Source organism: Chenopodium quinoa, unplaced genomic scaffold, assembly GCF_001683475.1.
Source record: "Chenopodium quinoa cultivar QQ74 unplaced genomic scaffold, ASM168347v1, whole genome shotgun sequence".
Taxonomy (NCBI): domain Eukaryota; kingdom Viridiplantae; phylum Streptophyta; class Magnoliopsida; order Caryophyllales; family Amaranthaceae; genus Chenopodium; species Chenopodium quinoa.
This window is the reverse complement of record NW_018743051.1, coordinates 776,002-826,786: the sequence shown is the minus strand read 5'-3', so window position 1 is coordinate 826,786 and position 50,785 is coordinate 776,002. Positions and strand designations below refer to the sequence as shown.

General features: G+C 34.5%; 4 protein-coding genes across 4 annotated transcripts; 1 reads left to right on the top strand and 3 right to left on the bottom strand.

Moving 5' to 3' along the window:
• Positions 1-6,867: 6,867 nt before the first annotated feature.
• On the bottom strand, positions 6,868-8,390 carry LOC110731052 (uncharacterized mitochondrial protein AtMg00810-like). The gene is made up of 3 exons (XM_021910904.1): positions 8,094-8,390; positions 7,894-7,992; positions 6,868-7,809 (listed from the first exon to the last, which is right to left on the bottom strand). The coding sequence occupies exons 1-3, from the start codon at positions 8,388-8,390 to the stop codon at positions 6,868-6,870; spliced, it is 1,338 nt and encodes a 445-aa protein (XP_021766596.1).
• A 1,028-nt stretch (positions 8,391-9,418) lies between these two features.
• Positions 9,419-10,965, bottom strand: LOC110730957. Its single transcript, XM_021910802.1, has 2 exons — positions 9,951-10,965; positions 9,419-9,714 (listed from the first exon to the last, which is right to left on the bottom strand). Exons 1-2 carry the CDS (start codon positions 10,624-10,626, stop codon positions 9,677-9,679), a joined length of 714 nt encoding a protein of 237 aa, XP_021766494.1. The 5' UTR covers positions 10,627-10,965; the 3' UTR covers positions 9,419-9,676.
• A 20,991-nt stretch (positions 10,966-31,956) lies between these two features.
• LOC110730993 (probable small nuclear ribonucleoprotein G) lies at positions 31,957-35,991 on the bottom strand. The gene is made up of 4 exons (XM_021910844.1): positions 35,828-35,991; positions 35,686-35,708; positions 32,419-32,540; positions 31,957-32,328 (listed from the first exon to the last, which is right to left on the bottom strand). Exons 1-4 carry the CDS (start codon positions 35,860-35,862, stop codon positions 32,263-32,265), a joined length of 246 nt encoding a protein of 81 aa, XP_021766536.1. The 5' UTR covers positions 35,863-35,991; the 3' UTR covers positions 31,957-32,262.
• A 9,915-nt stretch (positions 35,992-45,906) lies between these two features.
• Positions 45,907-46,848, top strand: LOC110730956 (auxin-responsive protein SAUR50-like). Its single transcript, XM_021910801.1, has one exon. It carries the CDS (start codon positions 46,192-46,194, stop codon positions 46,600-46,602), a length of 411 nt encoding a protein of 136 aa, XP_021766493.1. The 5' UTR covers positions 45,907-46,191; the 3' UTR covers positions 46,603-46,848.
• The last annotated feature ends 3,937 nt before the right edge of the window (positions 46,849-50,785 follow it).

Below are 50,785 nucleotides of genomic sequence, written 5' to 3'. Positions count from 1 at the left end.
TAGTTTGATCCTTTCAATTGCTATTGTTCTTGATCCTCGTTATAAGCTTGTTCGAGTGACGAAGATGTTAAAAGTGCTTTATGTTGATGAGGCATGTGTTGAAAAGGCAAAAGTGATTAAAGATGCTCTTTTGGAGTTGTATAACTTTTATTCTTCTATGTCTTTCGGTTTTACATCAAGTACAATTGCTCCACCCTCCATTTCAGCTGTTATCGATAATTCAAATAGTCACTTGGATGATGATATATTCAAGGTAATCAATTTCTGTTTATTATGGTTTACAAAATTAATAATTGTATGTTTTAATTTTATTATTTAATAAAAGCATTTTGTTTGAACTTTTCTAGTATGTTGATAATGATGATGATGATGAGGATGACTCATCAAATCGGCCATCGATGGAGATTGATTCTTATTTGTGTACTCCTCGGCAACCAATTTATGAAGGGCAGAAGTACGATGTTCTTAAGTATTGGGAATCTCAAATTACTGTGTACCCCATATTAGCTGTTATGGCTAGGGATGTTTTGGCCATTCCTATTACATCGGTAGCCTCAGAGTCTTCTTTTAGCATGGGTGGTCGTATTTTAAACAAGTATAGGAGTGCGCTTTTGCCTAAGAATGTCGAGGCGTTGGTGACCACACAAAACTGGTTACGTGGTTATGATTGTGATATTGAAGAAGACGTCCTTGAAATTGGTAAACAAGTGATAGATGAAAGTGTTGCATCTAATTAAGAAGACGTGATGTTGTATTGTAGTGAACTAGTGATATTTAATATATATTGTGTTGCTTCATTGTTAAAATGTTTTAATTTCATAGAACAAGTATTAATAGTTTTAGTCACATTACATATTGATATGTTGTTCCTTATTTGTCTCGAATTATTGGTTATTATTTTTGTCCCGCTAAATATTCATCTTGACCTGCAACCGACTCGCCCCTTAAATGATTTGCATCGACCCACACTGACACGCCCAATAACCACTCTTAGTAGTAAGTAGTTTGTAAAGGGTTCGATTTATAAGAATTCGGTTCATAAACAGTTCGGTTTATAAGCGGTTCGGTTTATAAACGGTTTGGTTTGTAAACGGTTCGGTTTGTAAACGGTTCAGTTTGTAAACGATTCGGTTTATAACGGTTCGGTTTATAACGGTTTTTATGACGGTTTAAACGGTTTCGGTTTGTAAACGGTTCGGTTTATTTTCGGTTCGGTTTCCTTTCCGGTTCGGTTTAGATTTGGTTCGGTTCTAAAACGGTTTAACGCTATTCGGATCGGTTCGGTTTCGGGTTTACCAAAATGCGGTTCGGGTCGGTTTTCGGTTTCAAAAAATCGGTTTTTAATCGGTTCGGTTCTCATTCGGATCGGTTTGAATCGGTTCGGTTTCACCGGTTCGGTTCGGTTTTTGACAGTGCTAGTTATGAGTAATTAATATAGTGGGGGTTTTCTTTAATTTGACTACAAGTTCCTTAATCCTTAAATGCATAATTAGCATTATCTGATTATATTAAAAATTAAAAAATAATAATAATAAAGTCATTTCGGTTAATTTCTTAAATTTTATGTTATGAGTTGTGAACGGCTCGAAACAGAATTGTGTTTATGACTGACCTAAAAAAAACCAGGAAAAAAGAATTTAAAAAATACTCGTATTATGTCAGCAGGCTTCATTTGGCAATTGGCACCGTTTGAACAAAAGATTGCTACTAATGAGGACATTTTAGACACGAGATAACATTAATTTGGGTACAAGTGTATACCATTGTTTAAATTGGGGGTAATTAGATAATTTGACTCGGATTATGTAATTAAAAAAATGTATGTGAGATGGTATTGATTACATATTCTTCGCTTTATCAGGATGATTTATTAGGGTAGATTATCATTATTATATGATTAAACCTGGGCACCGTGCCGGGCCGGGCCGCCGCGGGCCGTGCCTGGCGGGCCACGGGCTGGTTCGTGCCGTGCCCAGGATTTCGTGCCGTGTCGTGCCGGCCATTTTCACAGGCCAGCCCACGGCACGGCACGGCCCTCGTGCCTGGCGGGCTCGTGCCGGCCTGCGGGCTGGCCTGCGGGCTGGTGCAGTTTTCAAATAATTTTTTTTTTTTTTTTTTATATGACAACATTATAAATTAATAAGTTTATAATGTATATAAGTTATAAAATATAATTATAAGTTTTATAAGGTTATAACTTATAAGTTATTAAGTTATGAATTTTATAATTATAAGTTGAATATTTATGTTTTATAATTTGTATATTCAATATTTATATTTATATATTTACTTTATACTATTACTTTAAAATTTAATGTTTATGGTTTATTAGTAATTGGTATAATTTTATTTTTTTTTAATATGAATTTACAAATTGTAACAAAACGGGGAAAAAAGGCAAATTGGACTTTGGATGTGAATAATGCGTACTTTATATTATTATTACTTGAGTTGAGAAAATTGTACAATGATAACAATGATAAAAATCATACAATGATGGTATTAAACAAAAATTGGAAAATGATAAAATTGATATTTTTAAAATCGTACAATATACAATAATTGTCTATTCTTCTTCTCCTTCTTCTTGCTCGTCTTCGTCTTCGCCTTCGCCTTCAAGGTCATCGGCTAGTTGCATAGATTGGGAACTAGCCGAACCCGAACCGGAAGCGGAGGTTCCTTCTTCGTTGTCGTTGTGGTCGTAAGAACGGTCTTGTGAGCGATTTTCCGCATCCAACCAATCTTTGAAACACACGCACATTTCTAGTGTTTCGGGTTTTAGACTTGTTCTTCTATCGTCTAAAACCCTTCCGGATGCGCTGAAAGCTCGTTCGGAGGCGACGGAGGAAACTTGGATAGCAAGAATGTCTCGTGCCATTGCCGCCAAAGTTGGATGCTTCGAGCTTTGTTGTTTCCACCATGCAAGGAGGTCGAGGCTGTTTATCTCATCGTCGTCCATGCCTTTGGTGAAGTCGTAACTCAGGTACATCTTCAACTCCAAGACGTCGCTTTGCGTTCTCCTGATTGATGAATCACCTGAAAACCTTGAAATCAAGTTAGTAGCTTGTGAAAATAAATGTTTGGCCTTCTTACTTACGTTTTTGGATGGTTGGGAAGGCCCTGAGCGAGGAACGGTGCCATATTTGGCTTCATAGACTCTATATAAAGCAAAAAACTGATCCTTCACATTAGTCTTATAGTTTTCTACATCATCGTCAAGAAACATGCATTGAAAGTAAATGTCAACTAACATAAATGTGTTTTCATACTTTTGCCTAGGATCTAATATGGAAGCAAAAATATAAATCAAAGGAATCTCACTATAATATTTACGCCACTTTTTTTCCATTGCTGGAAGATACTGATCATAATCACTTTGATCGCGATGATCAGCGAAAAGTTGGGCGAGTAAGCATGCATTAGAAAGAAAGTTTTGAGCACAAGGATTGTAAACAGTAGAAAAACAATACGTCATGTTATATAATAACTGTAAAAATTATATATATCTTTCACAGTTATTCCAATCATCATCATACAAAGCATTTTGTGGAAATTTTTGGTTGTAAAATAATGTTAACGGGCCCTTGTACTCAATTGCCTTTGTTAACATGTCATAGGTGGAATTCCACCTAGTTGGGCAATCGGTTCTAATTTTTATTACCCTTATCTTTTGTTGTTTTAGAAAACTCTTCCATTCTTGGTATCTCATGTTAGAGCTATTAATAGACATAATAGCATCTCTGATTTTGCTGTAGTATGGGCCAATTGCCCGAACTCCATCCTGTACACATAAGTTAAGTACATGGCAAACACATCTAGTATGAAGAGCTTCACCGTCTAATAGTACATCGGTTAAGTTTTGTTTGATAAGATTAGCTGTGTATGTCATAGAGGTTGCATTATCAAAAGTCATAGACATCATTTTATCTCGAAGGTTGTATTCGTCTATTGCTTGCATTAAATGGTGAGCAATGTTAATGCCGGTGTGTGGGTATTCCAGCATTTTGAAATGTATTATTCTTTTTTGTAACATCCATTGATCATCTACCCAATGGCAAGTCACACATAAATAGTGATATTTATAACCACTATCCCAAGAATCGGCTGTTAAAGATACTCTACAGTTAAGGTTACTCAATTCGGCTTGTAACCGGACTTTGTACTCTAGGAAATTTTTCATTGCGGCGGAACGAACGGTTTTCCTAGAGATTCTTTTATGTTGGGGTTGTAGTGCTTTGTTAATGTAGGTGTTGAATGCGTCACTTTCCGAGAAAAGAAAAGGTTGTTCGGCGTGTACTATCATTTTTCCTAGTTCATCCCTATCCCTCTCATAGTTGTATGTAAAGCCGTATGGATGGAATTGGGATATTTTGGGCTGGGTTGGATCACTAGCTGGTTTTGCACAAGCTTTCATGTGTCTAGATAAGTGTCCCGTCCCGTTTTTGGTAACTGCCGTGAATACACTATTACATGTTTTACATTTTGCCCATTGTTCACCATCTTTACTTAGGACAAAATAACGCCATACCTCACTCCTTCGGTTATTCAAAAGTAGCATCTCAGTTTCGGTTAACCATTCATGATGTGTGTGATGGTTAGTAGTGGGACTAGTGGGAGTGGCAGTAGAAGGGGTAGAACCGGAGGGAATTCGGGTACTTTCTTGGCTACCTTGGCTAGAACAATAGTTTTGTTGATCACCGATATAATTAGGTGGAAATTGGTATGGTGGTAGTGGAAATTGGTTTAGTGGTGGTGCTGGAAATCCCGACGTATTATATGACTCATAGCCCGGGGGGAAGTAAATGGGGTCATTGGTTTGACTCGTAATTTGGGGGCTCGTTGTATTTGGTGGTTCCCTAGAACTACTACTACGGATAAGTCGGCCTTTCCCCCTAGACCTAGATGATGGGTTGTTCGATGCCATAATTAACAATTAATTTTTTAATAAAAAGTGGTTAACTATAATAATAATAATTAATAACAACAATTTTAACAATAAAAATATCAATAATATTAATTAATAACAACAACTATAACAATAACAATAACAACAAAAATAAATAATAACAACAATTGTAACAATAATAATAATTAATAACAACAATTATAACAACAACAATAACAATTAACAACAATAATAATAATTAAACAAGATTATTCTAATAATAACAATAAAACAATAATAAATTTAAGATTAGTTTAGATCTTACAACCGTGCTTCAACGCTCCACTAATTACGATTACGAACTTTTTAATTTTTTCCGATATTAGAAAAATAATTAGAGAATTTAAGAGAATAGTTAGAGAATTTAAGAAAATAAGGATTATTAGAGATTTAGAGAATATAAGAGATAAGAAGAAGAGATTGTGATTTTGTGATTTGGGAATGAAATGGAGGTGAGTATTTATAGAATTTTTAGGGAGCAAATTGGCAAAAAACTAGCCGTTTTTTAGCCGTTTTTTTTGGCTTATTAAGGAGCTAGAATAAAAGGTAACATTACCGTTGGCCCGCGGGCCGTGCCTACGGGCCGGCACGACGGGCCATGCCCGTGCTCGTGCCGGGCCGTGCCTGGGAATTCTCAACCCTGTCCGTGGCACGGGAGTTGAACTTCGTGCCGTGTCGTGCTTGAATTCGGGCCGTGCCGGGCGGCACGCGGGCCAACCCGGCCCGTGCCCAGGTTTATGTATGATCTTCTATGATTTCTATTAATCTGAAAAGATATGAATATTAGGAGGAGGATATTGTGAGAATCGAAAAAACTAATTGATTGCAATTTAGCTTTTTTCACATTCATATCTTTGTTGAAAAATGTAAGTTTAATCTCTCAGTTTTTTTCTTATCAACATTTTACTTTTTATGGTCAAATTTATCCTGTTCAATAATCATTTATATGTTATTAATTTACAAAAAAAAAATACAATGATAATTCATATGTCAATAAATATTACGGATTATTATTCACCTAAATTGTACATACGTCTTCAATAGTATTTAAAATAAATAAATTAAAAATAATATCATAATTACAACGCCGTAAGAAATTAAAAAATAATCATTCATAGTATTAATTAGGGGTTAATGGAATAGTAATCCTCATTTTGTTTACTTATATTCTTACTTCCCATACAATAATTTATACTCATACATGCATGTTTCCACAATTCCACACACAATATAATTAAACAATTTAATCAAAATTGTTTATGGGAATGAAGTCTTCATCAAGAATTAGGTAAACTCCACCATATTATGACCATTTTCCTCGTGAAAATTATCATCATTTGGTCACATAAAGACCACTATAACTTTTCATATATCACAATCTCTTAAATAGGTTAAATGTTATAGTCAATCACCTTGACAATCCCGAACATCCCTCAATTTTACTGGTTTTTGGAGATAGTTTTATTTACTATTACTAGTGCATGTATTTTACATACATCACATCATTAAATTTGACCCAAAGTTTTCATATATATATATATTTTTTTAACTTCATAGTAATCTTTTCATGACTTCCCATATAAGAAAATAATAGTTCGTCACTTAATATTGTCACACGAGTAGTAGTGGACGAGAATTGATTGAACACGTACATACACTATTATTGTAATTGTAATAGTCAAACTATGGAATTGTGTAAATCTTCTTGAGGAGAGTATTCTCATTAAGTCATATATATAGGTAATTACAAGACCTAATACAAGGGGAATACTCCTTTACATCAATACACAAAATATCTACCGAGAATGCATAAGGTCATTCTCTAACACACCCTCGCAGTCGAAGCGGGAAGAGGTTGGACGCTAAGACTGGACCTATAGGAAGAGCTGCCGAGGTAAGCCCTTGGTGAAAATATCCGCGTACTAATACGAATAGGGAACATGAAGAACCCGAATATGCCTAATAGCAACCTTTTCTCGAACAAAGTGGATATCTATCTCTATATGCTTAGTTCGCTGATGTTGGACGGGGTTGCTTGACAAATATACCGTGGAAATGTTGTCATAGTAGACAAGAGAAGCACGACGGAGGGGGCAATGGAGCTCTAAAAGCAAGTTGCGGAGCCAGCATGTTTCGGCAACAACATTTGCCACGGCCCGGTACTCGGCCTCGTCACTAGACTTAGATAGTATGGCCTGTCGCTTTGTCGACCAAGACACAAGATTGTCGCCCAAAAATACGCAGTAGCCGGAAGTAGAGCGACGGGTGTCGGGACACCCACCCCAGTCGACATTCGTGTAAGACACCAAACGAGTGGGCGGCAATCGGTAAAGATAAAAACCATGATCGGCAGTGCCTTTGAGGTAGCGAATGATGCGTTTTAAAGCATTGAAGTGTGGCTCACGGGGCGCATGCATAAATAAGCATATTTGTTGGACAGCATATGCGATATCGGGACGAGTGAAGGTGAGGTATTGAAGGGCACCCGCAAGGCTGCGGTAAAGAGAGGGATCAACAACCGGATCCCCATCAAAGGCACTGAGCTTCGACTTGCAGTCAACGGGTGTCGAAACCGGCTTGCAATTAGACATCTTAGCCCTGTTAATAATTTCTTCGGCATATTTCCGCTGACAAAGGAACATACGGCCACGCGTCCGGGTCACAGAAATGCCAAGGAAATAACTCAGTTTCCCTAAATCAGTCATGTCAAACTCGGTCTTGAGAAAAGAGATTATATCAGAAGTGAGGGTCGCAGAAGAGGTCGTTGACACAATGTCATCGACATATAGCAGAAGATAAGAAGTGGTCGAACCCTGACGGAAGATGAATAAAGAGTTATCACTCTGGCTACACACGAAGCCAATCTACAATAGAAAATTAGAAAACCACTGATACCAAGCCCGAGGTGCTTGTTTAAGACCGTAGAGAGACTTTCGAAGGCGACAAACATGAGTTGGAGAAGATCGGTTAACGAACCCTGGAAGTTGGTGCATGTAAACAGTCTCTTTAATAAGATCACCATGAAGAAAAGAATTCTTCACATCAAGCTGATAAATAGGCCCGTCATACCCCCAAAGCAATGCCCAACAGTACGAATAGTAGTCGGTTTCACCACCGGGCTAAATGTCTCATCACAATCCACGCCCACCTGTTGTGACTTGCCATTAACAACAAGAAGAGCCTTGTATCGCTCAAGATCACCATGTTCCTTGAATTTATGTTTAAAGAGCCACATACAACGAATAACATTTACCCCATCTGGTTTGGGAACAAGATCCCAAGTGTGTTGTTTAGTAAGAGCAAGAAATTCCTCATTCATAGCGGCATTCCAATTCAGGTCAAGCAAGGCAAGTTTCAGGCTACGTGGTATGGGTGATATATGTTGGGCCGAAAGGTTAAAAGGAACCTTGGGCTTGAAAATACCATGTTGGGCCCGGGTTTCCATTGGATGAGTTGGAATAGGGGCAGGCCGAGTGGAATTTGTGGTAGGGGTGGTGTAACCGGGTTGGAGTGGACCGTGTTTGGGCTTGGGCTGAACTAGTGGGTAGTCCACGGTCCAGATGTGGCTGGTTGAGCAGGCCCACACCCGTCTCGTGGGCTATTATGCCCACTGTCACGCGAGAGAGAGAGAGGCAGGGTTGGTTGGGGGATTGGGGAAGTAGGAGGATTGGGCTCGGTTGGAGTGGGCTGCACATGAAACCCATGTTGAAGGAGAAGTGGATTAAAGAGAGGAGAAGTGAATGAGTCCATGAACTCATATTCAGAATTTCTGAATTTTTGTATATCCGAGAATGGGAAAATTTGTTCCTCAAAAATCACATGATGAGACACTATGATTTTATTAGTAGAAAGATTGTAGCAAAGATAGTCCCTATGAGAGGTAGGATATCCCAGAAAAATACATGGAGTGGACTTTGGTGCTAGCTTATGTGGAGCCGTGGCAGAGAGATTACAATAGCATAAACACCTGAAGATCCTAAGGTGATCATAGGTCGGTGTGCGACGGTAGAGGACCTTAGTTGGAGTTTTGTTTTGCAAAGTGCTAGTGGGAAGGATATTGAAAAGATAGGCAACCACATGAATGGCATAGACCCAAAAGGAAGGAGGGAGAGAGGCGTGAAATAACATGGTGTGTGCCATGTTATTAATGGTTCTAATGGAACGTTCGGCCTTCCCATTTTGGGGGGGAGTGTGGGGGGCATGAAAGCCGAAACACAATGCCATTGGTAGCACACATTTGTTTGAAAGGAGAGTTATCGAATTCACGACCATTGTCACTTTGAAATGTTTTTACTTCTCTCAAATTGTGTGTGAACATATGACCGAAATTAATTGAGGGTAGAGAACACTTGAGATTTTAATTTTAGGGGAAATAACCACAAAAGGTGAGAATAATCATCGAGAAGTAACAAGTAGTACTTGTGACCCAATTTGTTAGTAATGGGAGAAGTCCATAAGTCCATGTGAATCAAGTCAAAAGGAGACAAAGTAATACTATAAGAAGTCTTAAAAGGGAGTCTAACATGTTTCCCCAAAGGACAAGAGTAGCAAAATTGGGTATTGACCCCTTTATTACATTTAATCAAATTGGCATTTTTAAGAAAATTAAAAACTAGAGCTTTTGGATGTCCCAAACGGTTATGCCAAATTGAAGGAGAGATAGCAGCGAAGGAGATTGGATGATGAGAGCCTGAAGCGGAAGTTGGAGAAAAAGGATAGAGATCCCCCACACTATTGCATCTCGCTAGAGTTTTCTCCGTACATAGATCCTTCACAGAAAAACCAAAAGGATCAAACTCAACAAAAACAGAATTATCAGAGGTAAACTTTCTAACAGAGATCAAATTTTTGATGACGTTAGGGGCATAGAACACATTATTGAGTTTAAAGGGAGGGTGTATGGGTGGTGTGGTGGATGAGCCATAACCTCCAATTGGAATGCGATTGCCGTCACCAACTAAAATAAATTGAGGATTGCTCATATTAAACAGTTTAGAGAGATTACCCGAGTTACGAGTGAGGTGGGAGGATGCGCCTGTGTCCATATAACAACCACTATCCGGGGGTTGGATGCTCATGGTGCTATATGCTTGACCGAGATCAGTGGGCGACATAAGAGGGCCATAAGAATGTTGTTGTTGCTTCATAGGAGCAAAGAAGGCTTGCTGAGATGGTCTGGAGCCCAAAATACCTTGCTGAGGACGTGGGCTTGAGGTGTTGGGTGGCCCGGTAGGATATGGGCAGGGAGGGAAGCCCATTGCTGATGTTGTTAGTAATATGGTTGTTGCCAATATTGTGGGTCGGCCCATTGAGGAGCTTGTTGGCATTGGGCATTTTTTTTGCTGATTATTGTACCCTTGGGAGTTGGAGCGACCACCACGACCTCGACCCTTTCCCCCTTTCCAATTGTTGCGGCCTTTGCCACGACCATCACGACCCTCACTGCGGGATTGGGAATCCGGTTGCTGCTGTGGCGACAAGTGGTGTAATGAGGTGGCCGGAGGTTGTTGGGCAACCAAAGCTTGCGGGTTGGACTCCTCTTGTTTTGCCCGCCTTGTTTCCTCAAGAAAAAATTGTGATCGGACTTTGTTGAAGCTCGGGAGAGGGTCCGACTGTTGAGTCATGGTGGCTAAGGTGTCATATTCGCCCTTGGGTAAACCCTTGATCAATTGGAGAACCATCTTTTTGTCCGAGACGGGATTGTCGACATTTCCTAGTTAATCGCCAAGCATTTTTAACTCGACCCAAGAGGAATATTGGGCTTCCTCGTTATCAAGAACAAGGGGGATAACGTTCTTGATATTGTTGACAGCCATGGTAGGATGAAAGTGAGAGGAGAGAGGAGGTGGAGGTGGTGGGACGTCATCATCACCGGCCATGGTAGCAGCTAGGGAAGAAGAAAAGGGCAGGACCCTTGGATTTCCAGGAAAGAAAAGAGAATAGGAAGAGAAAGAGACTCTATGGCTGTGATACCATGTAGAATTGTGTAAATCTCCTTGAGGAGAGTATTCTCATTAAGTCATATATATAGGTAATTAAAAGACCTAATACAAGGAGAATATTCCCTTACATCAATACACAAAATATCTACCGAGAATGCATAAGGTCATTCTCTAACACAAACTTCCAAAAATTTTAAAAGGAAATAACTCATAAACAATTTTGCTTACAAGGTACGTTGCATAAGTATAATTAATGACTAATTTTCCAAAACAAAAATATATGCATGTAATATGTATATATTTTGACCGACGCATCCACTTATAGTCATATACTCATATTATAGCGTAACTAGCTCGTTGTTTGGGTCGCTCGTCTCCCTCTGTGGTATAGGTTACTGTGCTAACAGGCTAAGTAAAAAATTAGTCGAAACAGCTGATTACCTAGCCTTGACTTGTTCTCTTCAACTTATTTCAAATACTTATTACTTATTCTTTAATAAGTTCATATCAGATCAGACCATATCAAAACATTTGATTATCATTTACTTATCGTTAATTTTTGTATTAAAAAAATTTCAAAAAATTACATATTTAAAAACTTCATGGTGAGACCGTGAGACGAATCTAACAAGATCCATTTTGATGATATTTTTCTTTATAGATTAGTATTAAAATGCGGTTAAAGTTTAATCAAAATGTTAAATCAGATCAAATTAGACACAATCATAAAAAATCAAATCAGATTATTGATGGGCGTGAGAACGGTCGCACATTCCACACTCAATCAAATAAATTTATAAATCCTAAAACTAACCCCTAAACAAGTCTAGTGGTAAGTTCGGAGTCGAACCACAAGGAACGGTAATGCTAGATTGTTCTTAATCTAATGCTTAAGCTATGCCGAAGTCGATTTACGGATAAAGGACACTACAACTACACTAAAATACATATAAAGAACAAGGTATGATAAAGTCTACTAGGGGAAAAGATCCACTTTGAACAATTAACAAGTTAATGGGAATCGATTTGATAATCAATCATGCAAAGAAAGAATTAAAATGGGAATTAATTACCATCAAGAGCAATCTCTCAAATTCCTAGCCTAGATCCCTCATTGACTAGGTGCATAGAAGAAATTTACCCAAAATGCAATCAAATATATCAATTCTAATTCACAATCCCTTGTCAAACTAAAACCAATATGCAATTAAGTGTGCTATCATGGGAGATCAATCCAATCTAAAACAAACAACATGCCAACATCAATTCAATCAATTTAATCACACAATTATCATCAAATTTATCTCAAATAACTCAATTAACCATAACAAAGCTTCACTCAACACCTAGTAGAAGGAAATCTACTCAAACATGATTAACAAAGCAATTAATAAAGCATAAAGAGAGAAGAGAGTAAGAAATGCTCATTGATATAAAATGGAGATCTTCAAATCATCAAATTCCTCCTTTGATTATCCAAAATCCATGAAAACCATTGTGCTCCTCACTTTCTCTCTCCAAAATTTGAGAGTTTCTCTCTCTAAAAACCTAAAACTAACCTAAAAACTATTCTAAACTGAAAAAATCTCCCCCTTTTCTTTAATGAGTAAAAAATCTATTTATACCCTTTACAAAATTGCTTAGGAAGCTCCGCAAAAAGTCAGCTGAAACGGGAAAAGGTCCGACCGAACTCTGTGTAGGTTCGGTCGGACTCAGGGTAGGTTCGGCCGAACTCAGGGTAGGTTCGGTCGAACCTCCCTGATCCTTGTTTGGTCGAACTTTCCTGGTTCGACCCCTCCTGTAAACATGCTGAAAACTTGGTTGAAACTGCCTTGGAGGTTCGGTCGAACTTTTCAAAAGTTTGACCACACCTAGGTTCGACCGAACCTCTTAGAGGTGTGGTCACACCTCCTCTTGAACTTCCTCTTCTTGCTTCCTCTTCTTCCCTTTTGCTCCTCTTGTCTTTGTCCATGCCTCCATACTTGGCCAAGGGGCCTCCTACCGTGCTTAGGACCGTCATGGAACCTGCAAAAGATAGCAAAGATCACGAGAGCATGGGGATGATAAAATTATGCATAAAGATTATCAAAACAAGCGCAAATAAGCATACTTTTCATCCATAAAAGAAAAGGAAGCCATAAGAGGAGAAAAGAGGTAGAAAACCTAAGAAAAACAGGAGAAAAGAGACCAATACACTACCCCTAAGGGTAACATAAATGTCACTCATCAAACACCCCCAAGCTTAACTTTTGCTCATCCTCGAGCAAAACAAAACAAACACAACGGAAAACGATGTATATTTTTTTTTTAAAACTAGAAGAGAAAGAATATACACTAACTCACTTTCGTAGGAATCACGAATGCATTTAGCGCATGCATCAAGCACTTTAAACCCCATAGATCGCTCTAGAGGACGAGTAAGCTCTCGTAAGGGTGTCCTAAGAGTTTAACCCATAACTCTTGACAAAAATCAAGGCAAGGCAATAAATAAATAAAATAAAATAAATCGAAGTAAGAGAAAAGTTACAAGCGTTCTAGAGTGGACTTTTATGATGGAACAAACACTAATGAATGTCAATCTTTCTAAAATAATAAAGGTATGCACGTTCTAAGATGTCCAAGGTTGATTGAAACATAACATATGCTAAGCATAGAGAACTAAAGGAAACACATTCCACCTTTTGTTTCAACCAATCAAACCACGTTCTCTCTACTAGTTTCAAATCCACTTTCAAGTTAGCTTCTCATGATTCCACGAAGAAACCGGAAAATAAATAAGAAATTAAAAACATTGAGAAGGTTACCCGACATCTTGGCTATGCAAACTTGCTCTATAGGCTTGATTCCTATTTCCCGCCATCATTGAATGACTTAACCCTCTAGGATCAAAAGGACTTTCAAGGTATTAACATATAAGCTAGGAGAGTAAAGGTGTGGAGAACTCTTGAAATTGGTGGTAAACCTATGTGAAGCACGGGTGGAACTTCTTCCACAAGATCCAAACGATTCCAAAACAAAAGTGCCAAGTATGCTTATTAAATAACTTTCCCCCAAGCTTATTTAACACAAAATAACAAAAACAGGGAGAACAACAATAACAAAACCCCTTTTTTTGTGCTTTACATTCTTCTTTACTTTTTTTTTTCAATAATTCCTTTTTCCAAGCTTTTTCTTTTCTTCTTTTTTTTTTTAAATGTCCTTGCCTCTTTTAACTTTGGACGGCTTTTTCTCAAAATGTATTTGGTTTTATGCAAAAAATTATATACAACGCATACTTGCTTTGCAAATGAACTTATAATTCTAAACTTGCACCATAAACAATAAAACAAGCTCCAAAACAAAATTGCTTCACAAACTAAAGGTAGGATTTAAAGTGAAACTAAGGCTGGAAGGCTTGTATTAAGGTTAGAGAAAAGAATGTATATGGCTCAAATGGGCTAGTAGTAGGGGCAATTGCAAACCAAATCCAAAATTGAAAATTAATCCTATAAAAAGAGAAATGTCTTTGTCATCCCCTAAAGTGGCACGGTCGCGATCTTGGGAGCTAAAAATCAAGTTCTAGATATGAGAATGCAATAGCCAAGGATCCAAATATGCCGCTCAACAAAGTATGATGAAGGCTAGAACAATTATACATCACTAGGGATAGCAATAACTAACTCTTGATTTCATATCCACTATAGAGAGCAACTCCATCTTACCACAAGCAAGTGAACTAGAGCTTCATGGTCCCAAAGTTCTTAGCCAACTACCTTAGCATACCATATCCTAGAGTCAACCTAACACATTCTCAAACCCTGCACACCTCTAAAATTTAAGAAGAAAGACATTCAAGAATACAAGTCCAAAAATATTATGTCCAAAGCAAGAACAAAAGAAAACACATTGCAAATTTGCCTTGATAGAAACAAAATCTTTTTGGAATTTTCAAAATAAAGAAAATGGAAATGCATATACAAATGTGCATGGCATATATGAATCAAAATTCTACCAAACATGATAGAATACCCTCCCCCAAGCTTGAATGAGGCAACATGCTCAAACTTTAAACCAAAGAATCCATGGGAGGAGAAAAGAAAGAAAGTCATCCAACCAACCAACATATGTCCAACAAGTCACAAATCATTAGAGGAAGAGCAAGGAAGGATATTACCGGATTTTAGGTGGGTGTATATACCCGCAAATGACCCAATTAAAATTTTCAAAGCCACTCTTCTCAAGAATTGAATCTTGTTTTCCATATGATAGCAATTGTGGTGCCAAACTTCCTTGATTCTTGATCCAAATCAATGCACCAAAGTATATCAAGTTATGTACCTAGAAAAAGGCACACAAACATTTCCATGAGAGAAAATCTATTCTAAAAAGAAAAGAAAATGAAAGCAATAAAACACGGGTTACTTCCCGAGAAAGGCTTGCTTAAGGTCCAAGCTTGACCGCTCTAGTAAATAATATTGCAACGATCGCAAGAGCTTGTCAAATGCACTACTACACATCTCATAAGATAACAAGTAAGCAAATGATATAAGAAGGGCATGCACCAAGATTAGTGCACGCAAAAGAAGGTGAAGAGGGAGTTTCCAAGAAGAAGAAGAATCAAAAGAAAATTCAAGAAAATAAGAAGAAGAATAGAAAGGCAAACTCTCTTCACAAAAATCTTTTTGGGTGGCAAAATCACCTTTTTCCTCAATTGAAGACGAATGAGGGACACAAAAATCTTCATAGGCAAGGGGGTCCCCAATAGGCTCATTAACAAAGAAAGGAAGGGATATAGGAGTGTAGGGGATATGGTTGAAATTCCTTGAAAAAGGGACATGAGAGAAAGGGATAGGAGCAATGGTCTTACAAATGGTCTCTTCTTCACCACCATTCCTCAAATCACCAATTTGAGCATGAAAATCAATCATAGAATCCTCAAAAGAAGAACACTCATGATCATGATCTCCCTCAAACATCCAACTTCCAAGAGGAACTACATAATCCCCTTCACTACAATCATGAACAACAACTCCCTCAACTTCCTTAAAGCCTAAAATCTCAAAGCCATGCATGAATGGATGCAAATTCATTTCAAAATGGTCTCTCTCCCATGAAGCATTCTTAATGAACTCACTCAAAAGGCTATGGGTTTTCATTTGACACTCAATAAAAACATTAGACATAACCTTAAATGAATCCAAATACTCATGGATAAAAGGATCACAATCATGCACTTGAGACTCATCAAGATGGGAAAAAGGGTTAGGATTTTCAAAATCAACACTCTCTTCATTCTCAACTCCTTCACCATCACTCATATGCTCACCAATGGGATCCTCACTCTCTCTTGGTTGCTCAAAATCATCATCATCATCCTCAACACACACATTAAATTGGGATTTTTCACAAACAAGCATCAAGGGTGACAATTGGCTTTCTAACTCTTCTTTTCTTCTCCTTCCCTCCTCAAGACGCTCCTCATTCTTTTTCATTATCTCTAATTGACCTCTCATAGAATTAAGAATCATTTCCTTACTAGGCCCAAGCTCATTATCAAGCTCAATGCACCTAATTTGAGATTCAAAAGTAGCAATAAGGGATTCAAAAGGTGTTGAAGGTTGAGGCTCAACAAGAGAAGAAGAAGTACAACCAAGATTGGAAAAATCAACATTAAGATCATGAGCATATACATCACATTGGGGAGTGGGGGCACAATCAAACACATGAGATTCATCATTAAGGGAACGAAGCACATCACAAGAAGGCATGGTAAATAATGAAGAATATTGAAACACACCATTAGCATCAACTTGAGCATGCACCTCATCATCATGAACAAAAGAGGAAATAGAGTTGAAATCATGTGTTTTAGGCTCACTTAAGGGATCATGTAACAAATCATGGGAATTCATGCTAATATTAGAAGTATCAACACATTGCATATCAATAATAGAATCATGATTACCCTTATTATAGACATCCCAAGCAAACCAAACATAAAAATCCCAAGCATCATCAATTGATAATGCTCTAAATTCACCATTATGCATGCATTCAACTTCATCCCTAGTTTGCTCATTCAAACCAAAATAACAAATCTCACAAGCCTCCCAAAGACTACAACAATAAAAATCCAAATATCCCTCAAGTCTATTGAAATATTCACAAAAAGGCTCATTGTCATATTGAGGAAACGAGTTACTTGCCATTTTCTTTACAAAAACAAGCAAAAATTAAAAAAAATAAAATAAAAAGAAAAGTATACACAAAGACCTAGACTCAAGCAATCAAAAACAATCAAGCATTGACACCGTTCCCCGGCAACGGCGCCATTTTGATGGGCGTGAGAACGGTCGCACATTCCACACTCAATCAAATAAATTTATAAATCCTAAAACTAACCCCTAAACAAGTCTAGTGGTAAGTTCGGAGTCGAACCACAAGGAACGGTAATGCTAGATTGTTCTTAATCTAATGCTTAAGCTATGCCGAAGTCGATTTACGGATAAAGGACACTACAACTACACTAAAATACATATAAAGAACAAGGTATGATAAAGTCTACTAGGGGAAAAGATCCACTTTGAACAATTAACAAGTTAATGGGAATCGATTTGATAATCAATCATGCAAAGAAAGAATTAAAATGGGAATTAATTACCATCAAGAGCAATCTCTCAAATTCCTAGCCTAGATCCCTCATTGACTAGGTGCATAGAAGAAATTTACCCAAAATGCAATCAAATATATCAATTCTAATTCACAATCCCTTGTCAAACTAAAACCAATATGCAATTAAGTGTGCTATCATGGGAGATCAATCCAATCTAAAACAAACAACATGCCAACATCAATTCAATCAATTTAATCACACAATTATCATCAAATTTATCTCAAATAACTCAATTAACCATAACAAAGCTTCACTCAACACCTAGTAGAAGGAAATCTACTCAAACATGATTAACAAAGCAATTAATAAAGCATAAAGAGAGAAGAGAGTAAGAAATGCTCATTGATATAAAATGGAGATCTTCAAATCATCAAATTCCTCCTTTGATTATCCAAAATCCATGAAAACCATTGTGCTCCTCACTTTCTCTCTCCAAAATTTGAGAGTTTCTCTCTCTAAAAACCTAAAACTAACCTAAAAACTATTCTAAACTGAAAAAATCTCCCCCTTTTCTTTAATGAGTAAAAAATCTATTTATACCCTTTACAAAATTGCTTAGGAAGCTCCGCAAAAAGTCAGCTGAAACGGGAAAAGGTCCGACCGAACTCTGTGTAGGTTCGGTCGGACTCAGGGTAGGTTCGGCCGAACTCAGGGTAGGTTCGGTCGAACCTCCCTGATCCTTGTTTGGTCGAACTTTCCTGGTTCGACCCCTCCTGTAAACATGCTGAAAACTTGGTTGAAACTGCCTTGGAGGTTCGGTCGAACTTTTCAAAAGTTTGACCACACCTAGGTTCGACCGAACCTCTTAGAGGTGTGGTCACACCTCCTCTTGAACTTCCTCTTCTTGCTTCCTCTTCTTCCCTTTTGCTCCTCTTGTCTTTGTCCATGCCTCCATACTTGGCCAAGGGGCCTCCTACCGTGCTTAGGACCGTCATGGAACCTGCAAAAGATAGCAAAGATCACGAGAGCATGGGGATGATAAAATTATGCATAAAGGTTATCAAAACAAGCGCAAATAAGCATACTTTTCATCCATAAAAGAAAAGGAAGCCATAAGAGGAGAAAAGAGGTAGAAAACCTAAGAAAAACAGGAGAAAAGAGACCAATACACTACCCCTAAGGGTAACATAAATGTCACTCATCAATTATATTAAACCTTAAAAAATTAGCCAGATCTACTTATTTCAGGTGAAGAGAACAAGTACTTAGTCTCCACCAAACTTCTACACAAATCAGTAATGGTACACCAGTCCTTCACAATAAAATTGTTCAAGTTGATACTTCATTTGGGTGTTCATTCTAGATAGTTAGTGTAGAACATTCTAGGTTAGAAATATCTAGAATTCGGAGACTTAGGGGCAATGAGATGTATAAATAGGCACTCTCATTCATTTGTACAAAATAGCCTATACATTGTAGTTTTTCTTACTTCCATCAAATAGCATATTCATTCAAATTAAACACTCTCATATGCATATTCTCTTAGTTATTTTTGTATCATGGAACCTGTTATGAATTTTTTTGCTCCAATATTTATGGTTTAGGCATTTGGAAGTGATGAGAAAAGGTTAAAATTATACCAAGGACCTCAACCAACTAAATTAAGCTACTTGGTGACTTTTAAAAAAAAATGGTCCAAAAATATTATACTAGATTTAGTCATAGGATGAGATTTATGATTGTGTTAATTAACATATGAACGTTTTTATTTGTTAATTTTAGCGAACTCATTTCTATATGCAATGGTTTTTAATAAATATAACTTTATTTAGCTAATATATAATCTCAATAAATTTATTAGTCAAATATATAAAATGGCATCAACATCATTAAGATTGAGATATCTCTTCATTCGAAACTCTCATGTCAAACGAGCTAGCCTATGAGTTACCCCATTACTCGTCTTTCAACCAGCATGAGACATATCAAAATATATTCAAGTATTAACTAAATGAACAATATTGTTAATATGGTAGCAGCCCAAACTTGAATTCTCACTATTCTATCTTGCTTACCATATTCTCACACATATTAATCCAGTTTCTTACAAGCAAAACATTTTTAATTTGTGCGATCTTTAATAAATCATTTGTATATCATATATATATTTACATCAAAATTAGAAAATTATAATTTAAATATCTCTAATTTTTCATATTTAATATTTATCGTCATGTACTTTTTATTTTATCAATACATGTATTTACAATTAATAAAATTGTTAGCTAAGACATATGTATTATATTGAGTTAAGGTTAAATACGTACAGTCCCTAAACTAACGTATTTGTATTATTTTAGTTCCTCAACTATTGGATGAGGCAAATTGGTCCCTCGGCCACCAACGAGTACTATTTCCAGACAAATAGTTTAGGGACCTTGTTTTGTCATCAATAGTTTAGGAAGTGGAAAACTAAACGTCTACCTCGATTATCTAACTAATGCCCGCAAATTAAACTTAAATTTTTTACCCTTATCTTACCAAAAAAAAAAAAAAAAAAATTACCCACTCAATGAGAATTTACCCCCCTTCCTCCAAACCCTCACTCCTTTTTCACTCTAACATAATTCTCTCTCTAAACAACAACAACCACCACCACCACTTCCTCAGTCGAAATAGAAGTTTAAATTTTTTTTCGTACCACCACCACAATAATGCCGAGGAAGGACAAAGGGAAGTTGGTCGTCGGCGGAGAAAAAGTTAGTGTTTTTTATTTATTTTCTGAAATCACCTCAAACACGATTAATCACAAGCCTCTTCAGATGTAGCATTAATCACAAGCCTTCACCTCCCATTTTTGAACTTGGCACCAATCTCCCTTTTTTCAAACATGGAAGTAACCTTCGCCTCAACATCTTTGTTAATATGCCACACACACAACATGTGTCTTGTCTTTGGAAACACGCTCTTCAACGCTGCACAAAGGCCAAGCTCCCTATCTCTCAGTAGTACCGATGGCTCTCTATGATATATGACCGATCAACAACCTCAAGCACTGAAGCACCCACCAATAACTTTCTTGGGACTCTGACCTCATGAATGCGTATGCAACAAGAAAGTTCTGATTAGTCGGTGTAACCCCAGCAATCTCAAAGAATGGCATGCCGTATCGGTTCGTCTTGTAAGTGGAATCCATACCTATCACATACGGGTATGTGCGTAGCAAATTTGTCATGATCGGGTGTGCCATGAAATCATGTTGCAACACATTGTTGGAATCAGAGTAAAAACCCAAGTGAGGTATTTGCTCTGTCTGGCCAAATGAAGCACCTGGTGAACTACTTTTTTTCCCTCAAATTGCTCCATTCCTATTTTACTTCTACAGTTGTAGGCATGCCTGATGTTTGGACGGTCTTCGAGAAACTTTTCTACAAGAGTTCTCATGATATGTCGAGGTGGCACCTGTGCCTGAGTCATGCCACGTACTTAGGGATGGAAACGGGTCGGACTCGGAGCGGATTATGCTAAATCCGACTTCGACCCGACAGGAAGTCAGAGGTTAAATTCGACATTCGACTCCGACTCCGACATCCGACTCTGACTCCGACTTCAATATCCGACCTCCGACCCCGACTCCGATCCGACCCGATTCCAAGTTTTTTGTTTCATTATTCAATATACTTTGAGATGTTGGGTTATTTGCGCCTTTACAACCCACACCCAATGCCACTATGACCCACACAAAAATCCACTATCTATTGGAGTCGGAGTCGGATAATCCCTTAAAGTTGGACATTTGTCGGAGTCGGATTTTTTCTCGGATTTTTTGTAGGATCCGAATCCGACCCTCCTCCGACTCGGAGTCGGATTATTTTAATGGAGTCGAACTCGGATTACTTTTTTCTCGGACTCAGAGAGGATATATTACCTCGGATCGGGGTAAAGTAGGGTCGAATCCGGACTAGATTGCCATCCCTACACGTATTATCTGCTTAGCAACAATACCAAGACCACTAATTTGTCGATGTCCCTTGGGATAAACAACCAAAGAATGATTGTGAGTGTCGTTCAAGCAACTAAGCTTCCAACCATTTACTACGTACTCTGACATACTCAACCTTGAGTTTTCAAGCAACTAAGCTTCCAACCATTTACTACTCTGACATACTCAACCTTGAGTTTGAAGGGACAATTGTTTGCCTTGCTTTTGGTGTCTTTGCGTATCGCGTTCATCATGTCTCTTATCATGCCATTTTTTCCACGCACGATCATAACTCACATATCGATACAGTCAACCACGTCGATCGATCTTGTAAGAAGCCTTCACTAACATAAATCCGAGCGGTCGACAAACATTTTGTTCCATAGAACAACATCCTCAAAACTCGTAAACACTTCGTTAGTCAAAAAATGTCCGCTATAGTCCACACCATCACCATCCTCGGACTCGGAATCCTATATAAATATTAATAAAAGTTACGAACCAACAAACACGACTAATAATAATAACAATTTTAACAAAACAACTAATTATAAAAAAACTTAATATATTCAATGATATAAATAATAATTTAAACCCTATAATCATTCTAATACAATATTATATTTTTATAATATAATTTTAATAAAAATAATAATTTCAAAAGTGTAAAATCCAATAACAATCAACCTATACGTGAAATAAAACACAAACAAAAAAGAAAAAAAAATCGAAACCCAGGAAACACCTATGATTTTCGAATGACCTAGGCTGAAACGCCTAGTTTTTTCGAATATCCTAGGAAGTTTTGAAAAAACTAGGTGTTTCCGCCTAGGGAATTTGAAAATCCTAGGCGTTTCCTGGGTTTCGAATTTTTTAAAAAAAATTAACGCAACGTACCGATTCTGTACGGTTCGACGAGCCTTCGGCGAACGTCAAAGGTTGTGTTTCTGGTATTTCGTCGTTGTCCATAAGATCTAACGAATTTGATTTAAAAAATTTAAAAAATTTGTTTGATTTCATGGTGGTTGGGGTGGTTGTCCGATGAACGTCGGTGGCCGTTGACCACTAGAGAGAACGGTAAAAAGTTTTGTGTACAGTAAACGTGTGAAATTGAGGTAAAATTAATTATTTTTATAACCGTTATTATAAGGTTAAATACGTAATTTTATTTTATTTTGTGGGCGTTAGTTAGATAATCGAGGGCGATATTTAACAACCCCCTTTAGGAATTGAACCATTTAAAATTATATGGAAAATTTTAACCATTATTTTATTACAATAGTTTAGGGACTTATCAAACTAATTGATTAAAGAGAATCGTTTAGGGACTACAAGGCTGCCTTGGTAAAAACAGTCATAACAAAAATAGTTTAGGGCCTTTTAATTTACTCGTACTTTTACAAGACTTTGAAAAAGTGGGTTTGTTAAAAAAAATAATAATAAATAAAAGACTATTAAAGGTGACTTTTATTTTCAAACTCAAAAAATAAAAATATATAAGCTCTATTATTATGTTTGGGGTGCCAAGGTGGTAATTCGAAAATTAATCTGATTTTATTTATTTATTTATTTTTTAGTTTATGCCCTTTTTATTGGGAAATTGTTCCGTGTACCCCTGAAGTTTTGAAAAATGCATCGTCTACCCTTAAAAACTTTCAAATGCACCATGTACCCTTAAGGTTTGTAAAAAAATGCACCACATACCCTAATCGTCTTACAAATGCATATATCATTGACTTATCAAACTAAAATTATACCCACACACTGACTCATTTTTAGTACTTTATATTTATGAAGTAAAACCGCCTAAAAGCATAAATTACATCAAAATTTGAACTCCATCAATCATTCTAAATCCTAAACTTTAAGGTGTTAGAATTTAATTTATCAATTAAGTTTGCTTGATAATTAAATGCTTTTGTATTATACTAGCATTACACTGTAACAATTTAATAGAATTTGATGCTTATAGCCTATACGGGGTCTCAATTTAACAAAATTATCTTTGTTATATGAGTCTAGGGGTATATGGTGCAAATTCTTACAACCCTCAGGGCTACCCAGTGCATTTGAAAGTTTCCAAGGGTATACGGTGCATTTTTTAAAACCTTAAGGGTATACGGAACAATTTTCCTTTTTTATTTACGGAAATTAAGTTAGGGTTTTAATTTTTTAGAGTTTTGATGTGAAATTTTCTGTTGTTGATGTACTTAATTTTTGCTTATCTATGATGTTTTTGACAATCGTATGTATGAACTTTTGTGATGAGGTATTGTTTGAATTTAATTTTTTTTAGAGTTTTAATTTGATGTATTTTTTTTTAATTGTTGATTAATTAGTTGACACTATAGCTATCAATTGTAAATACAAATATAATTACATTTTTTTTAATAACATACAGAACAAATGAAATTGCCACAACTGCAAAAATAATCCATTCATATTACTACAGTTCCTAATTGAGATAATTATATGTGTAGATACTTGGTATTTTAGTTCCTAATGCAACTGCTACTAGGGGTGATCACCACCTCACCGGTCCAGACCAAGACCGGACCTAGACCGGTTATGCGAACCGGTATTGGATCTGAATCTGTCGTTCCGATTCCAGTCCAAACCATTACGGTTTTCGGTTCGAGGTTTTATTTTTATACGCACCCGGGGTGAACAACAATCCTGACCAGTTTACACGGACCGGTAATGGACTTCAATCTCCTGGTCCGATTTTCAATCCTGGGTATTTTATGTATACCCCTGACCGTAACAAATAAATGTTTTTAACATATGAAATTTTTGGATGATAAAAAACAATATGAAGAACATATAACAATATATAGCCAAATTTCAATTGTAACAACTTTTTTTTTTTTACAAAACGATTTTTTGGATAATTTGTTATACAAATATGTTGATACATTAAATGCAAAGTTCATAAAGTATTAATTGATTTACTTTGTCTTCATTTTTTTCATGTACAAATATGTTGATATATTAAATACAAATATTTAGGGAAGTCCCTAAACTGTGATGGCTAAGCAAACAAAGTCCCTAAACTATTGCTAAATATGCGTTGCAGGTCCATAAATTATTAATGACTAGGTAAGATCCCTAAACTATTTGGCTGAAAATAGTTCTCCTTGGAGGCTAAGGGGTCAAATTATCTCACTGATCAATAGTTGGGGGACTAAAATGCTACATATACATTAGTTTAGGGACCGTATTTGACCTTAACTCGTATCGTATTGTATCAATCGGTTTAATAAACGTAATATCGGCGAGCCAATAAAATTATTATTGCGTCCATTTCGGGTTATTTGTCAATGTCGGCAAGCTACTCTAATTAGGATTCATTTTTGGATTTTAAAGAGTTTTCTAGGAGTTTTACTTTCAATCTTTAACCGTTTGCTTAAAAAAGTTTTTCTTGTTTTAAGCACTTTAGGATTTATTTATCATATTATTAGTTATTTAAGAATCTATTAATTAGTTAGGCTAGTATGTTTTAATTTAACTAATAAATCAAATTAAGGTTTAGTTTCCTAAATTTAGTCGGTTCCATAATCACATTTTTTTTAGTAAAATCACATAAGTAGGTTTCGTTTTACTATTTTAGTTCTTCTATCCTATTAGAAATAGCCTTAAATGTTTCTTAGGTCTGTATAATTACCTTGTGTTTCGTGGCTTAGAGCAACTCCAATGGTTGTATATAGAGACTTGCTTGCAATTTCAATAATTTTCTAGTTACTAGCTTGACCATTAGAGCTAGAAAAACTCAATTAGCTTGGCTAAGCAACTTAGCTTGACCAAGCTAATTTGCTTGAAATAAAATTAATGATATGTCCATTTTATATAATGCTTTACCCCCATCCCTTGATCATAATTAATAGCGACTATGAGCATTAGAGGGCACGAGCGCTTGCATTGGACACCGAGTATTCAAGACCCGTAGTGGAGATTCGAATTGGGCCAAGAATGAAGCCCAATCCAAGTCCAGCCTATATTCGGGCCCGATCGGGCAATCATTAGCTCGATCGGGCCACTACCAGAACGTGAGGGCGAAGAAAAAGGCGGGCCCGATCGGGCGGCCCTTCGCCCGATTGGGCGCGCGATTCTGAGGAGAGTTTCTCGACGATTTACTTAGTTTTAATTAGGAGTAATTACGAGTTTTTGTATAAATATGTTTTAGAGTGATTTGTTTAGCTCCTCTTCTCTTAGACTTTCTCTCTCTACTTATCTTTATTTTCTCTCTCTATAACTTCATACTTTGTTCTTGATTCAACTCCTTGTTTACGATAATTTCGATAACAATTTCTTCTTTATTAATTTCAGTAATTTTATTTCTTTCGTTCATCATGTCTTCTTTAATTACTTTGATTAGTTTAGATTCAATTATGTGTGAGTAGTTCTCTTTCTAGGGTTTGAGGGGATCCGTAAATAATATGAAGGGGTAATTTATTATTGTTGATTGTCAATGATTGATTAATTTCCTATTGATTGATTAAATGCTATGCAATTAGATTAGGCCTGGTTTAATTGTATGAGTTTAGAAATATTGATTCGAGATTCGAGAAATGAGAATTGATGTTTAGGCTCAGTTTCAATAGGCGGACTAATTTATAAATGGTTAAGTCGAGATTCGAGAGATGAGATTTAATGCCGGTAAATTAACTCTGTGATTATAATACGTCGCGAAAGCCCTTTATGATCTGATTAATTAATGCATTGATGATTGATTGTTATGTTTTACCCTGAAATATTGTTTATTGGTGAACCTATGCCCAAGGCTTTTTATTCATTGATTTTCCTACTACTTTTATTCCTTCCCACTTTTTCTTTTAGTAATTTAGTTCCCTTTTATAATAATACTTTGGTTACTTGATAATTTAGATTATATTGATTATTAATTAGGAATAAATTGACTTGTTTCCATGTGGTTCGACCCTTCTTCCCTATCTGCATAGTTAGAGGACTTAGGAATTATTTTTGATTAGGTGATTACGACTTTAGCCTGTCAATTAAACTTGCCAAAATAAAATTCTCATTGCACTAATTAAGCTATTTCTATGTATTTTCTATCCAACAAATACTACTAAACTAATATCTAACCATTGGAGCAAAAAGTAACTAAAATGATTATTAGCTTAAAAGGTTATGTGGCATGGTAAGCTAATTGTCAAATTAGCTTGCCATTGGAGTTGCTCTTTATGAACACAATCAGATTAATACAAAGTTGATAAACAAGCTTGGGTCATACCCACCACGAGTGTCCAGGCCACTTTTATACGATGAAGGAGGTTCCACCTCAAAACCATATGGCAGAACTTTATCTTTTCTTCAATGTGGGATACACATCCCAATATTTCTCTTCACTTTTATACTCTTTTAATGTGGACAACACTTTCACTCACAAGTGGGTTTTCTCATTAGTCATTACTCAACACTCCCGTTTATTGTTTTAGCTTTAGTACTTGACTTAGACCCTGTTCTTTTGAGCTTCTGGGCAGGGCAGAGCAGAGTAGAGCATAGCATATTAAATTTCAGCAGAACAGAGTAGAGCAGATTTCAGGATAGCAGAGTAGAGCCGAGCCTAGCAGACCAGAGCATATTTCAACATTATTATTAATGTGTGAGTGAAAACATAAATATATGTGTACCATATTTAACATATGTTAATAGTAGAAAGATAAAAGACAACGGTTTACTTATATTTATTTCACAAAAAATTTAAAATAAAATGATTTAATGAGTAATAATGATTTTACTTATAAATTTATCTTAATCATATATTTTTTACCCTAAAAATAATAATAATAATAATAATATACAAAGTATTACTTGAAAACAACCTTTTTTAAAAAAAAAAAAATCTTTAAATGTGTGGAAAGATTTGAAAAATAATTCAATTCAATGTACTAACAATCAATACCCACATAAAATGTGTTCTACACATTGTGATTCTAATATCAATTGTTTATAAAAGAAATTGTTATTATTATTATTATTATTATTTATTTATTTATTTTTTTGAAAGAATTTTTATAATTATTAGAAATTATTAATTAATAATATTATTAAATATTAATTCTTAATAATTTGAATTATTAAATATTATTATTGATAATTATTATGATTAATAAATGTTAATTATTATTAATATTAATAATTATTAAAATTATTTTTAATATTAATAATTATTATAATTAATAATAACAACAATTATAATTAATATTCAATAATAATAATAAATATTGTATTGATGATGTGAAAAATAATTATTCAGATAATAAATTATCATCATCAATACAATATTTATTATTATTATTGAATATTAATTAATATTGTTGTTATTTAATTATTATTTGAAAATAGAGCAGAGAAGAGCAGAATAGATTTATTTTGAGCAGGGCAGATCAAAGCAGATTTGATTTGAGCAGAGCAGAGCAGCTCTAAAGAACGGAGTCTTACTTACTTAATAATCAATTCAAGATCAGAGTTGGGTTGAGAGTTAAGTTCATCAATACTTAGTTCTAGGAGATAATCTAGGTTATTAATTATCAAAGAACTTAGCTCTAGAAGGTGGTCGAGGTGATTTGATTAGGCACGTTCCAAAGGTGGTCGAATTTGTTGTCATATCCGGCTCTCTAAGCTTAATTGTTCAAAACTATTTGTGTTAAACTTTTAATTAATAAAGAAAAAATCACCTTTAATAATGCTCTTAAACTCGAATCATCAACAATCATTAACACGAACCTGACCCGTTGTGCATTATTTATATATTATCCAAAAATACAGAGCCGACAAGTAAATCGGAGCACCTTTTATATGATTAACAACAGACAATTTTATAGGAAAGAGTTTGAAGAAGATGCAATGCTAAAGACTAACAAAGCTAAGAAAGATGCAAAAAAGAAAGATAGTGAGACACAAAGCTAACGGACAAACAGTAAACAGTTGAGGTTAGTTAACCAAAATAATACTAAGTACAGTTGTAAAATTAGAATTCAATTAACTTCCAACAATTTTTAGCCTTAATTATCATAAATCATAAAAGTAACGTAGAGACATGCATGCTCTTACAACGTTTTCATCGACCACCCCATGTGGAAGAGTTGTGCATAACTTATACTATTCATATTTTCATCAATTTCATTCTCCTGTTTTTCTGTAAAATTATGTTTTTTTTTTCCTATGTTAGTCCACCAAATCTCATGACTTAACATCTTCATAAATTATAATTATTGATAATATGAAGTATTGCATATGTTATGCATCCTTTAATTAGTAGTTACTATATTCCAAAAAAAAAAATATTAGTAGTTACTATGTTTGTGCCCTACTTGCTCTTTATGGACATTGGACTGATTATTCTTAATCTTTATGTTAATAATCGGAGTATTATTGCCTTGACAGATACATGTCTATTACCTAACACTTAATAAAAAAAAATCAAAAGACAAACACTGAGTTTCTTCATTTCTATCTTTGTAGTCACTTAATTAATCAAATTTAATTTTATTACGATGTACTTAGTTTGAAGAAATTATTATGATTCAATTAAGCCTTGTTCATTAGAACTTTTTTATAATCTTCAGAATTTCATTTTAACTCTATTTAATTCATTTCAACTTATTAAGTTTACTTTATTTCGCCTCAATTCGGTCCAAGAGAATAAGGATTTTTAGACTTTAGATATCAAACAATATGATGCAAGTATTGTTATTATTTTTTTTTTCCTTCTTGTTTTTTAATGATAACAAATTCACATTTCTAGTTTAAGTGTAGTTTAATGAAATATTGGCATCCATAAATCCATAATTCAATGTACGGTCAACATTGGACATTTGGACAGCAAAACCCAAATTTAAGATTGGGAATGTGAGTATGTGACACTTTCTCAACCTAAACGGCTAAACATATCAAGTTGTGGGTTGGATAACCGTTACACTTTAGATGGAAGCAATATATATACGCCCTGTGTCATCAAGAATGTCTTTAGGAAACATTTTAAGCAACAAAATGAAAACTGATTTTGCCCTCATTTAATACTGAAAGAATGTGCTTTAAATATGATCATCTTCTTTATCTTCTAAAACAACACAAATAAAAAAATGAAGGAAATATTTAAATACTTATTAGTATAAAGGTCATTATAATAGACATACACAATAATCGATACTCACAATGAAATGAGGGATAATTAATTATGTACCTTGAATCCTTGATTAAAAATCTCATCACTAAACACAATAATCATCCATCTTTACACATAGTAGTTTATACGCCACAATTCACTTAGTATTATTGTATCAGAGTAGTTCAAAATAAATTACGATACATTATATGTCATCTAAATACATTATATTATTCCATATATCGTAGTATATTGTATATTTGTATTTCATCTAAATAAATTATGGTACAAGTTTCCTGAATCTATGAAGACATATTCTCTATCAAATGATTTAGCTAATTTGCATGGACTTCTTTCTTAATCCTTGCAAACTTTGTACGTAGTATATAATTATATTTTGCTTATAGTCAACAAGCTCACCTTAAACAAGTGATATTCTATGAAAAATGTACATTTTGACAAGTATAAGATTTTCTGACAAATATTTCATCTAAAAGTGTAGTAGATTGATCTAGTTGTGAATCCTAGCTAGTTGCCAATCATTAATTAAAGCAATTAAGGAAGACTATTCTTAGCTTAATTAATACCCTTTCCACATGTAAACAAAATTAGGGATTATCTCAAGTGTATGGCCCACCTCCAAACTAAAGACTTCCAAAAAGAAAAGAAAAAAGTCAAAAACAAAAACACAAAATATAAAAATATTTAGAACACCTTATTTTAGGACAAAGAAGCAAACATGCGATAATATAGGCTTTAAAAAAAATAAATAAATAAATTAACAACTTTATTTTATGATTTGTCCGTTTTAAGACACTGAAAAATGGGAAAGTGAATTAGAGAGAGCATAGTGTTTGATGTTTGGGGCATAAAAAGATGGATAAATGGGCTTTTTTAGACGACAATCTAAAATGGGGCTTTTTTTTTTCTTTCAAATTCAATCTCAGCTAGAGCGGCAAAACAATAGTTTACGTTGAATAACCTTTTTCACAACGGGCAAACAAATGGTGAAATCGTTAAATCAATTACTTTATTGATCAAATTCATGTCCTTTTGCCTTATGTAAACTGTAAAGGTTTATGTATTAATTCTCCTGTTTTAAAAATTGTCTCATTAAGATTAGCACTGGAATTTTGATTGACAATTTTTTTAATTATCATTAATTTGTATGAATTATGATAAGTTGTATTCAAAAATTATACATTGAGTCGCATATCTATAGACTATCTTCAATTTATGTAAAGTATCAACATTAGTTGAAACAGTTTATGGTGTAAAAGTCAAACTTAAACACTTGTTCTAAAACGAATGGAGCATTCACTTTTCCATTGTTCACTAAACATGAAAAAAGTGGCTTGATCCAAAGTTATTCAACCAAGATTCAAGTTACAGAACATATGCACATTAGACGACTCTAATAGTCTAATTACAGAGTAGTATTGATATGACCCAAGTATGTATATGAAGTGTTATAAGATGGAGGAGGACTCTAAGATAGAAGGACCGTTTGACTTACTGTAAACAATTGATAACGTTTCAATATGAATAACTCTATGACCCTCCAATTTACAAGAATCAGATAAGATTTCAGTAAGAAAAATAGATATCTTAGCCCCTCCCTGTTTTACCAGATTCAGTAAAAAAAATGTCAATATCAAAACTCACAACTTCACAAGATGTACCTAATTTGGCTTTTGGCTTTTCATAGCAGTGGTGAAAAAAATAGTAGTGGAGGCAATCAGGCAAACAATTGATAAATTTCTATTGTAACCTTTCTGTTGCTACTGCCCCTGGCCTCAGTGAGGCAATAGACATTAGGATCATGTCCAGCCAACGTTTCTACAGGGAATACAGCCGGTGTACGTATATTATACTAGCAGGGTGAATGGGTTATACAGCCAATGTACTACACATTATATATACTACGTATATTTTTTTTTTTCCCGATAGGCTGATAGGGCACAAATCAATATTTTCCTTACTATAAGTAGATACTATGATGATATGGTTCTGCTTCTACCTCTATGATAAGCATTTGATTCTCGTTCTTTGCAAAAAGGATAACCAATTTTCCCCTATTAGGCGATACCAACTCTTGCTGATTATTTTTTAGCTTTGTCAGCTATATAAATGAATACTGATCGTTGTGATATTTGATAAAATTTCAATATAACCAGAGAAACTATACACAACTTTCAAATTAATGTCTGATTGCAGAGAACTTAACCCAACAATGTTATCCAAAATAATTTATGAGATGATCTGAGACGGGAGATTGAGCTCAGACAGGCAAAAGAATACAAGCAGGATCTTGTTGATCACATTTGAAAATTTGTACACACTACACAGCAGAAAGGCCTGCAAAAATTGAAAAACTAGGGGAGCTTTTGGCTAAAAATTCATACAGGACCTTCAATGATACGAGGCAAATCACAATTAGCAAGTAATAAATACTAGTGTTATGTCAAACATTTCACTAATCATCAGTGTTTTAGTGTTTCCAAGGATAATATAACTTCAGCAACCTACTGTTTACACCAAAGGAACAGCTGATATCCAAAACACAAATTTGCTCTGAATTTTTACGAAAATTTCAACTCAGAAAGTTCAGGATGAGTATGATTAAAATACAAGTTCTAATTACTTTTGATTCCGCTCATAAAATCTACGTCACTACTGCATCATTTTACTCACAGGTTCAAGAGCCTCGACAGTGACCACACTATTGCCTCGGATAACCTAGTAGAACAGAGAATGAACCAGTCAATCAGCATCTAAAATCAAAATACATCATCAAAAAATTAGAAATTAGGGAAAATCTTAACTCACCACCATGCCTATTTCATTTTTCTCGTTGCCGTTAACTTCCACAGTGTTGTCAACCACAAGATTCATAAACTGATCAAATCCACGAAGTGTGCCCACCACCATCCTGTTTGCATTCAGCTTGACTGCACAAGAGCCAGTTTGTGTTATATAATTTCTTTCATAGGTTCCAGCCACTTGAAAATATATAATACAGAGAGTTAAGTAACAATTGTTAATAGTATGAACATGAATACCATTAGCAAACATAACATCAGATATAAATAAAAAAAATCAGTCCTTGGAGAATATATAAATACAGAGAACAGTAACTATTGACAATAGTTATTCTCCATTAGAGCAGGATTTTTTTTTTTTTTTTTTTTTTTTGGGAAAGACATTAGAGCCAGGAATCATCAGCAAACTCAATACCAAAATAACCTTATAATCCATTTGCACACCTAACAATAGCAAACTGAGCAATTACATTAGCAATTTTTTTTTTTTAAAAAAAAGGGCTTAAATACATAAGTGATGTCCTGACCATAGAACAATCCTGAAAACTCTTATTATCATGTTGAAGTGTGCTCTATGAATGATCTACACCAATAGTATAACTTATATCCACCTACCTTTCATCATTGAAAACACAATTGCCTCAACAGAATAGCTCAATTTCAGGAAAGGTTACCAAAAAGTACCTCCGCCCAACACAAATCAAACGATTATAGGTCTTTAAAACCATGAATGGTGATGAAGAGGCACTTTCATCGGTCTTTGAACCCATATTGGCAAGGAGATTAAAAGGGAAGCATGAAGATACTGATGACGAATTTACAGAAGAGCTCCGATTCAGTATATTGGATGATGTAGTTGATGAAGAAGTTCAGATTTCGAGGATGGTCATAAAGCAGATTATGATATTCCTAACTTGTACAACGCCAAGGATATAATTGTCAAAAGGATGGAGGAGGATGAATATTTAACATAGATGGCAAAAAATGGAATGCCATCATCTAACAAGCAACAGAAAAAGGATATGCTAGGAATATGAGGGAGTGTGAGGAGATTTTGGAGGATATGCGTGATTGGGATAAGCTCCTCCCAGGTATATGTTTCAGTTCTTGCAAGTTTATTTTCAGTGTTCTCTCGAGATTTCTTAATCTAGTTATTTGTTTCCTTAGCACCAATTATTAAGTCCTATTTCCTTGTTAATAGTTGAACTTAAGTGATATAATATGATATATTTTCAAAGATCAATGTCCATTTAACAACGAACATGAACAGACCATTTCAGATGACAAAAAGCAGAAGGTTAAAGCAAAGGTTGAAGAATTGGGAGATAAGTGTGAAAGATATGAGCTTGAGCTTGAGCTGGAGGAAACATAACAGCATTTCAAGGAGTTTGGAGATCAGATTGTAGCAGAGTATATGTAGAAGGTGGAGGCAGAGGAACCTCCAAAGTCTGATCAGGTGACTTGGCTAATTGAGAAAAAGAGGTCTGATAATCCACCAGGTGTGGGTCCAGTCCTCGGATGGCACACACGGGTGGTATTTTCCCTGGGAGGTGGGAAAGGTGAAATTATCAGTTACACTCAAGGAGCTAGGACTTATAAAATATCAGTTCCGTCGTTTGAGGGAAACAGTAGGAAAATGATATCATCCTGGAAAAACGAGCTAACAATCATAAGTGAGAGGTAATCTTAAGATAAATCTCTGTAGTTTTTATAATTCTATTCCTCTGCAATTATAATTGCCAACTATATTCCTACAACACCTCAGCTTGCTTTATTTACATTTTGTGTGTATTGATTAGTTTCTAATCTGGCTTGTAGCTCTTTATCTCTAAATGATATTAGTTGGGCAGAAATGTGTGGAGTGAAAGAATAAGTGGACAACATTGATGCTAACAACTACTGGGTATCCCTCCTCGCCAATATGGCTTCAAAGACCAATGAAAGCACCTCTCAATAATTACCTTACAGCCTCAGAAAAATACACCACTAGCCACTAATTATTAGTGAATCAATGAACTCGTCCATTAGCATGTCATGGTTGATTTTGTGAGGTGGCAATTCAAAACTGGAAAAGCCAGCAGCTTAACTCTAGTTTCAACATAAGTATTAATGTTCTACAGTAATTTATATATGAATTAAGAAAGAAACAAACAGGTAGCACTTTTTCAAACAAACTACTTGAGCAACAGTAACATGCAGACATTGCAGTTTGCACTATATTGAAGGCAGCGTATATCTACAAGTATTACTAATAACTTCTCCCTTTTTTGTAAATTCCATCTCCCCAACACACACGCACACACAAACACAAACACATGCACGCACACACACCGGCGGTGTGTTGCTAAACTTCTCCCTTTAATGTAAGTTCCATCAACACCCCCCCCCCGGTTTGGAAAGCCACCTGTTAATCAACAGGAGTTTGGCACAACTTAGAAACTAAATTTATATGGTAGATCATGCAAGTTTCTTGGTTTAGAAAATAACACAATTAAGAGACATTAGAGGGGAAGCATTGACAATTAAGCAGGGAAAAAACTCATTTCTTCATCTGCCATGCATTAAGCTGTGATAGTATTAAAGATCGTAGTCGCAACTCACAGCCTTTTGTAATTAGGAAGAACTATAACAGAATTTTAAATACTAGAGTCAACTATTCCATGTAATAATTAGTCATCTTACTTAGACGATCACAAAATTATCCTTTCGCACACCACTTTTCACACCTACAAAGTATCTAACAAGGTAAAATTCATCCAACCTCAGTTCCACGAAATGTAAGACTTTGATCAATCTACTGGCACTACTTACTATAGCAACTAATTTGGGGGGTAATTCGCTAATAATTTTCTTCCCTTAACCCATCAAATCTCCCAAAAATTCTTATTCGCTCCTTAAAAATTCAACAACCAATTCATATTCTAAATCCCCAAATATTACTAAAACACAAATTTTCCACTTGTTCAAGTATATAATCTGGCATCAATTTTCAAGTTATCACCACATTTAACTTAATCATAATTCATCCAACTCTAAAAAACTAAAGTTTGCGCAAATAATTTGATTTTCCAAAGCCATCAACTCTTCTAAAACCCTAACACACTCGTCCTAAATCGATTTACTATTGCGCTACAATCAAATCATAACTAAAAATCAATACAAAAACTACTGGAAATACCCACAAATTATTTACACAATTAAAACAAAAGAAAAAAATAGGAAAAAAAATCAAATTAAATTAAATTGAATCAGTATAATCATGGCGAAAACTTACTTTGGAGCTTCTTGTCCATGTACCTATAAAACACCCAAAAAAACAGAGAAAAATAAAATTAGCGACAAATTTGTAGAAAAATCAAAAGTAAACTGATTATCAAGGAGAAATTGAAAAAGAAAAAAAAGGGGAAAATACTGACTTCTTGAGATCTGGAGGCTGGCCTGATCTGCTCATACTTGAAGCCTAGACAGATTTACGAAAGAGAGCAGCTGAAATTGAGTACGAAAAAGATGAACTGGGAAAATGTGAGTGATTATAAACCCTAAAAAAAAAAAAGAGGGGTTTTCTGTATTTGATTTTGATTGATGATTTGGGCTGGCTTTGATAACTTCTAAAGGCCAACACTCAGTATATAGGCCTCAGAGTTGTGACGGTCCATATATATGAATGTAGATGGGTTGCGCTTTTTGGTTTTGATTAAGGCTCCGTTTGTTTTAGGGACTTGTTATTCATCGCCCGCAAATCTCTACATAAAGCCCACATTTTATAATTTTTTGACAAATTTGCCCTTTTTATAATTTTAACCGAAGATAAATTTTTCGCACTAAAAAAATGTGGAGCAGCACCGGATCGCCGAGGATCACCGGAGAATCGCCGTCGTCATCGGAAAACGAGGTTCGTAACGCATCGTAAGGACGAAATGGTGGCTGGCGCCTAGCCAAAAGGCCATGCCGTGGTTGTGGCGCCTAGCAAGGACGCCGCCACCGTGGTAACGGCGCCTGGTGGAGAAGCCTCGACCATGGTAGTGGCGCGTGGCCAGGACGCCGGAGCCACGACCAGGGCGCCTGGCCAGGACGCCGCCACCATGGCAGCGGCGTCCTGACCAGGCGCCCCGGCCGTGGCTCCGGCGTCCTGACCAGGCGCCCAGGCCGTGGCTCCGGCGTCCTGGCCAGGCGCCACTAGGGGAATATATATATATTTTTTTTTTTTTTTAATTTAATCCCCCTTTTTTTTTTTGTTTTTTTTGTTTTGTTTTTGTTTTTTTTTTATTTGTGTGTTTGTTTTTATTTTTGTTTGTTTTTCTTTTTTTTTTTTTTTAATTTAATCCCCTTTTTTTTTTTTTTTGGTTTTTTTGTTTTGTTTTTGATTTTTTTTTATTTGTTTGTTTGTTTTTATTTTTGTTTGTTTGTTTTGTTTTTCTTTTTTTTTTATTTGTTTGTTTGTTTTTTTTTTTGTTTGTTTGTTTTGTTTTTGTTTTTTTTTTGATTTGTTTGTTTGTTTTTTTTTGTTTGGTTTTGTTTTGTTTTTGTTTTTTTGTTTGATTTGTTTTGTTTTTTTTGTTTATTTGTTTTGATTTGTTTTTGATTTTTTTTTGCTTGTGGTGTTTTATTTTGTTTTGTTTTTTTTTTTTTGGAATTTTTTTGTTTTTGTTTGCTTGTGTTGTTTTATTTTCTTTTAATTTTTTTTGGAGGGAATTAAATTTTTTTTTAATTAAGTTTTTTTAATGCATCTTTTATTTTGTGTTTGTTTTTGTTTTATTTTGTTTTATTTTGTTTTGTATTTGTTTATTTTTTTTTATTATGGTTTTTTTTGTTTGTTTATTTATGTTTGATAAATTTGAAATGAAATGTGTGTTATTATTTTGTTTTTTAAATGTATTATGCGTTAAATATAAAAATGATATTTAGAAATTTAAAATTTAGAAATTGCGTTTGTGATAATTTTGTGTTAAGTGTATTAATTTAATCTTAATGTAATTATATTTATACGTTATATGTTATTGTTACAGGATTATGGTGGAGACGGAAATGATTACAGTGGGATTTTTGTACATGATGGCCTGTTCGAAGATGCTCAACAAGCGATTGATTGGGCAAAACAGGTTGCAATTAGATCAGGCTTTTGTTTAGTAGTAGCAACTCATAAATCTCAACGGGATGGTAGAATGGATCGCATTTTGAGATGCGACCGTTATCGCAAAAGAGAAGAACGAGATTTCAGTAAAGCGATTCGGTTTGACTCAAAGCGGAAAGGTTGTGGGTGTCAGTTCCGAGTTAAGGTTCGACAACATCAAAGGCGTGACGGTTGGGAAGTGAAGGGTTACGGCAAATGGGGATATCACAACCATGAGCTGATAGCATACAAAGTGGGGCATCGGCAGTTAAGCGGCCTAAGTCCAGCTGCGAAACTAGTTGTAAAAGAAATGAGTGATGCTCAAGTGAAGCCCGCTAAAATATTAGCGTCTGTGTTAGAGAAATTCCCCGAAGACCAGCCAAACCGAAGACACATCTACAACGTCAGACAGAAATTGAGGTTTGAACGGTCAGAGGGAAGGAACAGTGGAACAATTTAATTGCCATGTAGTTTTTGTTGATGTACACCTACCTTTTACTATGAGGCCTTGTATTGTCAATACTATGTCATTTCTATGTGTTCATTTTTAAAAGATAATGTTTCATTTTAAAAACTAACAACAATAATTTCACAATATTACAAACTAAAAAGATAATATTGAATTTTAAAAACTAAGAACAATAATTTCAAATATTACAAACTAAAAAGATAATGTCTAATTTCAAATATCAGTAATCCCTCTGTGACGCCCACTGCCACTGCTCAAGGGTCCGTTCCAGATCGTCAATAACAGCTCTGCCTGATGCACTCGTCATGCAGTCCCTTTCCTCAAAAAGTCGGTGTCCCAACTGCATAATCTTGCCCATCCACTACACAAAACAAAAAACATGAAACGACGTATTATACATATATATATTAAAATAAGAGAACAACAAATAAAAGATGAGACGTACCGCATAAGAGGCAGTGGCAGGTACACCCGAGAAGAAGAAAAACATATGCAGCCAGCTGTGTGTCCTGCGTCCTACGTGCCGTAGGGTGCAAACATCGCTGCAAGACGGCTGCGATCTTAACGCCGCCGTGATCCCACACACCAAGTGCCGATGTGTACAGCGCAGCCCTATCCACCGCCAACAGCTCCGCTAGTAAATCTGCCTGATCCGCATCAGTGACGACAGATGCTCGGTTTCCCTCCACGGGAATCCCAAGGATGGCCTCGACGTCATGCAACATGATCGTCATCTCACCGAACGGAAGGTGGAACGAGTTCGTATCCGGCTGCCATCGCTCAATGAAAGCCGTGATCAGTGTCCAGTCAATCCTGTCGTGCATGGTGGCAGGAAGGTGACTCACTCTAGTGCCCCTCAATCGCCCGACCATCTCGCTCTCCTCCGGCCAAGCATCAGCCCAGCTACACAAAAACCTACAAGTCTTTTCCCGGGTTTGGCATTTCAAAATGCCTGTATCCAAAGCCCTCTCCTGGTCCTCCCAAATACGGGTAGCGATGTGTCCTAAAAAGCTAGGAATCACACTCCCGTCTATAGGTCCCCCGGCCACCTCACCCCTCACCATCCAAGAATCATTAACGGCCCTCGACCGTTTTCTGCTACCCGCAGACACAGTGGACGCAGATGATGTGCCAGATCTACTAACAAACCTACCATCTCGACCCTTACGCACATCTACCCTATGCGTCTCATACGTATCATCAAGCCTCTGACTGAATAGACCGTAATCATCATATGGTCCACTCTGATCGTCGACATCCTCATCTGCATCATCCTCGTCCTCGACCTCCTCCTCCTCGACCTCCTCCTCCTCCTCCTCCTCCTCATCATCATCATCATCTTGATCGTCCGCAGAACAGTGCACCCGTTCTCTGCGGGCCGAGGCCGAAATACCACGGGATCTAACGTGTCTGGGCCCCGAGCTCTCCATTGAGTAGATCGTACTCCTCACGACGTCAATACTCTTCCCCGCACCAGGTCCAAATTGCGATGCCTAACTCCAAGTAAATAACGAAACATAATAACGAAAACAAATTAAAAAAAGTCAAAAATAAACACAAAAGCAAATAAACAAGTCACGGAAATAAAATTATAAACATAAAAAATATAAATATATACAAGACAATATACATATAAACATAAGAAATATAAACATAAACATATACCAAAAACAAAAAATATAAACTACAAACAAAAAAAAACAAACATAAACAAAAACAAAAACAAAAAATATTACCAAAAACAAAAAATATAAATACAAAAAAGGACGAAAATAAACACAAAAGCAAATAAACAAGTCACGGAAATAAAATTATAAACATAAAAAATATAAATATATACAAGACAATATACATATAAACATAAGAAATATAAACATAAACATATACCAAAAACAAAAAATATAAACTACAAACAAAAAAAAACAAACATAAACAAAAACAAAAACAAAAAATATTACCAAAAACAAAAAATATAAATACAAAAAAGGACGAAAATAAACACAAAAGCAAATAAACAAGTAACGGAAATAAAATTATAAACATAAAAAATAAAAATATAAACAACACAATATAAATAAAAACATAAAAAATATAAATATAAACATAAAAAAATATAAATATGAACAAAACAATATACCAAAAACAAAATATATAACCAAAAACAAAAAATATAAACAACAAACTAAAAAATGAAAAACATAAACAAAAACAAAAAATCAAAAATGCAAAGAAAAAACCAAAAACAAAAAACTAACAAAACTTAAAAAATTTAAAATTGCAAAAACTTAAAAAAAGAAGAACATCAAAATTTTAAAGAAAATTTATAAAAAAAAAGGGAACTTATAATTTTTTTACATACAAAAATATAATTCAAAAAAAAAAAAAAATACATAGGAACATAAAATTAAAAATTAAAACCAGAAACAATTTTTTTTTTAAAAAAAAAATAGAACATAAAATTAAAACAAATAAAAAAACAAAATTTAAAAAAAAAAGATAAAAAAAAAAGGGAACATACAATTTAAAAAAAAGAAAAACAAATTTTTTTTAAAAAAAAAAAAAAATTCGAAAATAAAATTTAAAATTAAAAAAAAACAAAAAAAAAATTTAAAAAAAAAAAGAGAAGGAGGCGCCTAGGCAAGACGCCCGTACGGTGGTGGCGGCGCCTAGCCCAGACGCCACTACCACGGCCGTGGCGCCTAGCCTATGCGCCGCCGTGGTAGTGGCGTCTGGGCTAGGCGCCGCCACCACCGTATGGGCGTCTTGCCTAGGCGCTTCCTCCGTGGTGGTGGCATCTCGCCTTGGCGCCCCACCGTCGCCGGAGGTTTTTTTTTTAAAAAAAAAATTACAAAAATTTAAAAAATTACCTTCTGGCCGGCAAACCGCCTTCCGCCCACCGCCGGTGCCGCCACTTCCTTGCCGGGCCGCCTCGACATAGCTCTGGAAATAATTTAGAGAGAGAAAGTGGAAGTAGAGAGTAGAGAGAGAAATTGTGTTTTTTAGTTTGAGGGCAAAAGTGTCATTTCACTCTTATTTTGTGGGCTTTATGTAGGAATTTGCGGGCGATGTTTAACAGTTCACTTGTTTTAACGGAAAATAACTTATTGGGAATATAATTTTCTATAGAAAATAAATTTTAAGTGAAAACAAAATTGAAGAAAAATAGTTTTTCTTTGTTTGTAACCTTATAAGAAAAATCATATAGAAAGGGGAAAATAGGGGTGAAAGGGAGCAGGTACGTGAATTCAATTGTACAAAATAGCTCCTAAGGTTTGAATGAATATAACTTATTTGATCCACCTGCATGGACGCAAACCCAAATTAAATAGATGAGAATTGGGTGGCATATCACATATAGATGATGCTCAATTCCATCTAATAACCATCCATCCACCCATTTAACATATATGTATACTAGATTAAGTCCCGTGCCACGCACGGTTTTTACAATAAAATTATATAACGAATTATAATATTTATTCAAAATCTACCAAAATATAATCCTCGTATTTTTAAATGAAATTGAAAAGGTTTTAATCTTAATTTATTTAGTATTATGTTATTGATTATTGATTGATATTATTAATTATAATTTTAGAAAAAAAAAATAGTAAATTATTTTAAAAAAATTGTTATCAAAACACTTATTTTTTGTTGCAAATTAAAATTTCAAACAATTCCTTGTTATTGATTCTTGTAAGGAGGTCTTAACCAAATCTCAATCCTCGAGATTTTTCTAATCCAGATTTTGTGTCCAAGCTAAGGCACTTGGAAGCGGGGAGTACGTAGAGAGGGAGGGTAAGGGTCAGGATACCTACCCCCCATACACCCTCACTTGGTACTTTGGTAGGGTAGTGTTATATGACTACATAATAATACATTAATGCGTAGTACATTTTTTTTTATTAAAATGCTATGCATTTTGAAATCTATGATCCAAAACTAGCTTAAATTACTACTAATGCTTAATTGCTCTTAACATTTTTATTTTTTAACTTCTTATATACAATTCTTAAGATTGCAAATAGCATTTTCCAAGAATAATTTTGATATTTTTTCGATAGTTTTACTAATATGCACGTTACTAATATACACATATTAGAACTCCCATAATGCCTTAGCCCAACAGCCTTAGCTATATAATCCCTCTAACGTACTGTTGGGCCCATATTGCCAAGCAACCCAGTACGTTTAGGGCATCACACAATGATCGAAGGATACATTAAAACAAGCAAGATGGCCTGATCGGAACAAGTATGGCAAGCAAGATCAGAATATCAATCATGAAGATACTTGTTAAGAATAATCCTACTAAGCAGGGAAATAGAATTAAATCAAAGAAGATCTTCTATGTTTGGATATATTCGGTATCTTTGTAACCCTAGTGGCTCCTAGGTATAAATAGCAAAGTTTGACATTGTAACACTCATGTACATGCACTTATACATCAATATAAACTGATTATTTTACTTATGCTCTCGGAATCGTGTCTTTGCTGAACAAGGAACTGAAGGAAGCCTATCCTTACTCAGTATTGTATCTCTAAACTTATTCCCTTTTAGTTTAATTGTTTACTTATTGCTTTATCACTGCTCTTGGTTATTGCATTCAAATACTTGTGATTTGATTGTTATTACCCCTAGATCCTTAAGTAAATTCCTAGATGTCCGTACTAAGATTTGCCTAAACACGTACCTTACGTGTATCATCCTTCTTATGCATCTCAAATTTGGACCTTATCAAACTTGTAATCCTATTGTAGGATTCATGCTTCATGTAATGCTTGTTTCATACCAAAAAAATATTCTTTTCCTTTGTTTTATATATGCTGGCCAAAAACCAATAACGTAGCTAGATTTGCATATTAAGTATAATTAAAATATTTCAATATAAATTTCATGCATGTCCAATGTTAAGAATCTGCCCCCTTTAGAATTTTGGTGGCCGTACTTTGTCGTATACTTAGAGATCCCACGTTGTGGGGTTCAAGTCGTTGAACTTTTTTTTTTTTTTTGGGGGGGGGGATTGTTTGGTACTACTAAACTACTAAGCTACTTTTGTTTTGTATTTTATATATGCATAAATTAAATTAAATAGAGTGAATAAATAGAAAGTACATGCTATGAGCTAAACGCCTAAACCTTTCGGTTTATAATTTTTGGAGATGCCGTTATCTTTTTTAATGTTCCCGCCGGCAAAGCTAGCCAACTACCCAACAAGTTAATTTGCATTCGGATTACCTCATCATAACTACTTTGACTTTTTAATACAATACTCCATATTATATAGCAGCTTTAAATAACACACAAGATATCCGTTATTAGGGTCTGTTCTGATTTACTGAATTGAACTGAACTGAATATTTTACGAGAGAAAGAAATTAAGAATTAACTAAGTGGACAAAACTGAAATTAAGCTGAACACAACAGGTCCTTATTAGCCTATCACCATTTTGAGAGCTACAAACACATTCATACTAACATTACATCTAGCACATCATAATACATAATAAAGGAATACAAATACAATAATCTAACCTATTGTAATGAACTAATGACCGAAATTATTCTTTTTTTTTTTTCTTGGACAACTAAAGCATTCTAGCAAATAATGGGCTAAGTTTTTCCATTATCTCCAATTTAGTACCAACAAAAAAATCAAATTATAAAGTCCATATAATTTTGAGAGGAGCTTCTAACTTCTTCCAATATTAACTTGTTTGAACTCCTTCATTGTGGTTGAGATTGAATCTTCTCTACATCATTAATTATGAATCTTTGTGACATTGTCCTTTGTGGCTTTCTCTTACAAAAAAATAAAAAATAAAAAAAATCTACCTGAATTGTAGAGTATGTTTCCCTGGACCTTATGATTTCACCTTAGAATAATCTTATAAGTTTGATGTGAATTGCAATGGCAAGCATAAAATTATAAGTTTTGGTACAAAATAACCACTAAGGAATATTTTCTCTACTATTTTATACTTGCAGAGTTGCAATAACACACCTAGACACGTTTGAGGAAGTGATTAAAAAAGATAAAGGAACATATAAAACTATAAGTTATGGTGGTAAAATTAATTCAATTAAAAAGTTTGTCCGCTTACCTAGTTTAATATCCTTCTTAAAGTAGTGAGCATGCATACTAAAGTAGTACTTCCTCCGTTCTATTAATATTGCAACAATGGACTTTTTGCACTATTTATCACTCTTGTTTGACCATATAATATGAGTTATACGTTAAGCAAAATATAGTCAAATGACATCTTGTTGGATTCGTCTCATATAATACTTTCACAATATCAACTTTTTATAATTTTTACTCTTATACAATTATAGATATTTAGCATATAAAATGTGTTTTGGGATGCGTAATTCCCTCCTTGTTGCAAATATTAACAGAACGGAGGAAATATGTTGCAAGGAAAACGAAGGAAGTATTTATTTGTCTATTTATTTTATTAATCCTGTCCACTAATTGTTACTAACTACATGATGTTAGTTTTTTGCACCAAAGACGAACATGAAAAATTGAAGTTGTTAAGTTTTTTAAATTCATGATTTATAACTAATTTACGGCATGATTGAAGGTAGAGCAGTTGGTGTTACATCAATATCTTGTGGTCTAAACTTTGATCTACTACTTTAGAAGTACTATAAGGTACTACCAAACATCCAAACCATGATGTCAAGCTTTGAGTTTCAGATACTCTACCCATGTGCCCTCAAAATTAACGTTACTTACCATCTACTAATATAAAATGCCATTAATCTTACCTGGTCTTATGAGTAAGACGTGTGAAAAATCTGGTAATTAGATTTGCTCGAGTCATTTATGGTTTTATATCGATGATCCAATAACCATGACCTGGAAATTTCAATTACGGATTAGTCCGGTCAAATTAATGACATATTTTTATACTACCCCCGTTACAGGTTTTGTGCAACGATTTTGACATAAAGCAGAGAGAGAAAATGTCTAATCGTTGCACATAACCTGTAACGGAGGTACTGGTAGTAAGATAAGTTCATATTAATGTTAATAGCGTTACTCAAGTTCAAGTTACAACTAATATAGTTTGTTTTAATAAGTAAATATAATGTCAGATTAGATTTAAAAAGTTCATATTAATAGATACTAAGTGAATAAAATGCACCATAGTTACTTAAAAGAAAAACTAATTTCTTATTTATTGGGTTTATAGAGTGTGAGGGATAGCTCAGGTGTTAGAGCTTCCCTTCTAGATGTGACCTTACGATCGTTATCGTATAATTATCAAACCTCGAAATCATATAGGAAAACAGTATGGCTAGGTTTGAGTCATTTTCACGTGAAGTCGATTTCATTCTACTCAGATCAAAATTTACCAGGTTGAATATTGAAACCCCGTATCATAAGATCGAAATCGCTAATTGATAAACAAAAAGCCAATTTTCAATCAAATACTCCGTACATAACACATTTATCGGTTATGTACTCTTTAACAAATTAGCAAGTCACATATTAATAATATAATCACTCCACCAATTGCTGAAAGTTTTGGCAATACAAAGTCACCATGCATTATTTTTAAATTCTATGTTATTTTCGAGTAGAAATGCAAATAGTCAATGGATTGGGCCAAATTTAACTACAACCATATATTTAACATAACCCAACTTTAAGCTTTTTAATTCCAGCTAATTATTATATTCATTTTTTAGCCTTATTGGCCATAATTGGCAAATTTGTTCATCCTAAACTCTAAATTAAATCCCAAGGAATATTTACCTAATCCTTGTATTTTAAAAGGCTTTATTCTTTTAAGGGAAAACATAGATCACCTTCAATCAATGTAGCAAATCATATCATGAAATTGCAACTAATTTTCCTTTTAAAATAGAAAAATTAAAAAAAGTATACAAATCAAATTGTATAAGAAGTCAATCAAACTAATATGCTTATAAATTTATGTTTAAAAGAAACAAACAAGGTAAAGAACTTATACCCTACAATAATGATTGATTGATTATTTTTATTTCCTTTCTCTTTATTATTATTGTTTTAAGTCAACATGATACCCTTACAAAAAAACATACATTCCCCCTTAATTTCCTACATTACAAATATAAATACCTCTCTTTTTTTGCTCTCAACCTACAACCAACCCACTCAACTTCTCTCAACTTCCTCTCTAATTTTTTTTTGTTAAATTAGTAAAAATGTTGAAGAAGATTAGAGTGGTAAAATCCTTGTCTAATCTTTCCAAGAAAACAAAGGCGACGATCAACAAAGTTGATAGTTGCCATTCTTGTGAGTATTCACATCGACAATCTTTGCTAGTCAAGGGATCGTTAGAGGAAGATTCATTTTCTCCCACGAAGATCCCTACAGGGTTCTTCGCGGTATATGTTGGGGAGGGGAGGGAAAGATTTCTCGTCCCCACGAGTTTTCTTTCTCATCCCCTCTTCAAGATATTGCTAGAGAAGACTTATGATGAGTTCGGGTTTGAACAAAAGAATGGCCTTATTGTACCATGTAGCGTTTCGACTTTTCGAGAAGTGGTTAACGCCGTAGAGAGTAACCATGGAAGGTTTGACATGAGAAAACTCTTTGAGGAAGTTGTTGTTTGATCATTTGTATGTAAGTATGTATATATAAAAGAGTTATAATCATAGAGTTTAATTAAGTTTAATTGTAGGTGATTAAAGGTGATGAGGCAATTATTTTGTAATTAAGTCTCTGTAATACTTGTAGATTTAGGAAACTCTTTAGAGTAATTTCCAAGGAGTATGTAGTAAAAATGCATTCCCATGGATTTGCTGTAGATTATGTGGTTGATAAATATAATATGATCACGTATGACATGTTTTATTTTATTTTTGGACATTGGCATGTCATTAAGTTTTGGAGCAAATTAATAGAGTGGATCTAGATTTATAACACCAGAAAACAGATACTAAAAATGAGTTATACGGAGTAAAAAATTTACTTCGTACAATGGTATTTCGAATAGGTGTGTGGTGGTGTCTCATATCATTATGATAATGTGATACACTGATACTCGATTTTTTTCAATGCTTACTAGAGGACTATGAAGATAAGTCAACATGTTTGTATACACCTAAATTTTACAAATTTGTGACATTGTAAGTACATGTGGTGTTACCACGAGTGTATCAACCGTTCCTTTTTTATTTTTTCATGAGGCTAACAACATTATGAGTTTGTATTGATGCTAATGTATACTTTCAAAAGTTACTCTACGTTTCAAATAATTTTTAGCGGTTGAGAGATGGGCAAAATGTGTTGTTATATCCCTTATAAGTTAATTAATCAATGCTCAAATAGCGTAGTAAGGACCTTGGGTGCTCAATTTTGCTAAATTTAACTTATTTTGTTGAAATAATACTACAGTAATAATTTTTTTGTACAATTTCAGACTTATTCCTACTGAATTTTGCTTATCATAAGTCCACAACCTATTTATTTCTAAACCTTTTTTTCTTTTGAAACAAACCTTGCAGATATTGAAATCATAGAGGTCCATTTCCGCCAAAGTTAAGAGAATTTAAGGGAAAGGGCCTAATCAAACATATTCGTTGCAACCTCTAGCATCTCACCTCGCAACAAGGTGAGCCAAGTGAGGGAAAGGACCTAAAACAAACATATTTATTTTAAACTTTAACTTAATTTAATTAAATTTAACTTTCAGTCAAAATAAATAATAAAAATAAACATAAAAATAAAAATAAAAATAAAAGTTGAATTCAACTTATTAATGTAAAAGTTATTTTTGTGAATTAGCCCGAACAGTTTTATTAGAAAAAATTTGCAAATTTTATTGAACATCTCATTTTGGTACAACATTTGCCCATGAAGTTCTTTCAGGAATAGAAGCGACACGCCGGCCTGATGCACGTTTTACTACATTTATCCACCAACAAATCACTAATTTTCAGGGTCTAATTTGTAGATAATGTTAAAAACTAGCAATTCCATCCATTACCTCAAATTTTAAACAATCATCACATATCCATTCTTGTTAAATTAATGTAGAACAGGAAATGGTCGAATTAATTTCAAAAATAAAAATTGTCGTGTACGGAACATTACATTTGTACTAATATTATTCATATCACGAGGTATTAAAAGTCAAATAATATATGTGTCTATTATTTCGTAATACTTTAGGTTGTCATGACCAATGAGCATACCGAGCATATGCTCTAGAGTTCGGAGTTGACAATGTCGATGTTGAGTAGCCTAATGCGAAGTACGTTTTATTATTACGTATGTTCGGTATGTACATACCAAGCAGTTGATATACTAGTATTTGTTGGCCAACAAAAAGGATGATGCATGATTCAGTTTTTAGTTTTATTTTTTGGTACGTGAACATAGATAAGTTATAAATATGATAAGAAAACAACATTATTTCTTGTAAAAGCATAATAAATTGGTATTTTATTTAATATTATGGTGTATTATCACTTATTTGAATTGTGTTTGCTTGTAGACTTTGTCATATGACGAGTGATTGAGTGAATATTCATTTTTGTGCCATGGCACAATCTCTTTTCTTTCTTTTTGTGACAAGTTGTTAGGAATCATTCATACAATAATTTATTTTATTTAATTAGATGACAATGGTGTGCAAGATGATTGATTAAATTTAATCTTACATAATATTAATTCATATACTTAAGTTGGAATTTTTAAATTCATTTATCAACCAAATTCATTTATCAACCAAATTCATTAGTTAGATTTAAATTCTAAAGTTAGTGTCAACAAGTCCTTAATACTTGGAATAGATAATGAGTAAATTAAAATATACGCCTGATTATATATATGAACATATTTTACGAGAAAAATACATTTAAAATACTTTGTATAATTGATACATTTACTTTCATTTAACTAGACCGGGGTCGCATATGATAACACTTTTTTCTTCTCAAGTTATCCTCTTCGGCTTTTCATCATTTCAAGCCTAAACTCCATTGAAGAAAGTATCTCCAAACCGTACCACGGCCAATGTTTATTAATTCTAATGTTATTGTCAACAAGTCTCTAATATGATTAGATTTTACAACAAATATATTTAAAATACTTCATACAATTGAATAAGGTACATTATCTTTTTATTTCAAACCAAACCTCCATTGAATAAAGACAATAAAGTGCCTACGTTTCCATGGCCTATGTTCATAAATTTTCCTTAGATATTTTAGTTGCTCCGTTCCAAAATGAGTCACTTTAATGTTACGTAGTAATGTATTAAGAATTTGAATATAAAATATAGACAAGCAATAATATTGCAATGGTATTTTATTTTTTATTACTTACTTTATTCAAGTGATGGATTAATAATATATATATATATTGAAACCAAGTAATATATAAACTTATCTTAAGTTAATAAATTTTAGTACATACACCACAAATTTATTTATCGCTTTTTACATAGAGTAATTCAAATAACAATAATATAGAAGGAATTTAATATCAAATTTTAGGAACAACTCTAAGACCACCGATAACCAACCAAGCTATCTAGCACCCACAATCATGTGTTTTATTTGAGAGAGTGAGACGAGTCCTTGCCAAGATAGTTTACATCGGATAATAATGGGCCTACATACAAAGCGTCATGCTACCATGGTTCTACTTAACACTATGATAATAACAGTAATTTCCCATGAGTCATGACGCTTGAGGTTGGATTCTAACACACAGAGTCATGTATGTATTAAGTGATAATGAGATCATGTTAAACAACAAATGAAGAAGAAAAAGGGACAAGTGGTAATTAAAATTCTCTACCCTGACGTCACAAATATATTAGATGCTTAATCAATAAAAACAGGTATTGAGATAAATAATTATAGAGTATATGTTAAGGCGTTGGTATGAATATCATGGTTCATGATCTCAGAGTCAATTGGAATTTGCAATAAACATAGCAAAGATATGGTTAGCCTTTTTGTTCTTAATGATGAATTGACTGACTTTGAACAATAAATAGTCAAAGTTCTTTTATTAATTCCAATTACCCATTGCTATGGTGAAGCAAATAATATAGCAGACTTCATGGCCAATCAGAGGCGAGGCTACAATACTGAGGCCATTCTATAGTAGTTTCACTTAAGGATTCTGTGTAATCGACCACCCTTTACATTCTCAGAACCACCCTTGTGGCCAATCATGATCACCTCCCTATCCCTCCAACAACGCTATTTGGGTTCAATTCTTGTAACGGCAAGCTTCCCCTTACGGACGACTACGGAGTAATAAACAAAATGCAGCCAAAGATTAAATTACGTTAGGGTTGCCTGCGGTCCACGGATCTAGTAAGGTGTCATTTTCAAAGCAACCAACTTTCATGGTTGTACTGATTTGGACTTAAGTCCGTAGGACCCGTACAACATGCTTAACAGCTTGAGTTTGACATTTAATTTTTTTTATTTGACAAATCAAAAAATTATTCAAAGTAGCATGTATAAAATAGATCAGTCTTTCTCTTTCAAAAAAAAAATAGAGATTAGTCTTTCAATCATCTATCTAATAGTTGTCCAAAACTATTCAAAAACTGAGAAGTTAGTAGTACAAACTATACTCATAATTTATGGAAGATAAAAGGTAAATGTAAAACGATACTCCCTCTGTTTCTGAATACACAAATTATTTTTGCAAGCGAACTTTTACGGAACTGGTTAGGAAGTGTGGTAAGGTTCAAGGAATGGGGGGTTGTACTGATTTGCAAAATTTGCCAGCTTGTCTTAATACCCCTCAAAGATTTACTCTATACTC

Excerpts from the sequence above, each read along its gene's own strand:
- LOC110730957 (XM_021910802.1), bottom strand. The coding sequence starts at position 10,626 with ATGGTTCTCCAATTGATCAAGGGTTTACCCAAGGGCGAATATGACACC. Across the intron at positions 9,715-9,950 it reads CCACCTCACTCGTAACTCGG|GATCTATGTACGGAGAAAAC; the intron begins GTAATCTCTCTA and ends TTTTCTGTGAAG.
- LOC110731052 (XM_021910904.1), bottom strand. The coding sequence starts at position 8,390 with ATGGAAACCCGGGCCCAACATGGTATTTTCAAGCCCAAGGTTCCTTTT. Across the intron at positions 7,993-8,093 it reads TTAATGGCAAGTCACAACAG|CTTGATGTGAAGAATTCTTT; the intron begins GTGGGCGTGGAT and ends CCTATTTATCAG. Across the intron at positions 7,810-7,893 it reads ACCGATCTTCTCCAACTCAT|ATTGGCTTCGTGTGTAGCCA; the intron begins GTTTGTCGCCTT and ends TTTCTATTGTAG.
- LOC110730956 (XM_021910801.1), top strand. The coding sequence starts at position 46,192 with ATGTTGAAGAAGATTAGAGTGGTAAAATCCTTGTCTAATCTTTCCAAG.
- LOC110730993 (XM_021910844.1), bottom strand. The coding sequence starts at position 35,862 with ATGAGCAGATCAGGCCAGCCTCCAGATCTCAAGAA. Across the intron at positions 35,709-35,827 it reads CAGCCTCCAGATCTCAAGAA|GTACATGGACAAGAAGCTCC; the intron begins GTCAGTATTTTC and ends GGTGTTTTATAG. Across the intron at positions 32,541-35,685 it reads CATGGACAAGAAGCTCCAAA|TCAAGCTGAATGCAAACAGG; the intron begins GTAAGTTTTCGC and ends GCTCTTGTGCAG.